Source organism: Melitaea cinxia, chromosome 13 (assembly GCF_905220565.1).
Source record: "Melitaea cinxia chromosome 13, ilMelCinx1.1, whole genome shotgun sequence".
NCBI lineage: Eukaryota > Metazoa > Arthropoda > Insecta > Lepidoptera > Nymphalidae > Melitaea > Melitaea cinxia.
The window spans coordinates 1,410,382-1,482,470 of NC_059406.1; the positions used below are offsets into that span (position 1 = coordinate 1,410,382).

Below are 72,089 nucleotides of genomic sequence, written 5' to 3' on the forward strand. Positions count from 1 at the left end.
TTTACAGATCAATGCGAGCTGAAATGAGGAAGAGGATATTCTGTAAGTTCAATAATATGCTACAAATTAAAATACCATTTCGTATAAAGAAAGCTTTAGATTGACCCTTCAAATTGGCTACGACTAGCTCACAGTCATAGAATATTATCAATGGACTAATGTTTGGAAGTTCCTTGAACTGCAGCACGAGTTATTAAAATCGTTTATCAAATTTCGATAATATTATCAATAAACAATGTTTCAAAATATTTCCAAGTCTTTGATGTAGTAGCAATTATTTGTCGCATATTGTACGTTAATACGTCACAAAGCTTCGAAATATAAATAAAAATCACATTATTTTAACTAATCATAACAAATGATTTTCTTTGATCATTCACACAAAGTCTCAACACTTATTGTCTTTGAAATAAACTCTATTTTTGCCTGTCAGTGTTCCTTTTAAAAGCAGTAAATTGATAGGCCTAGCTAATGAGATTGCCTCAGTTAGCAAATTGACGATAAATTATACATTTTGTCAAAAATAACACAGTTTCGAGTGTGATGATCAAATTTATGCCCATAATTAAATTATATATGTGTATGTTACGAGGTCAATTCTGTATGTTGATTATATATTTAAAATAATAATTCACAGTGTTCTACTTACGTTGTTGTGATTTGAACAATAGTTTTGAGAGTATTTATTTTTCGGTTGTTTATATAAACGCAAAAAGTTTTTAATCGTGATGGATTTTCATGGAATTTCGCAACATGAAAATTTTATATACCTGAAAAATTAGTCTATGAAACATCATACTGTAAGGTCCCGGACCCATGTCCACGGCACGGCGCCGTCGCCATAAAACGGCATTACAATCGGTGTACAAAACAAAATAACAAGAACCGTGTGCTGTGAATACTTAACACAATAATTTTCAGCCCTTTACATAGGTACCTAAATTCAAATTCCATCAAGTCGGTGTCACAGAATTTAAACAATATTAAAAAATACGCTACAAATCCATACAAAAAATAAAATTAGAGTCTCTGTTTGTAATATTAAAATTAACTCTCACTCACTGAAATATCAACTGTCAAGTAGCGCACGGCCGTCTACGGCGCCGTGCTACGGCACGACGCCGTCGGCATAACAAGCCACGGCGCCGTGCCGTTTTACGGCGACGCCGGGCGCCGTGCCGTGGACATGGGGCCGGGCCCTAACCCATAATCCAACCTAACCCATCCCAGACTCTAATGTCAACCCTAAGCATAAAATTAAATAATTATGTGTTAAGTATTTATTACTGTTCTGAATTAAAAAAAAACTTAGAGGGGAGGTTAATTTCTTAAATATGACTTTTAGATGCTATTATTATAAAATATTCAAAACGAACGAACTAATATTATAAAGCTGAAAAGTCTGTTTTCTTTATTTGTTTAAACGTGTTAATATCAAGTACCACTGACTGGTCCTAATTGAAACAATCTTTTTGTGTTGGATAGCTACCCAGCGTTTACCCAGGTAATCTATAGGCTATATAATATTTTGATACAGTTTTTTCTCAAATTAATACGTTTGAAACCACGGGAATAGTAATATAAGCTGAATAATATAATCAAAATATGTCTGTAATCATATCAGCTGGCCTCACTTTTGCAATATTTTTCGTTGTTACTAGGCCCCTGTTGATTGTAGCATCACAAACCTACACTGAAATAATTGTACAAAGTGAACTTGTAGTGTAGATGAGAAGATTATCACGTTTAACCAAATAGCTCTACAACTTTATAGTACGTATATAGTACGTTTATAGTAGTAGTAGATTTTATGCGTGCATACATTCAACGAGTACTTTAACTAATAGCATTTTAGAAGTGCCAAAACAGCTTTTAAGCATATTTTACACACTTGGAACAAGATCAGAGTTTCTACTTTTAAACATAATATTTGAATGTTCTAAATTTAATACAGTGTATGATTTTAGGCAATGTTATCTTAATGTTTGAGTCGAAATAGTAATGTTGACGTTACACGTGCATCTTAATTGATCACGAGTTATGAGTTTAAATTAGAGCATGTTGAATGAAAAATTTTATGGTATTTTTTTCTGATTTTAAAGCAATGTATAGTTTGATTTAAATAATGTAAGATACTCAAAGAAGATCGATTTTGCTTTTAAAATTAGCTGCGCATTCTGCAATAAATCTGGAGAGAGCCGACACCAATACGTAAATTTCAATATGCAGTATCAATAAACGGAATAATGTTTTTTTTTTAAATATAATTAGGTCAGCAAACAAGCGTACAGCTCACCTGATGGTTAGAGACTATCCTAGCTTATAGACGTCTGTAACACCAGAAGCATCGCAAGCAACCCTATCCCAAATTCTCCCCATAAGCTCTGATCACCTTACTCACCAACAGGAACACAATACTGCTTGAAAGCAGTATTATTTAGCTCTGATCTTCTGTAAGGCTGAGGTACTACCCCAATCGGGCAGCTCCGTATTTTGAGCAGGAAATTTCCTGCTGTGCCCTACCTTAGTCTTCTGGACCTTGACCCTTGTTACTCAAAAAACTTTTTGCTATCTATATCATGGCCATCAGCTATACTTATTAATAAAAATAACTGAGGTAGGCCACAGCAGGAATTTCCTGCTCAAAATATGGAGCAGCCCGACTGGGGTAGTACCTCGACCTTACAGAAGACCACAGCTAAATAATACTGTTTTCAAGCAGTATTGTGTTCCTGTTGGTGAGTAAGGTGACCAGAGCTCCTGGGGGGATTGGGGATTAGGTCGGCAACGCGTTTGTGATGCTTCTGGTGTTGCAGGCGTCTATAAGCTACGGTAATCTCATACCATCAGGTGAGCCGTACGCTTGTTTGCCGAACTAGTGTTATAAAAAAAAGAATACATATTACTAACTAGCTGTGCCCACGACGTCGTCCGCGTGGAATTTAACAAAATATTTATTGTTCAGTTCGCAGAGCTATGAAAAAAAAATCTAATATATAAGTAGCCTAAGTTACTCCTTATTACATCAGTTATTTGCCAATGAAAGTCCTGTCAAAATCGGTCAAGCTGTTTCAGAGATTATCTGGAACAAGCAGAGAGACACACAGACCGACAGACAGATAAAAATTATAAAAAATGTTATTTTGGTATATGTAAAGTGTATTCATACATATGAATTTAATTTAAAGCGTCTATTTTAATATTACAAACAGACACTCCAATTTTATTTATTTGTATAGATAAATATTTATTTTATTTCGGGTACTTGTCCTTTTTGTATTTGACCATACTTTTAAGAGCACGTAAAACTATCGACCATATCATAGAGACGGTGTTACGGTAATACCAAGATAATTTTTATGTAATCGTGCACAAACTTAAACCAACGTTGAGCAAGTTCGTAAGAAGCACTACCCACTTCAGCCTCAGGAATTACTACTTTTTAAATAATCTATAAACTAAACTTTTAAATTTGTTATAGATTAATTTTAATTATATTAACATAACTCTAAATTGTCTCTCTAAGCTTAGACTAATATTAATAGTTATCACTGTTGTACCTCTAAAAGCTCTGGTATCATACTGTCATATATTGCGATCAATGTTGACGTATACTGTATTAAACCAACCTGCATAATTAACATTTTTACTTATTTAAATAAAATCATCAAAGTTTATTATAAATTCAATAAACTACGCCTAATTGAACACACATCTAAAGTTGCAGAAGCTACTTATAAACAGTGTAATAAAATATAAACTGTATACATAAATATCTAGTCACCCTAACTCCAAAAGCATTCCTAAGGGATTCGTTAAGTTTACGAGAATTCTGAGGCTTGTCTGAAAACGCATTACTGAAATTCTAACAATTGAGACAAAGTTGAGCTTTAATTTATAAAATATGTTTAAAGCCTCAATAGCTATGAAGATAAGGTTTAAAATTAAATGATTATCATTTAGATAAGTGGTTAGATAAAGTTGTCTCGTGGCTATGGAATTGTGTCAAAAGATCACCACTGTATGAATGTTGTTTGGTGTATTTCTGTCGCGATGGTGTCGATATAAATGACGAGATGGTGGTATTTTTGTACCAGTTGTTCTTATGTCGACTTTCAATTTGGATTCCTTTGTTTGTTTGGTTTTAATTACGGTTTTTCGTAGATATGCTTGCGTAGTAGCAGCTGCGCGTCCATAACTCAATGATATTTATTGTCCCTGGAGTTTTAAATTATTTTTTTCTCATACCTTAACATATAGATCATAAATTGTTCGGGAATTTTTTGTATTTGTTATAATGTCATTGCTGTATATCAATTATCGTGGTCGTTGAGATTTTAATAAAGTTTTTCTTTTACGGCTAGTTTCAATATTCTATCTATATCTGAATTTTCTTCCTCGAGATGGATTTTTTGTTTGTTATATATAACTAGGTCGGCAAACAAGCGTACGACTCACCTGATGGTAAGCAAATGCCGTAGATTATAGACGCCTGCAACACCAGAAGCATCGCAGGGACGTTGCCTACTCTATCCCCCCACCCAAGGAGCTCTGGTTACTCACCAACAGAAACACAATACTGCTTGAAAACAGTATTATTTAGCTGTGATCTTCTGTAAGGTCGAGGTACTACCCCAGTCGGGCTGCTCTATATTTTGAGCAGGAACCTGCTCTGCCCTACCTCAGTTATTAGTTATATAGAATTTTGACTCCCCATACAAATTGTGTCATAAATCTATCGCTACAAGACAAAACGAGAGATATAATTATAGATTATTAAAAACGGCCATTAGAGAATAAATTATATTTATTGACGAGCTGTGCCCACGACTTCGTCCGCGTGGAATGTAACAATCATTATTGTTCAGTTCGTAGAGTTATAAAATAAATAAATTTCTACAATAAAAATAAGCTAAGTTACTCCTTGCTATATAAGCTACCTGCCAGTGAAAGTCCCATCAAAATCGGTTCAGCCGTTTCAGAGATTAGCTGGAACAAACAGACGGAGGCAAACAAAAATTGTAAAAAATGTTATTTTGGTATATGTCTCCTGTGTACATCGATATGCATTTAGTAAAAAGCGGTTATTTTAATATTACAAACAGACGCTCCAATTTTATTTATTTGTATAGATAGCTAAGACATATACGTCTTAAGACAGTTACTGTTAATTTATAAAACATTTTGAATAAAAATGCAACAATAGTTTTTGAAGATGTAGAGCAAGTAATGAAGAAAATAAGTGTTTGAGTTGTCTTTAGATGTTTAGTGATCTTGTATGTAAATACTAATATATATATATAATATATATATATATATATATATATATATACAGATAATTATTCAAAAACAAGTCTGTTATAGTTTTATTACAAAAATTAAATTGCCATAGTATACGTACTTGTTTATCAAGCAGAATCTTGTTTGTGGTAAAAATTATTTATTCATTCATAACGCTTGGCGCCATGATACTTAATTAACTTATGTGGGGTTTTAATGTACTTGTAGATTAACATTTTTACTGCAATTAATACAAATTCCTGTTTGCTAGAGCTTTATTGTATGCCATTGAATATATTTATTCCCATATAATGTAGATTACAATATCGTTTGCAATTCAAAATGAAATTTTAAAATAATAGGAGAAGATTACAAAGTCCAGTTGTAAAACGAAACAACTAGGTTTTAACAGTTTTGTTATGAATTGGTGTAAGTGAGTATTTGTAACAAAACATCTATCTTTTAAATCTTTTTTACTAACTATCACATCAGCCTATCGCAGTCCACTGCTGGATATAGGCCTCCACAAGTTCGCGACAAAAATGGCGTGAACTCATGTGATTTGCCACGCTTTGTCGCACCGAATACGCTGCTGCCCGTCTTTGACCTGTGTATTTCAAAGTCAGCTGTTGGATGGTTCCCCGGATTGGATCCCCGGCTATCCCCGCCATCGGACTGCTTTTTAATTTCTAAGGTGGTAGTGGAACTGTGTTATCCCGTAGTCGCCTCTTACAACACCCACGGGAAGAGAGGGGGTGGCTTTATTTTTTACTGCCGTAACCACACAGCCCAACTCTTTTACAAACCATGCATGTTGTTATTACTTCTTAAAAGAAATACAATGTGGCACCGTTGCTAACTAAATGTGTATACAAATAACTGTAATTTTTTTTAAGTGTAATAAAGAATATATATGTATATATATATATATATATATATATATATATATATATATATATATATATATATATATATATATATATGTTTCTAGACTCTCGAAAACATGTATCTACTATTTTAAACTTAATTCACTGCTAGAAAAGTGAACCCTATACAAATCAGAAATAGTTTTTGGAAAAAAAACCAATTCGATGTCTATTTTAAACAAGATCTGCCAAGTATTTTTGAGTTATCTCTAATTGATATGATATATATGATGTCTCGCTGACTCGGCAAACGTTGTCTTGCCGCTAAACGCTATTTAAAAATAGAGGTTGGTGGTAGAAGGGTGAAAATTTAGGGTTGTATGTATTTTTCAACGCCAAATCACAATAAAATAAATAATTTATTTAAAAATAAAAATAAAAAATTTAGGGGTGGACTACCCTTAAAACATAGGGGGATGAAAAATAAAAGTTGTTCGATTCTTAGACCTACCCAATATGCACACAAAATTTCATGAGAATCGGTCAAGCCGTTTCGGCGGAGTTTAATTACAAACATGCGTATGATGCGTCTTTACTTGACTACTTTCTTTTCTACGTTGTATTATTTGTCGATGTAATTGAAGTCGCTTTTTATTTGCACAATTATTAGCATACATCAACTAGCTTTTAATTAAGGTAGGGCACAGTAGGAATTCCCTGCTCAAAATATGGAGCAGCCCGACTGGGGAAGTACCTCGACCTTACAGAAGATCACAGCTAAATAATACTGTTTTCAAACAGTATTGTATTCCTGTTGGTGAGTAAGGTGACCAGAGCTCCTGGGGGGGGGGATTGGGGATTGGGTCGGCAACGCGCTTGCGATGCTTCTGGTGTTGCAGGCGTCTATAAGCTACGGTAATCCCTTACCATCAGGTGAGCCGTACGCTTGTTTGCCGACCTAGTGATATAAAAAAAAAGCTACATAGTTGTCGTCAACGGAATACAGACGACCATCAACATTCAAGTCCATATACGACAAATATGAAAAAACCCACGAGTAGGTAATCTAATAGACAACGGATTAAAACGGTTTTGAGGTTTATAAATTTAATATTCGGCGTTTTAAGTTACCGCCGTGAGAAAAATTTCATTAAACTCTTTTTCTGTCGATATCGGTTGCCTACGAGTGAAATAGTTCATGTACGTGGTTCTGTTATAACACTAACACAGAACTGGACGCACAAAAGAAAAAAAAATTCATTTTCTTAAAATATCGAAAAAATGTTCGCCAGATCTTTGTTTTATGAACATTTGACTAAATTATATGTATGTACACCTAAAAATTATATCAGTCAGCTGTTACTAAATGTAAAAGTAGATTTTTTTTTATACAATAAGGTCGGCAAACAAGCGTACAGTTCACCTGATGGTAAGCGGTCACCATAGCTACAGGTCAGAGACGTAGCATCAAAAACATACTATCCCCAATTTCTATACTTCAGGTCACACTGGCTCTGATGTCACTGAGACAAATTAGTAAATTGTAAAAATAAAGTAATTTATTTTTTATATATATATATAAAGTTATGTCCACAGGCTTATAGTGCCCGTGCTTTTGTTATTCCGATTTTTATTTTTATTAATGATCGTTTACTTGTTGCACTACTGCAGCTTACATTAAGAGAACTAATTATTCTATCTTAGTATGCAGACGTGAATCAACTGACCAAAATTATGCTAAACCGTAATATTTTTGGATTGTTACAGAATATTTGTTAGAGTGGATGTTATATTAAAAATACCAGGATACGAGTACTTTGTGTACTGTGTGGCTACGGTACTCAAGAATGTGGCCACCCCCTCTCTTCCCGTGGGCGTCGTAAGAGGCGACTAAGGGATAACACAGTTCCACTACCACCTTGGAACTTAAAAAGCCGACCGGTGGCGGGATAACCATCCAACTGCTGGTTTTGAAATACACAGGCCGAAGACGGGCAGCAGCGTCTTCGGTGCGACAAAGCCAGTACTGCGGTCACCAACCCGCCTGCCCAGCGTGGTGACTATGGGCAACACACATGAGTTCACGCTATTTTTGGCGTAAACTTGTGGAGGCCTATGTCCAGCAGTGGACTGTATAGGCTGTAATGATTGAGTACTTTAAAGGGATTTTGCGATAGGCGACACTAACCATCAAAATATATAGATTTTATTGTGTTTGGTAGCTTGAAATCATTCATGTGTAAAGTCTTGTTCACTTTCATCACCAAAACATTAAATGATTACCTGATATAAAATTGTTATGTATTTAAAATTGCTTTCGTTGATATAACTTTCGTTGATATAACCTTTCAGAAAATTGACATTTGTAATAAATAAATATAGTTTTCGTATATATAAAAGTGCACTTTAAAATTTTATCATTTATCTCACCGACTAACAAATTGCTGCAATTTTTTTTGATAATCGATTAAATTCGACCGCACGCCCAAAGACGCGTACAAATGCTCCAGGCTACAAAGTGAACTAAGCAACTGCTTCGAATTAACAAACATCGAATCTTAACACACCCATAAATTCCACTTAATCGGTACCAATTGAGATATCAGAATTTCGGGCATGAAATACTGCCACGGTAACTTAAACTCTATCACCTAAGCCTTTACTGACCACATTACTTATGAAAATTGGTCATTTTCGTCTTCTTCATCTCACGCCGTTGCACCAGCGTCATCATCATTGCAATGTATTTTGGACTCTATACATTTCAGTTAAGTTTCAATTTTCAAATGAGCTTCTTAGATGAAACTTGGTTTCTGTTCTCTTAAGGCGGTCTCACACGTCGTGATCTCAAAGGTGCACAGCAATCATAAATCGAGGTCCAATAGTTAGTTCGCGTAGCCGTAAGGCGTGTAAATGAACCCTCGAAGTGCTCATCGTTATATTTTTGAACTTTTGCAATTTCCTCTTTCTCCGCTTACATTCTTTTGAAGTCGAAATATTGGCTACGTAATTTAAATGATTTATCTCTGCCACTGCGGAAGTGTCAGTGAGCTTTTTTAGTTGGTGTTTAATTTCAATGTTGTTATGAAAATGTATTTGATATGTAAATGGGACTACGACTAAAGCGTACTGTGAAAAAGTGTGTGAATCAAGTTCTGAGTACCCTCGTGAACGACAACCAATGTTTCCTGGCCATTAGAGTACACCACAATACTATGACGAAAAATCAACCAATCTACTGAATAATTCGTAAATGAAGTAGGTTCTTTGCAGGTCAATAGTCACAGAATTTATTTCGAAATATTTTCCTTAAATATATTCAAGCTTGAAGTGATATTTAGACAAATTGCATTTAAAAATCCGCGACTGTAAATTAATTCCATATGTTTTATCAAACTATTATAGATTAATTAAAAGGCATTTTAATTTCAGGAAAAAAATACTTAAAATAAGTGTAAAAGTGAAAATTATTGGGCTCTAATCGGCCCCCAAATTACGCTAAAATGTACTTCAAAATATCACCCACACTGTATATTGTTTCTGCTGTAACAACTCTGATATCAGAATTAGAGACCATTTAAATATTTTTAATTATGTTAAAATATGTGTCAGTTCGTTGACTTTACCAATATCATTCCAATTTGTAAACGTATGTTTTTATCGCTATAATAAAATTGTCGTAAAATACGACACTAGACAAATCGTGCTATGTTCCTGTTTAATTTGAAAACCAAATGTACATTCAGCTTTGCCAAGAGTATGAATTATAATTTTATACAATACACTTTAATATACTTTTAGTTCAGACCATATTACTAGGTTAACTAGAGATTCAGGCATCAGTTTCATAACACACTAAGTTAAATTATCATTATTAGTAGATATAATTCTATTTATGCACGTGTCGGTGATAGTATTTGAGTTCGTTAACGCGACTGAAGCGTGGCAGATATTTGTATTCCTAAAAATATTTTTTCTTATATGGGTGTATGTCTTTGTAGATTTGTTCATCGTGCCTCATAGAGTTGAAATAAAATGAAATGAAAACATTTATTTCGTCATAAGGTGATATACAACTTTTACGAAAGTCAAAATAATGTCAATTACAAAAATAATAATACAAATAAATAAATAAAAAAACTCGACAATAATAAAAGAAATTTAAAGCAGCTAAAAATCAAACAATAAAATAAAAATGTGTATCTTAACATTGGGTACACTACTAACTTAGGTAATATACCCAGTGTTATGTGCAACCTTAACTTAGTCAACAACCGTTGTTGTCATACACACTTCAGTTTCGACTGTACTTCTACATTTAGTAGGTCTTTACAGGTTGATTCATATAATGTCAATAAATCACACATATACGTACATACACACACGTAAATCAACAACAACGTAACATAAAAGTAGCGCCTCACACTCAGAAAACCGATTTCTGTATTCCAACACGAAAAAAAGAAACAATCAAATAAACTTTATAGACATAACCTTGCACGTAATCTTTAAGAGCAGTTCATTAACAGGTCTTTAAATAAATCACCGTCGATACAAAGTTACTGTAATAAAGTTAAAAACGCAATTAATGTATTGAGCGACGATTTAAAAGGTCATAAAATAGTCCCTAATAAAACTTGACCATAAAATTCGATACATTTAAAACATCTTATTTAATATTTACATTTGAGGTATTCTAATTATTTATCTTTGAAATGTTTGACACTAAGGAATCGTGGTGAAATTTATACAGTTCCGGTTTACCACGTGTGATTTGTTACTAAAGACTAGTTAATCAGAACTCAAGCAGAATATTTAGTAACCCACTAAGTATGGGCTGAAAACTTAGGTTCCGCAATGAATTTATATTATTGTTCTTTTTTTAAGAAGCTAGATTGAGAAAGTATCTCATCTTTAATGAAGATTACAATCAAATAATGCTATTATTAAGTGGTTGAATTCCTGCGGTGAGCGATGGAGGGAATTTACAAGGGTGTGGTGTGTTGTCAGCGGATCAGGGATAGGATTGACATTGCGCTTCTAATACTTACTGGTATTACAGGCAGGCGTCCATAGACGTATAACATCAAACGAACCGTAGGCTTGTTTGTCACTCTAACAGTATTTAAAAGAATTTAAGCAGTGCAAATAAAGTATGAACAATATGAATGACTTTTACGACCGAAGCTGTGATCGTAAATGTCATGTACTCACATTTTACGTGACATTGGCGATAGTATCTGTAGCCGTTTAACACTATCGAAAGTCATTAAGCGTAATAAATTAACTACAAATTTCAACTAATCTCTTGAAGATGGGCTTGTGCCCATATCATCGGAGTTGACTGTGGCTCGAACTACGCGCAAAACCAATATTTGTTTTACGTGTATTATACTAATATGTGTTTTGGTATGAAGGGCCATGTTTATTTGTGTACTTTTCTGGACCCCTTATACTCGTTTGACCTAGAGAGGGTGTTTAATGTATTTTAATTGAACTAAACTTTTTTGTGTAAAGTGAAATGAAAAACATCTCAACCGGAAAGTCAGCGTTTTTACATTTAAGTAAGGAACCTTAAATAGGACGTTTTGTTTGTCATAAATAAGTCACGAGGTCATAAAATTGTACATGTTACAGGTGTGCAATCTGTTTTCAAAAACGTACGCATAAAAACTTGCTGAAGAGACTAAGTTGCCAGATTAGATGAAAGACTCACTTTTATTGGAACAAATGAAATGATAATAGTTTTAATTATCTATTAAATTAATAGTTTTTAGTTAAATGAATAACGTTTTGTAAAAAAAAAATTTTTTTTTGAAGGTAACATCAAAAATATACACATTAAGTGACTATATATCATTGGCTTGACGCGTGTAACAACTGTAACAATCAATAAAACAAAACGTAAAATATAAAACTGTGTTTTTGATTTAGTTAACTTGCAAATAACAGTATAAAGATATGAAAACGCTATTTCGAAAGACATTTAAATTTTATTTATTAGTACAGATAGGTGCATACATTAATACTGAAGTGTCGTCACATTTCTGCCATAAAACTACGCCGGTTGATAACTTTTGATAAATAAAGGTATAAAAGAAATAAAAAGGATTTTACGATCGGTCTGATGGGTGTAAACATGTCGACAGATTAAGTAATAAAATAAGCTTTTTACTAGCATTAAACGGTATGAATAACTTGGTAGCTTATGTACGGTTTTATTAATAAGTAAGGTTTAAGGGATTATGACTTTTGTTCGATACTAGATGGCGCCTTTGTTGCTCATTTTTTGGAAGTTTTTTTAGCATGAAACTACTAATATATTTGGATATAATTATTCAGCTATCAACTCGAAACGCTGCAAAATTAAAATCGTCAATAATATTGGGGCTCGTAGTTTTTGATAATCAGTACCGTGACATGAGATTTTATATGTTACGAATCAGTGTGTAACATCCCACTGCTGGGCATATTCCTCTTTCCCCATGAGAAGAGTCAGAGGTTAATTGAACATGCTACTCTACTGCGGGTTGGCGGATATATTTCCTACTATGAATAATGATCGCTAGCGGTATTTCATAACAACCGGGACCAATAACTTAACACGCACCCTGAGGGGGGGGGGTGGGGTCGAGAGTGGGGAGACTCTAGAAAGAAATATTTGTAGAAATACAAATATCCATCCAAAGCGGGAATCGAACACGCAAACGAAGAATGAATAGTAACGATACTATTTTTTATTTTTAAAAAACTGTTGCATGGTTGCAACCTCATGGTAATACAATTGTGGAATTCTATGAACAGAACGTGTGATATACAGAATGCTTGATAGCTCCATTTTGCAGGACTATTTACGACGTTGCATAAACAAATACATTTGAATGCGCTGTTCGTGGAACTAATTATTTACGTAGTTTTACTAGTGATACGTGAGTACGTTATTCCGGTAATACGTTTTTTAAAGTTGGTTTTCTTAGTTTTTATTTATTTATTTTATTTTATTTATTTTATTTTATACTTTATTGTAAACCACAAATATATTACAAACAAAGCATAAAGATAGTTACAGACAGTGAAGTACAATGGGCGGACTTATGGCTAATTAGCCATTTCTTCCAGACAACCCATACATAGAAAGGAAACTTATTATCTAAATTGGGTAGGTGGTGTAGATGTATAATAAACTAATATACAAATGTCTACATTCAAATACTTATAATAAAATAAAGAATTTATTATTATCATTAGCACTGTCATAAAAAATACATAAATAAATAAAAAGAAGAATAAAAATATAATATATATATTCTATTATAAACTAATAAACTATGTAAGCAATGAACGTAAATTGAAGATAACAATTAAGTTAAATGATATAAACACAAATATACATATATTATAAACAAAATGAGAAGAAAAAAAAAGAAAAGAAATTGCACCATATTACACTAAATCGTTTCCATCTTAAGATAATAATCCTTAACGTTTTTTTTAAAAGTCAACAGTGATTTGGCCTCCCTTATGCCTAAGGGCAGACTATTCCATAATTTAATAGCCTGAACAGTAAAAGACTGACTAAAGTACTTGGACTTATGTACGGGTAGCTTCAGCATAAGTCTTCGAGATGTTCTTAATTCTGAAGTTTCGCCGAGATATATAAATTTATCTTTTAAATAAGAAGGAGAATTTGGATTAAATATCACACAGTACAACAGAGAAAGAATATGTAGGTTCCGGCGAAGGCGTATAGGAAGCCACTTGAGCTTGGAACGAAACTCCGAAACATGATTAAATTTGCGTAGGCAAAATATGAACCGAATGGTAAGATTTTGAAGTCGCTCAAGCCTGTTAAGTTGGTCCTCGGTCAAATTAGTGTAGCTCGCATCTGCATAATCTAGAATAGATAAGAGAAGAGAGTTTGCCAACATAATTTTTGTAGGGATTGGCAGAATTTTTAATTTTGTGTACATTAACTTAAAAACAGAACAATTTCAGATTTCTAATTTTAAATTTCTGATGATTAAAATTAGAACATTACGTTACCTAGTAACAATAATTAATAGAATTTGAAATACTCACTTCAAAATTTTGAAGATCATAGATAAAATTTTTGTTCCTTCTATGTCAATAGTAATCAAAGCTTCTGTCCCTTGAGTCACTGCGATCTCTGACTCAATGGATGATGAATGGTGTATGGCTTTCAGATAAAGTTGGTTGTGAAACCGTGTCGTGTAGCTTGTCAAGTGTAATTTAGCTGTCTCGAATGTTATGTCATATATGTGAAGTATGATTGCTTATTTTGTATGAATCAAAATGTTGCTATATCCAACAAAAGACTTAATTGTCCTAACTAAATTAATATACGACGAGTAATTGTCAAATTTGCAAATATAATGGTTAAACTAAAGAAATATTTTTTTGAGAAATTATCCATATTTTGACTGATCATCCTTGTGAAAATGCCTGCAGCTATGATTTTTGACTTTGGTGATAAAGTTTGATGATAATTTACATAAAAAACTAGTAAATAACCTTATGAATTAAGTCTTATGTAACTTTTTCTAAATTCTTTATAAACTACTAGCTGACCTCGCAAACGTTGTTTTGCCATATATGTTATTAAATTCCTCAATAACCCCTCCCCCCTCCCCGTTATAACTTAGGGGGATGAAAAATAGATGTTGTTCGATTCTCAGATGAATCGATCAAGCCGAGTCAAACCGAGAATTTTTTATATTAGATTTAATATTGAAACAACCGTCGATTGAAGAATGAATGGAGAACAAAAATAATAATCATTTTTCTTTATCTTTTCTTCGTTTCATAACTTTTCTTTCAGTTCTTTTAAGATTGTTGTTATTTTTGTTATATGAAATGTAAAAAAAAATGTGAATTATCTCAACAATTTTGTTTTTGGAAACGTTTTATTTTATTACTTCGTTTATCGACAATCACTAACTTGGAATAAATCTTAAAAGGAAATACTGAACATTAAATTACACTGTTTTGTGCTCACTTAATTGTCAATCAAGAGGATTTATGCTTAAAATTACAGACGGTTCAGTCATACACTTACAAATGGGTCAGATTAGTTGGTCAGACATAACGCTGTACAAATTTTACCACATCAACTATTTTTCATAATTATAATTAAAACTAGTAAAATGACGTTCTGTGTCTGGAGTCTAAAGACACGTACAACAACAAATTGTATATGCTGATAAAAATGTTGAAGTATAATTAATATAAAATTTTGTATAATTCTTAGTTTTACAAACAAGTCAATGGACTGAATGAATGAACTGACAGGAAAACGCCAATCTTTACGAATGTGTCTAAAAATAATAACTAAATTAATTATTATGTCGATTAAGTATATAAATCAATTATGTAACCAAACATCAGGTAAAGTTGAAACTGCTCAAGAAAACTTGATTTTAATTTCTTTTGCCCTTTTTCTGTCATATCATAAAGTTCATATGTCTATCTGAAGGATAAAAGATTAATGCAACGTGTATAGACAAGTTCAGAATCGGTTGGATTATCTATAACTAGACGTTTTGTTTCCGGAAGTTTGTTGTAGAATGGAAATGACATTTCCAGAGCCGGTAGAATCATGTTTAGACTTAATTGTACGACTGCTTGACACGCCTGTCTGTCTTTCATGCCAAATTACTATCATGGTAAATTGTGGATATTCTGTTTATGTATTTAGCTTTTCATTTTCCTTATATTTATTTATGTTGATTCTGTAATGTCTGTACTTTGACATATTTTAAATAGGAAATAAAAATTAAGACGTAATTATGAAATAATTATGTAGACATGAAGTTATTAATAATATATTTCTATGGTAACGCTAAATAACATTTTTAACCAACTTTAAAAAAGGATGAGGTTACTCAATACGACCATACATATACATATATATATATATATGTATGGTAAATCTTATATATTATATATTTATTGTATATTCGGGGATAACTTCGTCATTTATGAACCGATTTTGATAATTATTTTTTTCCAAGGGTTGTAACATGGTAAAGAAACCAGGATCTGATGATGAAATCCTAGAGACATTGAGGGGAACCCGTGAAAATCGTAATGACGACTAGTGCGTTTCTTAATTTTTTACGTCTACTTACGTTGTATTACTCGTCGATGTAATTGAAGTCGGTTTTTTTCGTTTGCGAGCAAACACAGTTATTATTGGCACTAGAGTGGGTTCCTTTCTCTGTCACCTTCCATGAGAAAAAGTCTTAATACTAATTATAAAAGATTTCCTTAATTCAGTCAAAGAATTACTATTTTAATATTAATAAACAATTGAAAATACAATAAAGCGACGTAGATGTAATCATAATAAAAATTAAAATCACAGTGGAAAGACATTGACAGTGAAGCGAGTAAATACGATAGTGGGACGAATAACGCTGAAGTTAAATGGAGTATTATCGGATTTACGATTAAGACTTACCATAGTAAAACTGGCTTTAGTAGATAAAGAAAAAGCTTTGTGCCATGTTCTAGCACTAAAGTTACGAGAAGCATTTGCTACACTGACACCAGCGTTCATAGAATTATAATTCACGAGTATTATATGACAGCGGCTTAGATCATTTCTATGGTGGGTTTTAGTTTTACCGTGTCTAGATTTTACTAAGCACCTCTTACCATATCGAGAGTATTAAACCGTTGCTGTCATTTATACGTGTACCATTTTATTCATATTCTTACCAGTGAATTACACTTTGTTATATGATTTAGGAATATTAATTTAAACAGAAATATTATACCCGAGAGATGTGTAAAATTAAATTAAGTGTTTACGCCCATTACGTTACGGAGCATAAAATTAATCTTGCATAAATAAACCTATCCAATTATACGACGTGTCAAATTGTAGATAAGTTAATGATTCAATTTAACATGGTTCTAGACCACACGCAGATGGCTTACGTCCTCCCGCGCAAAGATCTATTGGCTTAGAACATTTGTATACGAAGCGAACACGCGTGGGCCGGATTGCTGCCTTGAGGCACGCCCGGCTAGTAGCGGTGCACTTTGTGACTCACTAAACTATAATGAAACTCTTCGGAACAAGAATCCTATCGATAGAACGAACATATATAGCAACTTTGTATGCATGCACATAAGTGTATTTCAATACATCTATGTGTTTAGATCTATCAAATGCTTGCTATAAAATTATTTTTAGAATCGTTCGTAAAAGTACATTGAAACAGAGTGACATCACTTACCTTCATCGGCTTCATCTAAACAGACTAAATATAATTCATTGCGCGTCGCAAACAAGGGATCATTAGGTTTTATGTGAATCATTTGATATTTTACGATACCATTTCATGTTTTATAGATTGAACTCAATATGAATTTACTATGATTTTCTTGAGTTTGACCTCGTACTCGTACTATCTACTATGGCGGCTGTAAAGTTAATGCACGGCGATGCGTTTACGATTTAAAATTCTTAAATAAGCTCGTTTCTTACACAATATCTCGCTAAAATTATGCATTAGAATACCGCGTCATAAAACAGATATTACTTCGATTCATAAATAGTGAAGATGTTCTAGCCACGAAAGGATTTAATGATTTAAATAGTGTTAGTAATTCTATCGTCTTAAATTTTCACTTGACAGTCCTCGCGTACTTTAATATTTCCGAATGTTTCACACATAAATTGGTGCTTAATAGCCTTTGACATGTAGGATAGCTTTTTAAAAGAATTAAGATTGAAAAAATATGTTAAAGGTGACAGCAAAACTAAATAGAGATTTTGATCTTTGTAATTATTTATTTTAATTACTATAAGAATAAATTACCGTGTCCTTGGCCACCTATATTGAAAATATATATGGTTAATTTTGTTAAAATAAACTGAAACATATTAATTTGATAGATAGCCTTTCACAACATATACAAATACTATTTATGAGTACACAAATGAAATATCGCGTCTTTACATTTTTTGATTTGATTTTAACTTGTTCTTTAAGATTTAATATTACATTAACTAGCTCTCTTTCAACATATGTATTTTTAAACATTTTATATAAATCGCCGTTCATTTACCAGCTAATTGCTAGCCCTTAACGCGCAATCCTTGTTAATCAATTTAATTATACCAGTCTACGTTTCATTATGTCAATGGCTAAGTTTTATTGCCCTGTAAACACCCACGTGTGATGTTCAAAGACTTTGATTAGCCGTTTTGTTTAAGATTTAAGTCGATTGACAATAGTTGCGTCATTTTCGAAAGTTAATTCTTGAATCGAACTGTTCTTATAAGAGTATCGTGGGGTGAATCAGATGAGTGGGATATTTAATTGGTTAGGATGACCCGTCTTTTAATGTTAATGCGTATTTTAAGTAGTGTAGTATTATATATCTAACATAAAATGTAATTTATAAGAACTTTAGGAAAACATTGTTACTATTATTAGGTACTGCGACGATGCGTTGGCGAAGTGTTCACAGCAACTGGTTATAGTACAAGAGCTAGCGGTTTCTATCCCTGACTATGTAATTACTTGTTCAGACAATAAGGATATCTGTCTTTGTGTGGCAATTTTTATTGAAGTAAAAGTTATTTACGCACACTTGACTTGAGGAGTAAGCTGGAGAATGCGTGACGAGAGCGTCACCTAAAGTGTGATCGAATGAGGTGAACGGAAGTTGAAAGAAAGAAAACACACTCGTTTTTTCTGTTATATATGTTTTTAAATTCATACATCCTAGTACAAACCTCTGTAGGACTCGTTAAGTAAGGCGTTGATTTTTCTAGAAATCGTTAAGTTATTCAGCTCAAATTACTAAGCTAATTATGATTGCCGTCTTTATAATTATATAGGCGTCGAGTGGACTTTATTTAAAATTAACTTTAAGGAAATGGCGTAAAATTAACGCGTAAATGGGCACCTTACTTCAAATTACTCCTACACACAGGCAATAACGTAATAAAACCTAGAATAATAAATAATAATAACAATAACTTTATATTTATAATTTCGTTTCATATGAAGATTTTGATAAAATTAAGTCGATTTTCAATTCGACTAAATTTTTTTGTGTGTTATTTCATAACTTTTTACTGGGTGTACCGATTTTAATGATTCTTTTTTTATTAAAAATCTGGTGCTTATGATGTTACTCGAGTAGTAAATTATGAGTTATCTCTAATATTGTTTGCGAATTGACTTATGACTTCAACAACGTTGACGATGTTCTCATTTTATTACTTAATATAAATTGAGCTACTTTTTGTAATTAATAAACATAATAATTCTAATATTTTGTACGACTTTTCTAAGTGAGACATTATCTCAATAACGACAATAGAAATTAATTAAGCGTGCAAGTGCAAGGAGCTAACACGACTTGGTCTATTTCGGTGCAGATTATTTCTGCCAACGAGCCGTGCTTGTCTGCTGATTTGTGCCATTTATTACGAGCGGTTACTGAGGTATTAATTATAAATATACACGAGACGACTAATAATGAGAATTATTTACGATTTGTATTTACCGATGACACATTGGCGCTTAATAATGAAGAGGTTGTGTTAACTTACAACATACGAGTAGATTTTATTATTATTCCGCTGACAAACTGTCACGCAGTTTGGTGGGTTAAGAAATTGTAAAAGTATTTGGTCCAAATAAATAATTATTTATTATTATATATTTATTATAATAACTTTAGTTATTTTTTAGTTTAGGATCATCAATAATATAATTTTAGTTTAATTTGGATACTATTTAAAGAACGATAAATTCGAATATACGTATTTAAATTAATAGTTTTTTTTTATTCCTAGCTTTAAGTGTCTATTGATTTTGTGATTTTATTGTCATTGAATTTGTTGTTATTTAATTTTTAATAAAAGCTTTGAATCGTTCGAAAAATTAATGCAAGATGGAGGCAAGTATGTAACAAAAAAAATTATATGCGCTTATCTAAAAACGTGTACCTTTCTTTTTAAATTTAAAAAATATTAATCAAAATATTATAACTACACTAGCGCCCTACGCGCGTCGCTACGCTTTGTTTTTTTTGGTCGTACTAATTTGGAGACCATTGTGGGTTCATACAAACATTTATCCGAAGATCATGATATAATCAAATACACATTTAGTTTACGATTCTATAAAGGAGATACAGACAAACATTTATTGATAATATATATATATATAGATTTCAAAATCGTGTCGCACTCGTATCGTATCAACTAAACAGTATACGTCATGTATTTAACCGTTTAAAATAAACGCTAGCGCCAGATCGTACGTTATTATCGTAAAACATTTTACTAAATAGTAGCAAACCGCGACTAAAAGCGTTTAAGGATTAAGTGTAAACAATATTTATATTAACTATTGAACTGATTATCTAATTGTATACTCTGATAAATTTACATAAGATAGATAAAGAAAAGGTAGATAAAGATTGACTATAACATCTATGGACACTCGAAGCGTAAACCTGTAATCTGTGATTTGATTGAGTCATAGACTTAGCAACCTCTAAAGCCCTTCCTTCATATTTTGTTACATACTAGCTGTGGCCGCGGATACTCCCGCTTCTAACAACCTCTTTTTTATGACATCACATTAGGCACTCTTTTTTGCAATAAAAAGTCTTCTTCAGTTTCCCATCTATATACCAAATTTTGTCATAAAAAATATAGGACCGGTTTCCCTGTTTATGAATAGAGCTATTTGACGGTTAAGAATATCCAACAAATGAGAGTTTATAATATTATTGTTATTGCCATCGAAGTCAACTATATTTATGAGATATTTCTGTTCACAAATGGAAGTTATAAAGTTTTAGTTTATTAATTTAGGCGAAACAGTTCCTAATTCTACTTCCTGCTGCTCTATTCGCTCTATTCGTAACTTATGTGAAGGATAAACACCATCTACAGCCGATTAACAAGCCCCTACTATAATATCAATAAAAATGCCTTGCGTATACCGGTAGTATTTTATTAGTTTAAGACAAATTGAGTCATATAGCTAGCCACCTTTTTAGCCCCTTCTATTTTATTACATATTATGGGAGTATTACATAACATAAATATTCCAGTTAACTTACACTTAAATCGATTGGTATTCAATAAAGTTTAAACGAGAGATGTTGATTGATCGAGTAAATAACTATTAATTCGCAGATACTTTCGCGAAACGTCCGTCATCGTTGTCTGTCAGTTCAAGTAATTCAAGGAAATGTCTTCAGTATTTATTTGGATTTATTTAAACAAATATTACATTTAATTCTTAACACATGTTAATATAATATTTTGTTGTATTATTATAATGTGAGTACTATTTATAATATATTGAGCCCGTTGGCGCAGTTTGTAGTGGTCCTGCTTTCTGTTCCGCGGGTTGCGGTATCGATGGCCGCTTGAGTCTGGGTGTAATATTTCTATGTATATTTATCAAAAATATATATATATTATAACAGTCGGCTATTAGCTATAACACAAGCATGAAGTTGCTTACTTTAGGAACAGACGACCGTCTGTTTAGGTTATAGGATAAAAAAAATATATATTATTTCCGAGTTTCGAGATGAAAGTCGATTATAAACGCACATACATATGTACATAAAATTAAATAAAAATAATAACCGTTATAGGTAGTCCTACTAACAATTTATTGTAAAAATTATCGTAAAATAATAATTATATTCGGAAATATATTTTAACAGAATTGAAACAACTATGTACTAGAGTATATGACAAATAATATAACAACTTGCTCATAAATAACAATAATGCACGACCTATGAAATAATGTGCGGCTGTAATATGCATTACTAGCGACCCGCCCCGGCTTCGCACGGTTACAATGCTGATACTAAATATAAAATAAACATTTGCAATGTAAGCGCAAAGAAGAATATGTTTATTTACGACATCACATTAGAAACCTCTAAAACTATCAGTGTTCCTCTACTATATTGTGCATGTATTATACATATAAACCTTCCTCTAAGCATACAGACAGCGGGAAGCGACTTTGTTTTATACTATGTAATGATGATTATGTACGACGCCGTTACAACCGAGAATAATCGAAAAATTTATAGCTTAGAACATAATTGTAACGAATAATTTAAATGAGAGAAATATAATATCTCGGAGAATAAATATAAGAATCATAAGTCCTAAACAGCTAATTTAATTAATCGTAGGTTTTAAACTCACTAACCCCATTTCAAATAAACAATGATTATCTTAGCCTGCCCAGCGTGGTGACTGGGCAAAACACATGAATTCACGCCATTTTTGGCGTGAACTTGTGAAGGCCCATGTCCAGTAGTGGACTGTGATAGGCTGAAATGGTGATGATGATGATGATTTTAGTACTTATAGCATTAACCGTTTTGTAAATAGCCTTCAATAAATGCTTCATATAACTTTCAAATGTGTTCATCCACAAACTATTTTTGGCTATTTTTTGAACGATCTAACTACAAAATTTGTTTTATTTATCAATCTACTCGTATAATCCATTAGGAACTTTCAATTCACTTTTGTAAGGAAGACAATTTAAAGAAAAATGTTTTTGCGCTATTATTTATTTTATCAGCTTGTCGTATACTAGCGACCTCTGTCCATCCATATTTTTTTACACGTTAATAAATCACCAACATATCAAATATTAAAACCTTCTCCGAAACACGCTACATATTATGGTATAAGAATTATTCCGATCGGCTTAGTAGTATTCGCAGCATAACCGGACAAAAAACCTTCTCTCCATTTATTAGCATAGATTTTTTACATAATATTTTTCGAATCAATGGAAAAATATCGAAAAATGTGTCCTTTAGTTACTTAGGTAAGTATAAAATAGTAATAATGATTATTAACGTGTAGACAACAACGGACAAAAAGGAATTTTTTTTATCATTTATATCAAAACATATTTTTGATTTAAACAGTTTTTTTTTAAATCTAGAAACGACAAAGATATATTTAAATACAATAATAGAGAGCTATTAATAAATTAGACGTGCTCCGCGATTTCCATGAGTTATTTTGAGAAAAAAAGAGCCTATATATTTTCTCGCTAAATGGGCTAACCAACACATAATTAATTTCTTAATACGGGCCAGTAGTTTTTAAAATTAGCGCGTTGAAACTAACAGACAAACTTTACAGATATTTTCTATTTGATTGTCATGCTAATGAAAATCTCTCCGATCATTGAGATAATTTCCATTTTGTAAGAGTATGAGCATTATCAGATTACGCAGTTCATCAATATCATACAGAATCATAAATAGATAGATAAAGTTAAGATTACCTAAATTATAGACATTATACGGAAGTAAATGAAGAATTGTTACAAAGATAATTTCATCTTCTATATCTGAATAATCTATTCAAATTATTAGTAAGATACGTACAGATTTATTAAAATTAGTGGTAGCTCAGAGGTCGAAATTCGACCATAATTATAAATTTAAATTAAAGAAAACAAAAAAAAAAAAATAACGAAAATAAAGAACCTTTTTTTTAATTTTTCAATTTCACTACAGACTTTGACAATCAACAAAATAGTATCATATGCGTGTGTGTGTCAAATACATTGTAGTGTGTGTAATGATTTTTTTTATTGATTTAATATATTTTTATGGATAAAAAAAAATAGCATTCTGCACTTCTTCTCTATATAAACTATAAGTGTACGAAATTTCATACTCCTCTGTCCGCGCAATTTTCGTAAAAAGGGGTACAAAGTTTTTGCTTTTTTTTTATATTACTAGTTCGGCAAACAAGCGTACGGGTCACCTGATGGTAAGAGATTACCGTAGCTTATAAACGCCTGCAACAAGAGAAGCATCGCAAGCGCGTTGTCGACCCAATCCCCAATCCACCCCAGGAGCTCTGGTCACCTTACTAACCAATTGGAACACAATACTGCTTGAAAACAGTATTATTTAGCTGTGATCTTCTGTAAGGTCGAGGTACTATCCCAGTCGGGCTGCTCCATATTTTGAGCAGGAAATTCCTGCTGTGCCCTACCTCAATTAAGTTGCTTCACGTGTTAATCACAAGAAAGGTAATTTGAAAGCCCTTGAAATCAGCGACAGCCGACCGACATAAGCTCCATAAGTTCTCCGAAACAATGTAAGGAGACCCACAAGTACCCAGACCAGAAGCAAATATTTGTACGAATACAAATATAAATCCCCAAACGGACATCAAACCCACGATAAAACCACATAAATTTATGCGCCTACTAACACCACTTTGGTAGAGCGGTCATCATAAAATATCTGCACTATTTTCTTAATAAACATAATTGAACACAGAAAAGAAAATTAACTGAACGCTACACGTTCGCAAGACACAAAAAAAAAAAATGAAATGCGCGTCTAATATGATATAATACATTGATTTAATAAATCAATGTATAAGGTAAATAGTTGAACTTCGAGCCTTGAATTTGGAGATAACGAACCATTAAGATTTTTTTCCATTAAAATGTGCCACAATCATTTATTTTAAAACAATCGTTGCAAGTTTTTTAATTGACAAGTAAATATGACCAAATGAAATTTCTTATTTCTTTGTTTATTTTTGACTGTCAACAGAGTACAATAAAAAGCTAAAGTATAAGAAATGTATGCAAATTGGTAATTAGTGTTCTAAGCTATGTGTACTCCACAAAAATATATGTCAAAATTCAAATATAAAATAATTCTACGAATGCTTAACAGAAAAATATATTGGTTTTAAATAAATTTACATAAACTATAAAACTAATAAATAATTTCGTGGCTTAGTTCTTTTAATTTGATATATATATATTTAATATTTTGGTAACTTTTTACAATGTCTGTCCGTTTGGCCGTTAATATAATAACACTAGTTGACCAACCTCAACGGTCGTGTGTAGGATATTATGGCGCCATTTGTCCCAGCTTAGAACGAGTCGATAAAGCCACTTAGGTAATTTAAGAGCGGTCATTTTCACACCTATCAACTTCGTAACGGTTTTACTAAGCAGCTTATCGCAAATAAATCGTGAAGAGAATTTTATGCAATACATAAATACGTCGCATAGTTTTTCTAATACATTTACTTGGATAGTTTAGAATTGTTTTACAACGGTGCTGTTTGACGGTTGTTATGTGGATTCAAATCAAATCAGCAAATTGCTGTTGTGCTAGTTATAGTTGGCTCAATTTCTATTGATGACTAGTTTTTGTGTAGACCATCCGTGTGTCTGTTGCGATAGTTGTGTGATTTGTGTTTGTGTATTGTTTGTGGTGCGAATGTCATCTTATCTTATGACAGGGTTCTCATTCTACTTTATTCAAGAGGTCGTGGAATGTTAGACTTTCATAAATTTACTATTAGTTATACTTATTTAATTATTTTGTACAATATTATCAACAAATTATCATTCACACTACATAGTACAGTTAATCTCATCATCTATAGTTAAGACTTCTTTTCGACCAAATAAATTTAGTTCACAGGAACTTTTACAATGTGGAATAACTTCGCCTTACTCTGATATTGAACTAAAGAAGGTTGGTAGCTTCAAATGCTTAAACGAACTATGAAAACCAAAATACAAAATGTAACTCCAACGTTAATAGGGTTTATTCTCAAAGATCTAGTATACAATACAGCACTTACAGATAATAAATAAGAATAGATGGTTACCGAATTCATTGATTAAATTTTAGGAGACGTCTTGAATGTAATACAAGCAAGGCCTTCGACTAAATTTCATAAGACTTGTAAATTACAGCATGTTACAACATCGGTTAAAATTTTAGCTTTAGTTAACATGTTCTAGGTGTTAATTACATCAAATATTGTTTCTGTTAATTGGTTACAAGCGTCGATATGTTATCTCCTTAAAGGTCCATTCAAAATAATCGAATTATTGAATCAACAATTAATTAGCGGAGTTAATTCACGCCCTCTCATAAAGTTAAATCCTTATCACTGTCAAGTGTACAATCGAAATGTGAAGGTAATGTTTGATTCAAGCTGTTTTTGAGATACATATCTTTTATATTATTTAAAATAAATTGTTTTGTGTTTCATTTTACAAATTTCTAAATTTATTTGACAGGCAATGACAAATGGTCTTTTATCAAAAGTGTAGTAATAATACTCTTGTACTAAAACACTGCCCTCCGCCTGTACGTTCAGATACATAAAGTTCGACAGGATCTAAATGAAACTATCCGCGACAGAACGAAAGTAATCGGTTTAGCCCACAGAATCAGCAAGTTGTAGATATCTTCGACCTGAAGTGGCAGTAGGCTGGTTACCTGTGTCGCAGGACCGATAACCGTCCAAATGTGTCTTGGAGTGGAGACCGCTTGTAACCAAACGGATTGTGGGACGCCTTCCGGCCTGCCGTTGGATCAACGATTTACACGAGATCGCTGGTGGAGGCTGGATGAGGATTGCGGAAAACCGGGATATCCAGTCACTACTGGTCCACTCCACTGACTGCGATAGGCTGAGGTATTAGTAGTAGTAGTAGTAGTAGCGAATTAAAATGTGTAGTTTTTAAACATTGTGAGATGAATTTTAAATATTTTTTTTATACAACTAGGTCGGCAAACAAGCGTACGGCTCATCAGATGGGAAGCGATTACCGATACCGTAGCCTATAGACGCTTGAAACACTACAAGCATCGCAAGCGTGTTGCCGACCCTATCCCTACCCTCCCTCCCAAGAGCTAATAGATAAGCTTCTTCATTTGTAACAAAATCGATTACTTTACTCATACCTATTTTCTGTCAAATTTACTTGCTTGTCACAATGTGTTTAATTTAACTCAAGTAAATTAAGCAAGAATTGTTGTATTTCTTGCATAATGTATTTTCTTGTAAATACTTTCGCTGTTATCTGTACTGCAGCGGGCATTGTTTGTACTAAATACTTGTGTCTAGGTCCAACATAGCTCAGCGTATAGCCTAGACTTCTAAGCCGATAGTCGGGCTAAATTTACGTATTTTCAGACCATTTGCATTTTATCTTGAATGGACACAAACGATTTGTAAATTCTTAGCGCAAAGTAACAACGTTCCTAATTTCTCATATTAGTATCTTTCCTTTTGATTGTAAGAAATTTCTCTAAAAAACCTTTATAAGATAGGTGTTATATTTTATAGGAATTTTATTTGTTAGGAATTTTACGTCTTAAAGTATGTTTTTTAGTTTGATATGAATGTTAACTAGGCATATCATTGTTGGATATTATTGTTGCAATTTAAGTGAATGCACAAAAATATTATGACAAATTCATATAAATACTATTTTGTGTAAATGGAACTATTTTTAAAGCACACTATACAGCAAAATCTTTTTCAGAAGATTACTTCTCAAGCAAACTCAAATTGCTGCTATGTGCTACGGCACCAAAAAATATAGCCACCCCCTCTCTTCCCGTGGGTGTCGTAAGAGGCGACTAAGGGATAACAAGGTTCCACTACCACCTTGGAACTTAAGAAGTCCACCGATGGCGGGATAACTATCTAACCGCTGGCTTTGAAACACACAGGCCGAAGACGGGCAGCAGCGTCTTAGGTGCGACAAAGCCAGCCCTGCGGTCACCAACCCGCCTGCCCAGCGTGGTGACTATGGGCAACACACATGAGTTCACGCATTTTTGGCGCGTACTTGCGGAGGCCTATGTCCAGCAGTGGACTGCAAGAGGCTGGAATGATGATGATGATGATGATGATGATGATGAAACTCAAATTTGCTTGTCACAAAAAAAATTACAACACTCATAATCCGTGATACAATTCTTCTTGGGAACATCCAAGATTTACAAACTGAAGCTCTATCCACTCATTACTCTGTTGCAAACCTGTTACATAAAACTTTTTTGATTTTTAAAGGATTTTAAAAACTTCGTCTTTAATTTCTTTAAAACTTATATTTCAAAGGCTTACATTAATTCACACAAGAAATTAACATTTTGATTAAATTTGTGATGACGTAACATTTGTTATTCCTATTAAATAATTTGTAAATTACAAATAAAGCTATCATTTATCCGCTATTCAGACTGAGAATTTCTCCCTCGGAGGTAATAGGATACTAAGCAGTGTTGCTTAATTCCTCAAGGACACTAAACGTATAATGGCCACATTCTCAATGAGATTCTGATTTGCAATTGACTTGTCCGATAAATTTCAGAAACAAATACACGCGCTATTAACTATTGTAATGAAAATGATACGGTACAGCAATACACAATTACAGTACAATTCTGAATTTCATACCGTTCTACGCCCACCTTAAATTAACAGTCGTAAATTGTACAAAACATATTTTAAACATGTTGATAGTTGTTCGGTTATAATAGATTATATAGAAAATTATGTTTATCTATACTAATATTATAAAGAGGAAATATTTTATTGTTTGTTTGAATTGAATAGGAACTACTGAACCGATTTGAAAAATTCTTTCACTGTGGTGTTACCATAAAAAACGTGATGGGAGAGTAATTGAGTGGACTGTATTTCTGTATTGATAGGCGGGAAGAAAAGAATAAAAGAAATTTTAACACACTTTTCTCAACACACTCTTGAGAATGTTCACTATCCGCGGGTGACATAAGCTATACATATTACATTTAAAAGAAAATAGTGATTTATTTGTTAAATACCCGTACGAAGCCTAAACACCGGTGGTTGCAAGTTCGATCCTCGCTTAGGATGGATATGTACCTATATAATACTAGTGGTCAAATTGGACCATAATTAATTTAAATTATAAGTTTGAACATTATTAGGTTCTGTCGTCAAAGGCTATATTCTATAATAATAAACAAAAGAGTATATATGCGTGTGTGTTTCAAATACGTGTTAGTGTGCCTAATGCTTTATTTAATGTATTATTATGCATAATTTAAAAAAATTGCGTGCGTACAAAGTACACGTGTCAAAAGTGAAACTTCTTTGGAAAACTAACTGAAAAAAAAATTGAAAAAAAACTAATTTAAAAAAAAAAAAACAAAAAGCCAACGAACAAGTCAAAAACCTATAGTATTAAAAATCTTATTAAGTGTTCAATTTCAATAAATTTATAATTTACCTCATTGGTAGTATTATTATATATATTATTATAAACTAGCAGTGCCCACGACTTTTTCCGCGTGGAGTTTAACAAAAAACAAAATAAAAAAGTTATTTTCAAATTTGCAAACTTATAAAATAAATAAATAAATAACTAAAATAAAAGTAGCCTAAGTTTCTCCTTACTATATCAGCTATCTGCCAGTGAAAGTTCCGTCAACATCGGTCCAGCGGTTTCAGAAATTAGACGGAACAAACAGACAGACAGACAGACAAAAATTGTAAAAAATGTTATTTGGTATATGTATCATGTATAAATCCATATGCATTTAGTAAAAAGCGGTTATTTTTAATATTACAAACAGACACTCCAATTTTATTTATTTGTATAGATTATCTATATTATTATAAATGTGTCGTGAGTATTAACAGTAGTTGGTGATATAACAATATACTCGAGGCGCTAGTCTAGATACATACAACGGTAACATTAGCGTTTAAGCGTGATTCATTGCGGAATAGTACGATATTTTACATGAAGTATTAGAAAAAATGATGTGTTGCTTTCTTTTTTCATATATTTTATGTAACAAAGCCTATGTATGTATATTCAATAAATGGTATAGGTTATATAAGATATATATATATATATATATATATATATATATATACTACTATACTATACTAGCTGACCCCGCAAACGTTGTTATGCCATATATTTTATTAACCCCTTAATCCCCCCCCCCCTTTTTAACTTAGTGGTATGAAAAATAGATGTTGTTCGATTCTCAGACCTACCCAATATGCACACAAAATTTCATGAGAATCGGTCAAGCCGTTTCGGAGAAGTTTAACTACAAACACCGCGACACGAGAATTTTATATATGAGATAAGTCAATTGTCAATAAATAAATAAAATAATAATTATACAGTTTTTTTTTTGTTTGTGACAGTCACAAAGTGTTCATTGCTCGCTATGTAACAACTTAAATGTAATTTTTTTTATTTTCATTGGACCTTTTTCGTTTTAATTTTTCAATATCATAAAATAACTGAGAGTACGGAATGGATAAATGGTTATATAGGTTAGTATAAATAAATGATTGTTGTGTTTCTGTGGTGAGTAAGGTGACCAGAGCTCCTGGGGGAGATTCGGGGTAAGGTCGGCAACACGCTTGCAATGCTTCTGGTAATCGCTTACCATCAGGTGAGCCGTACTTTTGTTTGGCGACCTAGTTGTATAAAAAATATTATAAATATTTATCATGTCTTATTTTTATCATAACAGTTGGGATAATTTTTTTATATTATCTCATCTGTTATGCTACGAAAAGAGATACATTTTTTCGATTTTGGAATATTTTTATTTTATTAATCGTTGTAGCGTAATATTTTATAGATTGCTTTCGTCAATGATTTGGCTCTCAAATATCATATCATATATTATATTAACACTTAGGTTAAGATGTTTGCCTTCCTATTTGGGAAAAATCTCACAATTACTCCACATAACTTGTATATCGCACTGTGAGGATTTATGGGTTAAACTTGAACTGCTAAATACCAATGGTCAAACTGATTATCTGTACATTTGCACCGTTTATATTCCCCCTCCGGTACAGAAACATATCTTGGAACACTTCATTTTAAATACAAATCATATAATTGATAAACTTAGCTCCTTTAACATAATCGTTCTTGGGGATTTTAACTTGGGTGGTCTGTGTTGGAACTAGACGACTGGGCCTGTACTGACTCCGATAAAAACGAATAATTTGTTGAATAACATGATTACTGATTTAATGTCATTAAATGCTCTTACACAGTATAATTGTTGTAAAAATAATAAAAATCGCGTTTTAGACCTAGTAATTAGCTCTTTGGTTATCTCCCAATTGAGCAAAAGCAAGGACCCTCTTTCCGGGATAGAACTATTACACCCTCGCGTTGGCGTGTTGGCGTGTTGGCGTGTTGGCGTATTGGCGTGTTGGCGTATTGGCGTGTTAGCGTATTTGCGTGTTGGCGTGTTGGCGTATTGGCGTATTGGCACATTGGCGTGTTGGCGTGTTGGCGCATTGGCGTATTGGCGTGTTGGCGCATTGGCGTATTGGCGTGTTGGCGTGTTGGCGTATTGGCGTGTTGGCGCATTGGCGTGTTGGCGTGTTGGCGTATTGGCGTATTGGCGTGTTGGCGTGTTGGCGTATTGGCGTGTTGGCGTGTTGGACTGTTGGCGTGTTGGCGAGTTGGCGTATTGGCACATTGGCGTGTTCGCGCGTTGGCGTGTTGGCGTGTTGGACTGTTGGCGTGTTGGCGTGTTGGCGTATTGGCGTGTTGGCGTGTTAGCGTATTGGCACATTGGCGTGTTGGCGTTTTGGCGTGTTGGCGCATTGGCGCATTGGCGTGTTGGCCTGTTGGCGTGTTGGCGTGTTGACGTATTGGCTAATTTGCGTGTTGGCGTGTTGGCGCATTGGCGTGTTGGCGTATTCGCACATTGGCGTGTTGGCGTATTGGCGTGTCGGCGTATTGGCGTGTTTAAGTTAAGCGAACAATAAAAAAAATGTCGATGTTTCCGACTTTAGTAATTTTCCAATATGCAATGAAAGATGAATGACTACTGCGCTCAGTCAGGCGTTATACACATTATATAATTTATATGTATAATTTATATAGAAAGCCGGTAGAGATAACTCTAGAAGAAGTCTCTTCCAGCTAACCTGCGGTAGTTGTTTTTTTTTAATTATTACTGGAATATCTGTGTTGTTATGGCAATAAAATATATAGCCGCCCCCTATCTTCCCGTGGGTGTCGTAAGAGGCGACTAAGAGATAACATAGTTCCACTACCACCTTGGAACTTAAAAAGCCAACCGGTGGCGGGATAACCATCCAACTGCTGGATTTGAAATACACAGGCTAAAGACGGACAGCAGCGTCTTCGGTGCGACAAAGCCAGCCCTGCGGTCACCAATCCGCCTGCCCACCGTGGTGACTATGGCAAACACATATGAGGAGCTTGAACTTGCGGAGGCCTATGTCCAGCAGTAGACTGTATCAAGCTAAAGTGAAGATGATGATGATGATGAACATAGAATCGACTATCTGTTTAAGCATTATATCAAGTCAGTCATTTAGTCCACTGCTGGATAAAGGCCTCACTGAGTTCGCGCAAGACATCCCGGTTTTCCGCAATATAACAATATATTTTGATTATTGGACCATCCAGCGGTTTTTGAGTTCTCGGGATGAGTGAGTCAGTGACCTTTCTCTTTTATATATATAGATTACGATGCATTATTTGGACTCCTTTTCACCATCTATAGAGCATACATTTTAAATTTCGTCTCTTACTTCAAAAACATAGGACTTTCATATAAACTTCCAACCCCCTTTTTATCCCTTTAGGGGTCGAGTTTCGTAAAATCCGTTCTCAGCGGATGTTTACGCCCTATAAGGAACCCAACTGCCAAATTTCAAGTTTATAGTTGTTAAATTTTCGGAGATTTCGTGATGAGTGAGTCAACCTACCATCCCCCGTTTTTCACCCCAAAAGGGAGTTGATTTCTAAAGATACATCATTTAGACACCTTCTCACTATCTATAGAGCATACATTTTCAATTTCAAGTCTCTTACTTCAAAAACATAGGATTTTCATACAAACTTCCAACCCCCGTTTCACCTCCTTAGGGGTCAAGTTTCGTAAAATCTGTTCTTAGTGGATGTCTACGTCCTATAAGGAGCCTACCTGCCAAATTTTAAGTTTGTAGGTGTTATAGTTATATTTTGAACGACAAACTTAATTTAACATGATTTGATGAACTGATTTTGATTTTGATTTTGATTTTGATTTTAATTTTAATTTAAATTAAAAATTTTCTATTTGGATTTTTTTGATAATTTGATTTGACTTTTGTTATTTCCCTATTCTTAATTACTTAATTAATGATAATTTGTTTCTAATCGTTATTTTGATTAAATTGTCCAATTGTTTAATTTTATAAATGTATATGATAATAATATGTTCTTTATTTTTGATTTTGATTATTTTGGTTGTGATGATGATGGGGAGTCACTCTCTTTTTTTTTTTTTGAATATTGTAAGTTTGAACTATATTAATGTAGGTATATCTAAAGTTCAAATATTTTAATAATTTATGATTTTTTGTGCTTTTAAACATTGTATTCCAAAATGTTATGTACAGTGTGAGTGACATGCTTGATACTTTGTTATTTTAAAGATGAAGTTTAGATTTGCGTAAAAATCGTTTTACGACACTAATGTAATTAAGTTTGTGCACGTATTTTTGTTATTTATCCTTATTTATGATTTTTTTTTTATAGAACTTGGTTGGCAAACAAACGTGCGGCTCACCTGATGGTGAGTGATTCCCGCAGCCTATAGAAAGATCCCTGCAACATCCGAAGCTCAGCCAGCGCGTTGCCGATACCTATCCCCCGACCCTCGCCACGAGCCGTAGTCACCTTACTCACCTCACACTCACCACAGAAACATAGCACAGCTTGAAAACAGTATTATTTTGCTGTAAGGTCGTGGAACTTCCCCAGTCGGGCTGCTCCAGATTTTAAGCAGGATATTTCCTGCTATGTTCTACCACAGCTAGAAATACATGATTATCATGATGCCCTTGTTTACATTTTCAGATCAGCGAAAAATTTTAGTATAATACGTGTGTATATAAATAAGGGTTCTTGAAACCTATTGGAAGGTCAAGCGGAGTAAGTACTCTGATCCTACGTAATAAATTATTGTGTTTGTTGCCAATACGGTTTTCTATCGTTAAATTGAGAAGTTCTATAAATTTGAAATAGTTTATGTGTTTTAGTAGCCATTTTAAATAAACATATGCTTATAATTTTATTTAGGTATTAATTAAATTTGATTTACACTATTTAAATATATTTTTGTACACTTTAAACTTTGGGAATATATTGTGACATATGCCCAAAGTTTGTCTAGAAGAAATCGCTCTTTTGATGATAAGATCGCCTTTGTTGCCCTTTGTGCTTTTTACTGTACTGTATTTATTTGTAGCTTGATATATAATTAAGGATATCGTATTACTATTAAAATGGTGATTAGATTTTTCAATTAATGGTAAAGTTTGATCATGGGATTTAGATATTGCTATAGAATGTATGTATAATTATATGTATGAAAATATGCATCCTAACCGCTTTTCTATGCGCTGTCCTATACCCAAAGGTTGTCTGGAAGAAATCGCTCTTTTAGCGATAAGACCGCCTTTGTACATCTTTCTCTAATGATACTACTTAAGTTTGTATATTTAAATGGTGTGCAATAAAGAATATTATTATTATTATTAGAATTATTCATATCATTTTCTATATATCAACTTGCTAAAGCCAAAAATACGGAAGGTCCTTCGTTAGTAGACCTTACTAAGTGTACAGACAACCTAACAGAAATATAGTCGTGGACAGTTAATGACTTGATTTAAGAGGCTTATGATCTCAGATCACCACCAGTCTCAACGTCTAACGACAATAACGAAGAAGACAGATTCTGATATAGTCTTTTTGTATTGATGTTTCCTAATTACTATTTTTACTATTGCCATTCTAGTTTCAAAAACCTTTGTTACAAAAATAATATTCCAGTACACAAAAAGATATATCTGATAGTAACTCATAAGCCTTTTATGCTGTAAGAAACATAGACGGAGTTTTATCGTCCAACTATTCTCTATTCAAGGTTTAAGAAATAAACTTTTCTTATTTTCATTTTTCTTAAGATATAGATAAGAGATTTATTCAAGATTTTTATCAGCTGAGTATGCAGAGATCACAGTTATTGCTTGTGCATGCGCATAAACTCAACCGCTTAAAAGATAAACCCATTATTGCTACACCATAAGGCCTCCCCATCTAACGTCCTCTTTTGAGGAACTTCTCCGCGAAGGGACTTACTTTGAGACACTCACAACAGCACCGATCCGAAGTTAGTTATGTAATCAATCACCTGCACGATAACCATAATAATGTATGGTGTTGAACAAAAGGCCGTTGATGTACGATAGACATAATAATATAATTATGATGTTGAACAAGAGTCAAATTGTAGACCGCTGATGTTGTATATTAGTCCTTTGAACCGTATGAGAACCGTTTTTGTAGCCCATAATTTGCTGCAAGACATCGCATTAATTCTCTTAATATTGTTGTAATCAACTGTGGCACTATTGGAAGCCATTAATCGAAATGAAAGAATGGCCATGTCAAAAGACATTGAGGCGTTTGTTCTAATATTTCGTCGCTAACGAAGCAAGGATGACTCGAAATTCCTTTTAAAACGAAATTCAACTCGGTAACAGTAAATTATCATAGAAATAGTTCATCCATTTAGGTTTTGGTTAAATCCTTTAAATTTATTGCCTTTACGTTCAAGGAATCTCATTTAACATTATTATATAAATGCTGATCCGGTGTATTTATTGGGTGTTGGAATAATTTCGTTACGGAACGGGTTTAGGTGATTGGATGTCTGCCACGGTCAGATTGCGTCGTATTCGGATTTGCTATTTCAGATACGAACTAAATTAATGGATTTAATAGAAGTTCGCCTTAGGTTTTGTATGCAATGAGCTTATACTCTTATTTTTTTATATATACATAGATAGGCTGGCGTTTGACCGCTATTTTACCTGATGATAAGTGAAAATGCGGTCTAAGATGGAGCACGCTTACCTAGAAATAACCTATTTACTCGCGACTTAAAGATCTCCGGGTCATAGCTTTCGGGAAACACAGACGCTGGTAGAGAGTTTCATTCTTTGGCCGTACGGATCAAGAATATACTAGCGGATCGCTTAGTGCGTATAGGGGTAATATGTCAAACATATGATAATAACCATATAATAATAACAATAAGGTTGTACGATGGTGGAAGGGGAAGGGGGAACTCATGTTGAGTATAATAAGAGTTTTATTTTCTAGATTGTCTACACGAATTAGGTAAAATTATATATTCTTCTATACTTTTTCCATTTTTTTTAATCTGTAGTATTCTTTTTTGGAAAAACACTTATCGTAACCAATCTATATATTATAAACTCTGTGGAAAAGCTCCTTGATGTTTAAAACTTCGGTGTTAGCAGTTGAGAGAAAAGCTTGAACAATGAACCGTCAATTTCAACTCGTAGGTGCTATTCTGTAAAAACTGTTGTCCCATATTTGTACCATAGAATCCACAAAATAATAATAAGAATAATAGTAATAATAATAATTTATTTATTCACTCCTTTTAACAAAACAATTTACAGCACGTTAAGTATTCACATTTTAAACAGAAACATATACAAGTTAACGTTGGCAGCCGTAATAGTATAGACTGTGATACAGCTGCCTGCGTCTTCCACTGTGAGATATGAGACATACATTACGTACATAACAGGTGCAAATCTACTTGAGAAATATTATAAAAATAGTATTTAAACAATATTGTCTTTCTTTTTTGGGGGTAATAAAGTGTGTGCAAAATAAAAAAAAAATATTGTTAAATTATGAACTGGTAAAAAATTAGAAAACATCCTTCTCCTACACGGAGAAAGAGATCTACACCCAGCAGTGGAATGTATACAGGCTGATCGTGACAAAATTTGAATTTGATTTAAAATGGTTTACGTGGTCACTGGTCACGACGTCACTGGTCTGGTCGCGGTCATCACGATCGTGATCATGAAAACTGGTTTTCATCTACCAGTAATGTAGTGTGTACACAACCACAATAATACAAGATATATTGCACAGTTTAACGTCTTTAATGTCAAGCTTAATTCTGTTTTAATTCTTTTTTCATAACAGTTACAATCATTTGTCTATAGATATTTTTACTTATGGGATTTATCGTCGGTCTGATACAGAGTCACCTATGATCATGACAATGTTGCAGTCCTACCGTGACCATGGTTGCTATAAAGTATCCGAAACGTTGGGCATTTAAAAAAACTTAATAAACCGCTAAAAAAGCTTAATTATAATGTTGCAGTAATTACTGAAATCTACAAATGTCGATGGCGGTAAGTCCTATGTATATTATTAGTGACAGTTGAAAATTATATTCATCCTATGAAACACACACAAACTTAAAAATCTGATCAACTGAGAAAGGATACAGCGTAATATATTCCGCTTGTAATATGGGGCAGCACGACAAGGGAAGTACATCGACCTTACAGAAGATCTCAACTAAACAATACTGCTTTCTAGCAGTGCTCTGTTCCCGTGGAAAGTGATGTGACTTCTGGTGTTACAGCCTACGGTCATCGCTTACCATCAGGTGAGCTTGTTAGCCAACCTAGTTATATAATAAAAGCAGTAAATGTTAATTAGTATTACAATAAATATAAGATTAAGATAAGTAACATTTAAATATTCGAATTACATCTGTGAGAAGTCTTTGTTAATCTATTAATTATGTCATATCTCCTCGTGTCTTTGTCGGTGGATCGCGTGCAAAACTTAATACGCCAATTGGCGATGTCGGTTGAGGGTAAATTATAGTTCTTAAATATATCGCCTTTCACTTTTTGTGAGGGTATGCGTAGATTCGATTTGAGGCGAATGAACTTATAAATGACGATTTTTTTTTTTTATTAATTAAATACATAACTATTTCCGGTTAATAGATAATACATATCATATCAGATGGTCGTTTGTTCCTACGGTAAGCAACTTAATACTTGTGTTATAGGTCAGCCAACTGTAATAGGAAGTTATTTAATTATTTTTTTTAATATCACTAGGTCGGCAAACAAGTATACGGCTCACCAGATGGTAAGAGATTACCGTAGCTTATAGACGCCTGCAACACCAGAAGCATCACAAGCGCATTGCCGACCCAATCCCCCAGGAGCCCAACCCAGGAGCTCTGGTCACCTTACTCACCAACAGGAACACAATACTGCTTGAAAACAGTATTATTTAGCTGTGATCTTCTGTAAGGTCAAGGTACTACCCCAGTCGGGATGCTCCATATTTTGAGCAGGAAATTTCTGCTCTAAATATCGTAATATATGTCGTATAGTCTAGATAGACAGAGTATAAAACAACATATAACCAAAGTTCTCTATAATCTCAAACCTAGAATCATAAGTACTTATAGCTTCATTGATATGAATGAAAGTATCTTCGGTAACGCTAAACAATAGTGAATCAAAATCAAAAAAGCAACTTCGACTCGTCATCTTACAAACTAAAGTTGTAATTAAATCGCCAAGAAACTCCGTAATTATTCTTTAAAATAATTTAACTGTGTTTTAATACAAAAGTAGTAGTGACGTCAGCTGTATTATCGAGTAAAACTCAAAACGAGATCGCCACACATTACAACAATGTGTTGGCATATTTATTGTTGTGTAAATTATTTATAAATTAGTCACTGTTGTAATTTGTAAAAAAAAAATGGAAACACATTATTTTCAATTATAAAAGCTGTCATTGAATTAATTGAACTGAGAAAAACCAAAAGGAAGACTTGTTGTTACTCTTTAATACCCGTAGTTCTTATACTAACACCACATATACTTATAGTAAGGTGAATACATTGTTATCTCCTTCTATCGTAAGATTTAATACTGTTTCATTTTATAACAATAAAATACACTTAAGTGTGGACAGCGCACAATAAACTATCGCCAAATTCCTCAAGATATCCATTAACTAAGTGAATAACACGTGTCTCGTGTACCGGATAGTCTAAATTAGTTGGCTTTAACGGGTTTAAAATTCCAACTTAATCTTCCCAGGGAACCGAATACAGTGTCGAAAATAAAATCGATACATTAAATCCAACTAATCCATAATAAATAAAAATGCGACCGCTTGCAATCACATCACGTTCACTGTTGTACAAGTTAGTTAGGCTGCTTGTCGACTGGGCGATTAAAAATGTTATATTTAAAAATATATATAAAATATGTGAGAAAATATAAGAATTATATCTTTAGTTTAGTACTTATTAATGTATGAAAGATCCAATAAACACAATAAAAAAAAACTAAAGGTCAAATTGATTATTATAAATCTCGTATGACGTATATAAATCTATTTTTTATTATTATTAGTTTTCTGACTTTTTATTCACCGTAAATAAAATTAACCTTAATAATCCCTACTAATATTATAAATGTGAATGTAAGTTTGTTTGTTACGCTTTCACGCGAAAACTACGTTACCGATCATCATGAAACTTTGTACACATATTTTCGGAGGTATTAGAAGTAACTTTTTATTAAAAAAAAATCAATGCGAGTGAAGCCGCGGCTAAAAGCTAGTCATTTATAAATAATGTAATTAAAAGAAAATAAAACGAATACAATATTTAGATTTTTAATAGATTATTCATTTAATTACTGTCAACACCTAATCTTGTCATATGCGGGCGGCCTTACATCATTTTTACGTGTGCGGCATTTAAAACTAAATGCTTTTGATTTTGTTCGTAGGAACGAGCGCTACCTTTGATCTTGGCGGTGGGCACGTAAATCTCGACTCAGTGACAAATAGTTGAATGTTGATCGATGTTCTCTTTGTGTTTCAAAATTTTTCGGTTGATCGTTTTTTTCTTCATTTCTTATTAAACGTCCTGTCAGGATTGCGAATTCATTCGTGATCCAAAATTAAAAAAAGAATGTTTAATGGTATTAAATATTTGGTTACACAATTTATATATTAATGTATATGTTATCTACATTCAGATATGTTTGTTTTATATACCAACGTTATAATGCTGAAAAGTCGTTTGTTTGTTTGTGTAAACGCACTAATTGGAGGATATCATACACTGCGTTTGCCTATACACGGTCTTCAATCCAAAATAGCTCTCAAACTCTAGCGACCATCGGTCCTGCGACACAGGTGACCTCTCCACTACAACTTGCTAGTTTTGTGGGCTTTGTCTTTTCGCGGATAATCTCATTTGTAATCTTATACTTGAGAGAGACCCCTAGATTCTTTTTAACATTTTCTTATTTTGTAAATGTAATATTTTTTAATCACAATCACTCAACAATTGTACCGTAATAATTATTAATATAGAATAATAGTCATATCTCGACGCGAGTGTAACCTCGAGAAACATTAGAGTGACCATAAAAAAATGTGTTTGATACAGTTACATAATTATATAGTGTATTATATTAATATGTGTAATTATATAGTGTAGCTATTACTCTACCACTTTACACTTAACCTTCTATAATATATACACTTTAGAACAAGCAACAAATGTATTTATATTATTAGTTCGAAGATTATGCAAATAGCTGTAAATGTTTTCATAACATTGAAATTAGTTCAATGACTTTGAACAGAATGTTAAATATATTAATATTAAGTAAATACATTCACACGTTGACAACATTTTCTATAAAACAATTTTTCTTAAACGGTTAAAAAAGGGTAAATTAGAAATTTTGAAATCATCACCTTCCCCTTATTCTATTCTATTATTATTATTGTTTGATTTCATGTTCCAGTATTCCAATTTCCACTTACACGTTACACGTAGATATTAAAGCGAAAAAAATGTTGGGCTTACAAATTAAATCGGTCCGTATTTTGGACGTAAAAAAATGTGTTACTTTGAAAACAACATGAATAAACAGAAAAATCATTTCGTTTCTTTAGAGACTATTTTCGTAAAAAAACGTAAATCATTAAAAATAAAAAAACACATTTTAGTCAAAATATAAGAAATGTTTAAATCGTTTTTATTATTATTACAAAATCTGGACTCAAAATGTCATATTATAATAGAAAATTTATACCTAAATAAGAAATTGGTCAAGCGTGAGAAAATATTTAGAACAACAATTTTTTTAGGTCAAAAAAACGAGGTCTTATTAGTGCATATTTTTCAGCAAAAGCAAGTATTGGAATCAAGGTTGGGGCTATCATAAGTTCGACGATAAAGTCCCAAATATAGTGATTGTGGAAAATGTAACGAATACATGTTAACTTTGGTTCACGAAGAGAATAGCAAAAAGTAACTCATACAAATCTGCTGACCATGGCTGAACCAACGCACAAGATTATTATCAAATAGCCATTTACTTTCCCCGTAGAATAACTACATAATGATAAATATTCTGTAAATAACTACTGACTGAGGTAGGGCACAGCAGGAATTTCCTGCTCAAAATATGGAGCAGCCCGAATGGGGTAGTACCTCGACCTTGCAGAAGAACACAGCAACAGTTTTCAAGCAGTATTGTGTTCCTGTTGGTGAGTAAGGTGACCAGAGCTCCTGGGGGGATTGGAGATTGGGTCGGCAACGCGCTTGCGATGCTTCTGGTGTTGCAGGTGTCTATAAGCTACGGTAATCGCTTACCATCATGTGAACCGTACACTTGTTTGCCGACTTAGTGACATAAAAAAAAATATTCTGTAAATATTGATGACGCGTTGGCGTAGCGGTCATAGAACTGGCTGTTGGGCTGACTGGCTGGCTGTCACGACAGATATTTGTATCAGCCATATAGATGTTTGTCGTGGTCTGGGCGTTGTACTTCTGTATTGTGTGTTTCCGGACCCCCAACACAGGAGAAAATCCTACTGGGGGCCGTTGAGTGTGAATAAATATAGTTCTATTCTATCCGAATAATTTTTAAAAATTGAGTCCTGTGGCAGACAAAGTTACGTTACAAGGTACCGTAACAATAATTTTTTCATTCTTTTATCACGGAACCCTATAAAGTGATTAACGTTTCTAATTCATACCAAAGGGAAACTATATCGCTTGCTAGTTCTATTTAAGAAAATAATATATCATGCCCACGACACAATAAATTGTACATTGTGACCGACCTTAAAGATTTATAGAAAAAAATAACATAAATTATTTTTAACACAGTTGTTTAAAAGCACTTAACGGTTTGATAATATTTGAGTTACGGATCATTTTAATGGGAGAAATTATTAGGCGGTAAGATTAACTACTCACTCTACACAGTTTGGCTCGTTTTTGTTCATTTTAATTACTATAAACTGAGGTAGAGCACAGCAGGGAATTCGCTTCAGCCTGTAATATCCCACTACTGGGCATAGGCCTCTTTCCATGTAGGAGAAGGATCAGAGCTTAATCCACCACGCTGCTCCAATGCGGGTTGGCGAATAAACACCGCACACACCTGTACGGCCAATACAAATGTTTGTCATGTGCGGGGATCGAACCCGCAACCGCCAATGCAACAGGTACAATCCTTGGCTGTAACCGTTGCGCCAACTCGGTGTCAGCAGGGAATATCCTGCCCAAAATCGGGAGCAATCAGACTGGGGAAGTACCTTTATCTTACATCACAGCTAAATAATACTGTATAAGAAGTAATGCTCCTATGGTGAGTAAGGTGATCAGAGTTTCTGGTGGGATTAGGGGTAGGGTCGTCAACGCGTTTGCAATGTTTCTGGTATTGCTGGTGTGTATAAGCCACGGTAATCACCTACCATTCTGTAATCAGTACGCTTGTTTGTTAGTTAGTGTGTTATTTAACCGAATATCTCTTCGCTGCACGATCTGCAAATGTTAAATATCTAATAAAAAGAAGAGCGTACCATAAATCAATTATAGTGCTTTTTATTTACAATACAACCTACTTAATTTTGTCAGGCTAATAAATGGTTTGTACTATTTAGAATTGAAACTACTAACATTGAAAATTGATGCTCCATGCTGTCTTCTTTTGCGTCAGAATTCTATGTAAATTTTTTATCTTTGCATAATTTTCGTCTTAAAACTTATAATGATTAACAGTTAATATTATTATTATTAAATATATCACGATCACCAATCCGCTTGCCCATCGTGGTGACTATGGGCAAAACACATGAGTTCACGTTATTTTTGGCGTAAACTTGTGTAGGCCTATATCCCAACGATTGACAAAATGATTTATGTTTCTCTCTGACTGTTTCTCTAGAAATAATGTAACACACATTGTACAAATGTTTTATTTTATTTTATTTTCAACAGTTATCGAATTTCAAAAATTCTGACATGACGGCTTAAGAATAACTTTATATTTTTAAATCGTTCGCAAGCCCTGCAACAACCAGTGTAAGAATCGTCGATACAGAAATAAGTACAAAAACATATGCATTCCTGTAAACGTTTTAATAACATTTCCTTTGTTTGTATTTTCAAGCGATGAACTTGGCAACTACTGACAACAATTGAGGAAACTAAACGTAAAACTTAATTTAAACTTAAATAACATTTTAAAACAATTTAATATTCTAGATTTATATACCGTAACTAGAAGGAGTTACATATTAATGTTGATTTCAATTCCAATTACTAATTGCTTTCCTATTGCTTATTTTATTTACGCTTGAATAAAAAATTATAATCAACAGCTATTTTCCAAACTTTTCTGTCAAAATATGCAGGATTTTTCTACTAAACCAAATGATATCAGACGTTTATACCTGTAATGTCCCACTGCTGGGCATAGGCTTCTTTCTTCGTATAGAAAAAGGATCGGAGCTTAGTCTACCACGCTGCTCCACATTAGGTTAGCGGATATATTCCCTACTATCAGTAACGATCGCTATCAGGTGTTTATGATATCAACAGGGACCGACTGTTTAACGTGCTCTTCGAACCATGGTGAAAAAATATTTGTATAAATACAATAAAACGCCGAGCGAGAATCGAACCCGCAATCGCCGGTGTGTGGACACTTACACCATCATTACACCATTACACCATCGATATGGTAGCATACAATGACTAAATGAATGAATAAAATATTTTTTTTTAATAAGTGTATGATAGCTTTTATTATACCCAACAATTGTCTTTATACGTTACTCTAAGTAGCAGTTCAGGTGATAAAGCGAACGTATTAAGTGCGGTGTTTAAGGTGCTAGTAATTAAGTAATAACTTATCAGACATAGGTACTCAAGCTCTAATGAGTTCAGACCTTTAACGTCTTAGGCCTATAATTTCTTATAACGACTGCTTTATATTATCTACTATATGAAACTGGCGGTTTTACGTGGTGTTTTGATATTTTGCATACAGTTTGACGTTTTATTTTTATGCAACTAAGTCGGTAAACAAGCGTACGACTCATCTGATGGTAAGCGATCACCGTAGCCTGCAACTCCAGAACCATTGCAAGCGCGTTTACCCGACGCGCGTTTAAGCGACCCTACCCCCAACACTCCGATCCCAAGAAGCTCTGGTCACCTTACTTACCTCAGGAACACAACACTGCTTGAAAGCAGTAGCAGCTTTGTTGGTCACTATATTATTTAGCTGTGATCTTCTGTGAGGTCAAGGTACTTTTCCAGCTGGGATTCTCGAAATTTTGAGCAGGACATTTATACATATTTACAATCCACAACTTAAGAACTAATCACATACACGTACAATGTGCATATAAAGAAGAAGTGATGTAAAGAAGTTAGCAACGTGAAGTTAGATAGCCAATAAAGTATAACTTCTTACGTGCGTACACACACACACACACACACTTTTTATTTTTATTTAGGAAACTATCACTATTAGATTATTATTATTACTATAGATTTATTACTATTAGATAATAACAAAAATGTTAGACCATAAACAACGAAACCATGAACACATATTGAGTTGGACAGCAGACGTGAACATCGTATTCTCTGACAGCACAATATGAAGTAAACATGTTGGCTTACTTAATACTAAATATTTATTGACAGGGAAATTGTTTGATGAGAAACATTGGCAAGCGAAGATATTCCTTTATTAAGTCACATTGGTATTTCTTTGTATTTTATTTTGTGATCGAGTACTTATTGTTAAAGGTAATAAATATTGTTAACGGTACATTTTCAACGGTAATCAATTCGTTTGTTAAGTTCAAACGTAGTAAGGAAAAATCCAACCTACTAAGAATTAGAACGGTGACGCATTTTGCAATGACCGTGCTTTCTGTTTCAGGGCTTTTGGATCCGATTTCGACACTATCTGGGTTTAGTATGTCGCTACTTATATATATATATATATATATATATATATATATATATATATATATATATATGTACTACGCATACGTTCATTTCATCACTTCAGCCTATCGCAGTCCACTGCTGGACATAGGCCTCCACAAATTCGCACCAAAAATGGCGTGAACACATGTGTTTTGCCCATAGTCACCACGCTGGGCAGGCGGGTAAGTAACAGCAGGGCCGGCTTTGCCGCACCGAAGACGCTTCTGCCCGTCCCCTGTCATCCCGTCACTGTTCATTTATTGTGAAAAAATATCTATATCAGATTACTATTTGTCAAGACACAAGTATTATGTTTAGAAACAGACTACCGTGTATGAATTTTAAACGTAAGAATAAGCAGTTCTTTACACCTATTCTTCAAAATTATTTATTCTATATAATTAAATAATATAACTTTATAATTTTCGAACATTTTAATAAAACTAGTACAACCTTAAATATAAGTTACAAAAGAACATGCATTGTCGAGATCCTGTTGATACATTACTCCTCGGCTCATTAGTTTCGAATGCAGCATATAAATACCGCTTGAGTATAACAAATCTCGTGATAGCATCAGACAATTTCATACATTAGCCATTTGACGTCGAAACTTCATACTTTAATGAATAATTCATTCCACGACGAATCCGCTGAGACGAACGATTGTGACAAATTCAACAAGTAGGTATCAATGTATTCGAAATTGTCAAATAGTTATTAATTTACGATCGAAAAGCGTTTTTTATTATTACGTAAAAAGTAATTTATTTTAATTTATTTATTATCTATAGCCTTTTTTTTTTAAATGTTATTAAGGGAAAGAATATGAACTGAAGTTAAAGTAATTTGCAATCATCGTTCTGTTTTCGCATGACCATTAGCTTATTGTCAAAATTACTTTTGAAGTTATTTAAATAATAAGGAATAAAACTATATAGGGTATTTCAACTAAAAGAGATTCTTTAATATTATCGATTATTTAAAATGTTTGTTAGAATGTAATGCAGAATTTTTGGTCATACTCAGCTATCGCGTGGCCTATTGGTTTACAGTTGGTTTTAACTATGTGAGAATGGTAGAATTATGAATAATAATCTCAAACGAAGTAGTTCATATCCTGTGAAGATCTCTCAATTTCTTATTTTATGAACCATTGAAATCTAACGTGGTCGGTACATTGTCTTGAATTATCTATGAATACAGACGCCCTTATAAACATATATAACATACTAGCTGACCCCGCAAACGTTTCTTTGCCATATATGTTACTAACCCGCTTAATCCCCCCCCCCCCCTTTTAACTTAGGAGTATGAAAAATAGATGTTGGCCGATTCTCAGACCTACCCGATATGCCCACAAAATTTCATCAAAATCGGTCAAGCCGTTTCGGAGGAGTATGGCAACGAAAACTGTGACACGAGGATTTTATATATTAGATATACTGTAGACAGACAGATTTCGGTTAGATAATTTTATATTAGAATACTTGCTTACAGCCTATGAAATGATAATTTATCTAGCAGATAAAGCAGTGACTAAGTATACAATGTCAAATTATTATTAGGATAAAAGTTTAACCCCAAATAGCACATCTAATACCTCTAACATTGAATCAAAAATTGTACCACACCCCACAGTCGTTATTACAACACAAACGAAACTGGGTCCTTTTGCTAACTATCTAATATCTAATGATTTCGCGGGGGAAATCTGTCCATATGTAAACATGTTACATGACAGACTAAATTAGTAAACTACACATTTAAAATGGATTTTCGTAATACTGTGTAATACTAAGTGTACAAGTGCTTCAGACTTTAAATAAATTATAATCGACGAACAATTTTAGCGTAACGAGATTAGTTATATAATTTAAAATTCTCGGCAATTAACCAGATATCAATAGTAAATTTAATTTTAGAAATATTCAGATATATTTGAAGCAGAAATCTAAAGTTACTAGTGATAAACGTAAATTCAAAGAAGAAGTTACAGAAAGCATCACTATACATGATCATAGCAAAAAGACGAAATTAAGTATTACCTATTGGCTGTGCGTATGATAGTAGTTACCAGGAATACACAGAGATGACACCAATGCTTCATCTTTGTGATAAGCGATCGTAAGCCTGATACAAACAGGCGCTATTTAGATGTGACGTAACGGCTTACTCTCTTCAATGCCTGAGTTTTGGCAGTTAGATTTTCTTTAGACTAGGTACACAACGATACACGCACGAGGTCGGTGTGATAGCTAATCAGAATCTACTTTGCAACGTGCAATTAGAAATGAAAGTGTACTTTTTAGAAGTAAACAATCATGGTTGTATTTTAATAGATTAAAATCTAGTTAGTAATTCAATTATATAGGTAGTTACAAAATTTTTTTAGCCAACTTCCGAAAAATTGTGTGTACTTTTTTTTGTGTATGTCACTTCAGAACTTATTACTGGGTAAACCGATTTCGATAATACTTTCAGTAATATTTGATAACGTAACGGATTTCCTTGACTAATTTTCGTCTATTTACGTTAAATTACTTCTTGATGTAATGGAAGTCGGTCTTTTTTCGTTTGCAAGCAAACACAATTATTATTCTTATAAGTATAATGTGGTGTTAAATAAGACAAGTTGTGTAGATTTTTTTATTATTAAAGCATGTGTAGTTAATAAGCATGCTAAGCAATCTAATAATTAATTTCGATTTTGTTTTGTCGTAACATTAAATACAAGATTGCGACAGCGCCAAAACTAAAAATCACCTTCTTTTTTTAAAATAATTTTATCTTCAACTTGATGCACGCAGCTAACACATCTATTTGTTTAAAATTTACACATTCAATTTGTAAAATCGGTGGCTCGAAGCAATTATAAGGCTTACAAGTCAAGTGCAAATATTCAAAGCAAACTACCTGACAGATTTTAAAAAAAGCACCTTAATATAAAGCAATAGAAATCAAAGTTACAAGACTTCAAATAATAAGCAGTTGGACAATACGATCAAGTATAATAACCCTCGGACTTGCTCTGGACCGTATTTAAACAATGGACGCTTAAAAGGGGTACAATTTGTGCTTTTACTTGCAAATCCATCTTAGAACATACCTGCGAGTGATTGTTACGAGATGTGAAGTAAGATCACGAAAGTCATTAACTATTGATTGCGAAGCGGTACCTTGACTGTCTTTGACTGCAAAGGTAACTAGAATATCTGTCAATTTGCCCTAAAAGCAATATGTTCTCTGTTTCAAGAAACTTTAGGAACGCGTGTGTTTCTCATTGAAGCGATGGTAAGTACATACCGGAGGACGTAGGACTAGTGTACCACGTGTTAATATTAGGTTATATCACGCGGGCTTTGAAAAATATGTCGTTTTTGTTCATAATGGTTTTACAAAGATTTACGGCTACAGAATCTTGACGCCTTATCGGTACAAAGTGTTTGTTATGGTGTGTCGAATTATCTGAATGAAGCAATGGGGTTCTTGGCTATTTGTCCTTTATTAAAAGTCTCTATTCTATTGTTGTCTTTTTTGTATATATTTTTTTTAATTTTCTCAAGTGGTTCGATTCAAATGAGTCATATAACAACGGTTTCAACAACCACGTAGGTAGAAAGAACAATGAAACATCTCAAAACGACTAAAAATTCCTTCTTTTTGTTAAGTAAGCAAATTAATATAATTATTAATCGTGTAATATTTTCTTAGGTTATAAATATTTAAAAAATATTAACTATTTACATAATTAAATTCAAATGACGTGCTAGTAAGTACCGTTATAATCAGCGTTACGTCTTAATATTATTGAAAATTATATAATTTTCAATAATATTAAGACGTAATTATTACATATCGAACAATATTAACATCCGTAACGGTACCAATATTAGCATTTTATCGGTGCAGTCGTAAATCGTGAAACAATTGCGAAAGCTCTTCAGCTAAGTTCAATAGCAGTGTATGCGCAAACCGTGCAGCCCGGACGCAGTGCCCGACGCACGCGCAGACAGCCAGCACGCGCGACTGACAGCGATTTGAAAATTAAACGCGCATTTTGACATTTCCGATATTTTTTTTTTTATTTAACATAAAGAAATATACCAGTATCTTTAAATTATATAGGATCGATTGAATAGGACTTTTTTGGTGAAATCTTTCTGTGATGAAAATTGATTTTCGTATGTGCTGTGTTGTGAATGTGTTGGGTGATTTTTCAGCATGCTGCTTCGTTTGATGTTGTTACAGGTAATGTGGATAATTTAATAATATAATTTATTTATTTTTTCTAACAATAAATACAATTAGTAAATATATTATTTAAAAGTTTATCTAATATTAATATACTAAGTAAGTATCTTTATATTCATAAACTACGCTTCACGTGGTTTTTCTGTGATGGACTCCTAACCTATTTAACCAATTTCAATCAAATTTGCACACTGTGTACAGTTTGATCCAATTTGATAGATAGGCTATATATTATTTCGATATATATAATTATTATATTCAAATAAGGCGGTACGAAGTTCGCCAGGTCAGTTAGTAGTTTATAGTTTAACAAACTTATAAGCATTTTCTGACTAACTGTATAATTGTCGATCGAAGTTGTACCATTACTTATTTAAATATTTACTTAATCTAGTAAACTTTTTGTATATTTAACCGGTCAAGATGAATCGCTTTATTATTGGTTATAAATAAAACTCATCAAATTAATCAATAGACAATATATTTACCGAAACCGAATTAATTATGGAAATTTATTGTTTTATTGATAATTAATTAGTTTTAATACTCTAAATTAAGTTTAATTAAAATACGGTCATAAATTTATTTTGTAAATAAATAAAACCAGGTGCGTCGTAGTTTTTCGTGTAAAAACTATAAATATTTAACGTAAAACTACGGAAATATCTATATAGGTATATAATATGTGAAGATAAAAGTTTGAACCCATTTTTACGAAAATTGCTCGGACGGAGGAGTATGAACTTTCGCACACTTATAGTTTATACTGAGAAGGAATGCAGAATGCTGATATATTTTTTAATTATGCATAAAAATACATTAACTCAATAAAAAAAACATTACACACACTACCATGTATTTTATACAAACATGAATATTTTGTTTAATGTTCAAACTTATATTTTAAATTAATTATATTCGTCTAGTTTACATGGGTACTATATTTTTAATAACAATCGTATTTAAACCATATGTCTATGTTTTCTTTTACATAAAAAAAATATTTATTTGTATATTCTTAGAAACTGAAATAACGACGATATTTTGTGTAGTACGTATGTGTGTGTGATATTTATGTAGTGAATAAAATAAATAATAACTTAATAATTTACCCTGAAATTTTTAAATAAATGTAGCGATTTTTTGCTATCATTTTTTTTTGTTTCGTATACATACCTATATGAAACATTCATTTAGTTTTAAGAATTTTATTTGTAACAGAATAGATATTTTCAAGGAATGAATAGAATGTGTTATATTTTTTCATATTCACACCTTCCACGGATTCGATTGTCTACTTGATTGGCTACTTGATTTACCTATATTACATGCATTAAATTTCGTAGGTTACAAACGTACACAGTCCTTCTCTTACGTAGTATCTACGTAGGTCCTCTCTTGGTATTAACCTAACACTGACTATTAAATTCAGAAGCGACCATAACAAATAAAAATCTTAGGGTGCAAGGATACGAATGCATTAACACTTCCTGATCAAACTCTCTCGGCTTTGATTTGTGGCCAAATATGTGCAGTCTGGCGTCATTACGATGAAAGACTATTCCAATTCTAATAATCAATTCCAGAAGTTTAATCTCAATTTCTTCCTGAAGCTTCATTAGTTATTGCTAGTAGAGATCCAAATCGATGGCTATCCCAAAATAATGAAATGATGACCAATAAACGCTTCACAATTAACGGTCCCTATTAGAAATATTTCCTGTGTCGGCGTTCCGGAAACCTCGATAAATATCTATATGGCCAATACAAATGTTTGTCATGAGCGGGGATCGAAAGCGCGAACGCCAGCGCAACAGCCAGTGCTGTGACCGCTGCGCTAACGCGTCGTTGAAATTAGTTCAGTTTCATTGCTTTTTAATAGAGGATAGCAAATTACTACGCGATTCATTCAGAGTATCGAGGGTCGAGGGTAGGGGTCGATAATGTACCGGTGAAGCTTCCGGCGTTGCAGACACTTACAATCTGATAGGTTGTACGCTAGACTCTCCGTCAAACATATTTATTTATATTATTTGAAGTCATTTGACTTCAGCGACGAACAATTTTACGGATACATAACGTCCCTCGCGATTTCGCTTTAGAGTTGTGATTCTAGAAGCCTTCATCAAAGTCTATTGTAGGTGATTTTCAACTCGATAAATCATCTAAAAGCAGAGTGTTACTCCATAAACAATTGCACTGAAGTCGTAACGAATTACAAACACGGAGAAAGCAGCGAAACGAAGTCATAAATTTCAGCTGGTTGATAATAATATAAAAAAATATTCATCTGTAACATCTTAAAAACCATGTACATTTCCAATTTAATCTTCTAAACAAAAAAATCACTTCATTTTTACCACCAATTCATAAAATAAAAACTTTATAAATAACATGAAAACAAAACGTTAAAAATTGTTTAGAAAAACTATTGTAAACACGTGAATTATTGAATGAAATAAAACCTCGAAAATAACAAAATTTGTAGTACCACAGATAAATAATAATCGTTTCGTATCGTTTACAATAAATCAATGCTTGTCGTCTCTACCGCTACTTACAAACGTAAATATATATTGATGAGTAAAGAATTACCTCAAATAAATCTCGGAACTAGGGAAATACATCGATCAGTGTTTACATTTTAAATAAGCAACGACTAGACAATTTCAAGATCAAAATACTTATAAATCAACCGGAGTCGACTCCCAGCAGGCGCCCGCTGAAATGTTGATGACTCGCCCTCGGAACGCGACACAAGTTATAAACTTCCGCGGGATTATATTTTTATGTTCCAAAAATACATAAAGGTACGCTCGAGCGACCGTGCTTTGTGTTTGATAAAAGGATGTGTTACCATGAGATGCCATGAAATACCATGAAAACTTACTCATATTTTAACTATGTTTGATGTTAAAAATTGTATGACAGTTAGACGTATATACCTATAAGTTTATGGTTTTTAAATAAAACTAAGTGTATGATCGATGCAGTCGAACTTCAGACTCATCACTCAAAATCATTTCAGCCTATCGCAGTCCACTACTGGATATAGGCCTCCACAAGTTCGCGCCAAAAATAGCGTGAACTCATGTGTGCTACCCGTTGTCACCACGCTGTGCAAGCGGGTTGGTCATCGCAGGGGTGGCTTTGTCGCACCAAAGACGCTGCTGCCCGTTTTCGGCCTGTGTATTTCAAAGCCAGCAGTTGGATGGTTACCCCGCCATCGGTCGGCTTTTTAAGTTCCAAGATAGTAGTGGAACTGTGTTATCCCTTAGCCGCATCTTACGACACCCATGGGAAGAGAGGGGGTGGCTGTATTCTTTACTGCGTAACCACACAGCAGTTACAGATTCAGTTCTAATAAAACTAAATATCTTTGCTATTGCTCCTGTAATATGTCCTGTAATATGTAGCTGTATGGAGTTGATGTTGACCCCGCTGTCAACACTCCATATTCACCACAGGAACGCAATACTCCAAGCAGTCCCAGCAATGGTTATTATATTAATATAGCTATGATCTCCTATCTGTACTTGGATATAATCTGAAATTATTAGTGACCTGTACGAATGACAATATGTTAAAACACGAACCTTTATAAAAAACGAAATTAACAAAACGCTTATGATTGAAACGAGAAATTATTCATTTTGATTTTTGAATTTAAGTCTAATTATATAACTTCAATTCGTGAGCATTTAGTAATAATCAATAAAAAATAATCTAAGCATCTCATTTACGATTTTCTAAAGTTTTAAAGAAAGCAATTTCGAATGAATCGAGTGTCGGATTTAAACACCTACGTTCATTTTTATGAAGACATAACATTTTCTTAAGTTACGATTATCGGTGATAAATATACATTGAGTAGTCTCACATTATAGATACCAAAAGTTTTTACGATCTAAATTTTATATGACTTTTTTATATATCGCGGTAGTGAGTTTCTTTTGTGTTGAAATAATTAATTTATGAAAATGTGAAGATCAATTTTAAGTAAAACATCTTGAAACACGCTTGACTTGAATCGTAAGCTTGTGAATGTATGACGAGAGCGCTATGAAAAGTGTGATCTGGCGAGGCGAACGCACATTCGTTTTTTTAGGTTAAGCTTTTCTTAAGAACCTATCTTATACAGCTTTTTATTCTTATGTTTTAAATTTAACAAAGAGATCCATAAAACAAATACATCTCGCATTTATCAAACATATCAATCGATATTTTAAAATATACGACATTAAATGTACTATAGAAAATAATTTTATTTGCTCGTAAACGAAAAAAAACCGACTTCAATTACATTGAAATTAAGACAAAAAATACGCGTTTACTTGAGTATATTTTCGTATAACTACGTTGTTTGTTACGGAGTTTCTTGCCGATTATTCTCTGCAGAATCTACATTCCGAATCGGTGGTAGCTTTACTTCTACAAATATAATAATTTATTTTTAAAGTTCCAATTTGTAAAATGACGATTCGAAAGTGCTCTTGGAGCCTATTTGAATAAAGCTGTTTTTGATTTGATTTAGTTATCAAACATTACTTCCGGACCCCAGACACAGGAGAAAATCCTACTGGGACCGTCGAGTGTGAAGCATTTATTTATTTATTTATTCAAAAAGTAATCATCAGATCTCGATCAAATTTAAAAGGGACCAGATGGTAAGCATCAGTTTTTGACTAAAATACGCTACGCTACACTTCAGCCGGTAATATTTATTTTAGCATAGCCCAACAGTGGGCATAGACCTCTTTCCTCAAGTAGAAGAAGGATTAGAGCTTAATCCACCACGCTGTTCCAATGTGGGTTGATTAAGATAAGAATCATCAAAATTGGTACACACAGTGAAAAGTTGTGTGTTATAAGACAACTTAGTTCGACGAAAAATAATCAAGTAAATACGCATTATTAGATATAACTCGAAAAGTACTTGTCAGATCTCAATCAAATTTAGATGGGACTACATGACACGTCCTCTCGATTAAAAAATTAAAACATTTAATCGATTACGTCCTCCTTTTTTGTAAGAGGGTTAAAAATATACGATATACACCCTCAAACACCCTATCATTTACATACTTAGCTTGGTTTCTAGTGAATCCAACTTAAGTAGATTTAAGCCCTTTTGTGCAGTGTTATTTTTAAATTAAGAATTAAAATAAATCTACGTACACAAAATATATGTGTTGACGGACCGTTAACAAAGGTTTAACTTAACGTACTTTTGTACTTGATAACGAAAACTAATGCCAAACCAAACATCTAATACTATATTAGCATTTATCAAGAACTTTAAATTTGAATGGGACATGAAATCAGTATCTTAGTCATTCTTTTGATATTTGACAAGCTACTCTACAAATTAACTCTGAGCAAATCGATAATTGCTATCAGAAAATCACATATTTACAATAATATTACTCAATCATTATAAACAATACATTTTTAGTAAAAAATAAATCATTTTTATACACCGATAAAAATTTCCCTGCAAATAAAAAAAAGAATTTCTAAAATCCATACAAACATCACGTCATAGTAACTCAATAACAGGAATAGCCAGCAACCTGTGCGCGGAACAATAAATAACTTCTTTTTGTGCATTGTTTACTTAGTAACAGCCCGTGGGGTCCGTATTTGCATGGATTTAGACGTATCCATATCAGCAACTAAACTAAATCACGCAAGAAAAGATCTTATTACATAGTGCAAAAGAATGAGAACCGTCCGAAATATTTGGCAGGAAAAGTGCCACGATTGTAGCTGCTTAACAAGTATGTTTAATACATGTAACTTAATCGTAAAAAGAAAACTGCGTATTTGAAAAACCCTTAGCTTTTTTTATGTAACTAGATCGGAAAGCAAGCGTGCAGCTCACCTGATGGTAAGCGCTTGCCGTAGCTTACAGACGCCTGCAATACCAGAAGCATTGCAAGCGCGTTCCCGACCCTACCACCAATTCCGCCAAAAAGCTCTGGTCAGTACTCACTTTGGTTACCCACTTTGGTGGTTAGCTGTGTGGCTATGGCATTAAAGAATATAGCCACCCCACAGGCCGAAGACGGGCAGCAGCATCTTCAGTGCGACAAAGCCAGCCCTGCGGTCACCGACCCGCCTGCCCAGCGTGATGACTATGGGCAACACACACAAGCTCACGCCATTTTTGGCGCGAACTTGTGGAGGCCTATGTCCGGTAGTGGACTGCAATCGGCTGAAGTGTTGATGATGATGATGATGATTAACTTTTTGAAAATAAAATCATTTTCATCTGCTAACATTAATAATAGCTAATTTTCATGAACGTCGAAACAAAATAGTTTCATTATTAATAATAAGTAATTACGACATTTTGTATAATCTTCTTCTTTATATATAAAAAGACAAGTCCTGACACACTCATCAACGCCCAGCCCAAGCCCTAGGACCTAAAATACTGAAATTTTGCACAGTTTCCCCTTATGATATAAGGAATTAGGAATGATATTCCAAAATTCAACGCCTAAAGGGGTAAAATGGCGGTTCATAATTTGTATGGCGAAACAATATTAAACAGACATTTCGATTCTAAACTTCAAAAAAATCAACCCTTTAGGTGGTGAAATGGGGTATATAAACCTAATAATCGACATCAGTGTCGTTATTTATATTTTTGGGACGTTGATTGCGAAAATGGCAGTTATTTCGAAGTCTAAAATGGCGGACATGACATAAAATTAATTAAATTGTTTCCTAATACAAACTCTGAACTCCCGTTCAACCACTATGCGGTGACTATTTCAATTCAAACCTTCGTAGGTGTACTCCAATAAAAAAATAAGTAATTATAAGTTTTCAAACTTCAAATACATCATTATAACATTAATTTGAATTAGTGTTTTACAATAGTATATAATACAAATATATATAACTAGCTGTGCCCGCGGCTTCGCCCGCGTTGAAATCAGTGTGACACAAAGTTCTCCCTGCAAACTTCCAGTGAAACTCTCATCATAATCGGCTTAGCCGTTCCGTAAGCCTTCCTCTTGAAGCCCTCTCTCCATTGGTGAAACCGCATGAAAATCTATTCCATAGATTTTGAGGGAATCGATCACATTCACTTTTGGGGACTTTGTTTTATAATACACTAACTGTTGCCCGCGACTACGTCCGCGTGAAGCGCGCATCGCGTTTAACAAAATAGTTCGTTGAATTTGTCAGAATTGTGGTATGAAATAATGTAGTAATAATATAGTATTGTTGTGCGAATATGTTTAAAATATACTGCATGCCATTTAATTTTTAATATGGTTCTACGTGTCTATATACCACGGAATAGCGTAACGCGCGCTCCTCCGTGACTCCATGACGACAGGGGTAAATAAAAAGTATTCTAGTAACGTAAAGGTTAGATATTGTAAAAAATATATTTTAACCGACTTCCAAAAAAGGAGGAGGTTCTCAATTCGACTGTATTTTTTTTTATGTATGTTACATCAGAACTTTTGACCGGGTAGACCGATTTCGACAAATTTTGTTTTAATTGAAAGGTGGTGTGTGCCAATTGGTCCCATTTAAATTTATTTGAGATCTAACAACTACTTTTCGAGTTATATCTAATAATGCGTTTTTACTTGACGCTTTTTTCGTCGCCCTACGTTGTATTATACCGCATAACTTTCTACTGGATGTACCGATTTTGATAATTCTTTTTTTGTTGGAAAGCGGATATCCCTAGTTTGCTACCGTGATAAGGAAACCAGGATCTGATTATGGGATCCTAGAGAAATCGAGGGAAACTCTCAAAAATCCGTAATCACTTTTTACTGGGTGTACCGATTTTAATAATTTTTAATTTAATCGAAAGCTGATGTTTATCATGTGGTCACATATAAATTTTATCGAGATCTGATAATTGCTTTTTGAGTAATCTTTGATAACGCGTAGTTGCTTGACTATTTTTTCGTCGATCTACGTTGTATTACTTGTCGATGTAATTGAAGTCGGTTTTTTTTTTCATTTGCGAGCAAACACAATTATTTGTACTACTTATTAATATACTCAATATAAATGTTTCTTTAACACATAGGGTTGCAACGCGGTTATTTTGCTTTAAACCGGCCCTGCTGTATATGTTTCATACAAACTATCAACCCCAATTAAACCCCCTTAGCGGTGGAATATCGTAAAATCCGTTCTTAGCGGACGTCTACTAATTATAATCTACCTCCCTGCCAAATTTCATCTTTGTCCATCCTGGATGAATGGGACATCCAGCAGTTTTTGAGTTCTCGTGATGAGTGAGTCAGTGACCTTTCTCTTTTATATATATATAGATTACGATGCATTATTTGGACACCTCCTCACCATCTATAGAGCATACATTTTTAATTTCAAGTCTCTTACTTCAAAAACATAGGACTTTCATAGAAACCTCCAACCCCCGTTTCATCCCCTTAGGGGTCGAATTTCATAAAATTCGTTCTTAGCGGATGTCTACGCCCTATAAGGAACCTATTTGCCTAATTTTAAGTTTGTAATTGTTATAATTTCGGAGATTTCGAGGTGGGTAAGTCAACCTACCATCCCCCGTTTTAACCCCAAAGAGAAATGGATTTCTAAAGATACATTATTTGGACACCTTCTCATCATCTATAGAGCATACATTTTAAATTTCAAGCCTCTTACGTCAAAAACATAGGACTTTCATACAAACTTTCAACCCCCGTCTTACCCCCTTAGGGGTCGCATTTCGTAAAATCCTTTCTTAGCGGATGTTTACGCCCTTTAAGTAACCTACTTGCCAAATTTCAAGTTTATAAATGTTATAATTTCGGAGATTTCGTGATGAGTAAGTCAACCTACCATCCCCCGTTTTAACTCAAAAAGGGAGTTGATTTCTAAAGATACATTATTTGGACACCTTCTCACCATCTATAAAGCATACATTTTAAATTTCAAGTCTCTTACTTCAAAAATGTAGGACTTTCATACAAACTTGCAGCCCCCGTTTTACCCCCTTAGGGGTCGAGTTTCGTAAAATTCGTTCTTAGCGGATGTCTACGCCCTATAAGGAACCTATTTGCCTAATTTTAAGTTTGTAATTGTTTTAATTTCGGAGATTTCGAGGTGAGTAAGTCAACCTACCATCCCCCGTTTTAACCCCAAAGAGAAATGGATTTCTAAAGATACATTAATTGGACACCTTCTCATCATCTATAAAGCATACATTTTAAATTTCAAGTCTCTTACTTCAAAAACATAGGACTTTTATCCAAACTCCCAACCCCCGTTTTACCCCCTTAGGGGTCGAGTATCGTAAAATCCGTTCTTAGCGGATGTCTACACCCTATAAGAAATCTACCTGCCAAATTTTAAGTTTATAGCTTTTATAGTTTCGGAAATTTCGTGATGAGTGAGTCAACCTACCATCCCCCGTTTTAACTCCAAAAGGGAGTTGATTTCTAAAGATACATTATTTGGACACCTTCTCACTATCTATAAAGCATACATTTTAAATTTCAAGTCTCTTACTTCAAAAATATAGGACTTTCATACAAACTTCCAACCCCCGTTTTATTCTCTTAAGGGTCGAGTTTCATAAAATTCGTTCTCAGCGTATGTTTACACCCTATAAGGATTCCTTATTAAGGAACCTACTTACTATAAATTTCAAGTTTATAGGTGTTATAGTTTCGGAGATTTCGTGATCAGTGAGTTAACCTACGATCCCCCGTTTTAACCCCAAAAAGGGGTTGATTTCTAAAGAGACATTATTTGGACACAGTTTCATCATCTATAGAGCTTAAATTTTAAATTTTAAGTCTCTTACTTCAAAAATAATAGGACTTTCATACAAACTTCCAACCCCCGTTTTACCCCCTTAGAGGTCGAGTTTCGTAAAATCCGTTCTTAGCGGATGCCTACGTCTTATAAGGAGCCTACCTGCCAAATTTCAAGTTCGTAGGTGTTATAGTTTCGGAGATTTCGTGATGAGTGACCTTTCGCGTTTATATATATTATAGATTATAGATTAAATAAATAAAATTGGAGTGTCTATTTGTAATATTAAAATAACCGCTTTTTACTAAATTAATATGTATGTATACACGGTACATATGCCAAAATAATATTTTTTTTATACAATTTTTGTCTAGACGTCTGTTTGTTATGGCCAATCTCTGAAACGGCTGGATCGATTTTGACGGGGCTATAAGGCGTAACTAAGGCTAATTTTATTTACTTTTAATAAGCTTCGCAACTTCGCAAGTCGAAGTCGCGGACGCAGCTGGTATTTATATAAATAAAGGCTAAGTAACCTCATCTCATATGTTATGTATACGTTTTTGACTATATGCGAAATTATAAGAACATAATTATCCTAGTGTTTCGTATATTGTTTTCTAATGTTTACTAGATTTTCACTCATTATAGTGACAAAACGGGGGGACCTTCCGTGACCATTTGTTGCTGTAAAGTATCCGAAACGTCGGGCATTGATAAGCCGTAAAAAAATCCGTAAAAATTGTTTCATTATAATTAGTGAAATTCGCGTAAACATTAGAAAACATTATGTATCAGCATCTAGCTAAATTGGCCTTAAAACATATAATTGATAAATATGATACCAGAATTGAATCTGAATCAGTTTTCAAACGAAAGTCACAAACGACACAAGTAATTGTGTTGATTTTAATGTCAATGTAAAAAGACAGAGTAAGATTTATTTAACAGATTGACTTGAAGCAAAACTAATATAATATTCTGAAATTAAGTCTAGCGAAAAGCTACTAGGTACACGTCATTATTCTATTTTGAAATTGAGAGTATTTTAGAACTGCACTAACTTAAGGTTAGACTACGTATTTTCTTTTACAGACAGCGTTTTTATTTATGAAACTAAATTTGTACATTTCGATCAGATATCGTTTAAGAAAATACAACAATATTTATGGATGATGAAGTTTAAGGGACCATTGTTTTCTGCCAAAAAGGTACGATAGCTATCTCTTTTACAGGGAATGTCCAAATTTTATTGCGTGGCATGTACAATAAAGTTTTGGCCGTCTAACAATCGATAAGAGCAAAAATAATTTGGGAATGTTGCCAGGTGGATGAATTATCGTTTTAAATTTATCAATAGTGCATGTGCTCCTACAAAACGTTTGCAATTCATAATACGTGTTTATAATACTCATACGAATTACTTGGTGACGTGTATTTAACTGTTTCGGCCTTGATTGATGAAGATGGCGCGGAATAGTGGTGGAATAATCGAATATATAGTCATCGTCATCATCACTCATTATCATCATCACTTCAGCCTATCGCAGTCCACTGCTGGACATAGGACTCCACAATTTCGCGCCAAAAATGGCGTGAACTCATGTGTGTTGCCCATAGTCACCACGCTGGGCAGGCGGGTTTGTGACCGCAGTAATGGCTTTGTCGCACCGAAGACGCTGCTGTCCGTCTTCGGTCTGTTTATTTCAAAGCCAGCAGTTGTAAGGTTATCCTGCCATCGACCGGTCGGCTTTTTAAGTTTCAAGTTAGTAGTGGAACTATATTATCTCTTAGTCGCCTCTTACGACACCCACGGGAAGAGAGGGGGTAGCTATATTCTCTACTGCCGTAACCACACATTTGTAATATATAGCAAATGTTAATATTTAATTTACTGGGTATTAACAATATTTCCGAAATTAGTTCAATTAAATATTATATCAAACTAAACAGTCCATACCCTACACTGTCCTTACATAATTAGACCTTATCTATAACTACATGTTAATCTATCAAATATTTTAGAATGAGCATACCTAGAAAGTCATTCATCTGTACTGAATAACGAAGTTGTTTTAATACTTATTAGGAATATTAGGACATCTAAGTTTGATACTATTAACGATGAAGTGTTTCGTATCACGACTAAGCATTTTAGAATATTTATATACGTATCAAAAAGAAACACAAAAACATCCACGAAATTTAAAAGGGAAATGATAAGATATTTTTTTTTACCGTTACCTTAGTTATTTATATCATCACTAAAGTCTACAAGAATCGACTCTCAAACAACACATAATATAATATTCTTTGGTACCGTACGTCACAGATTGTTACAATTACTATCTCGATGAGTTTTTTCTCTAATGTTATGACTTACACATGTTACCGATCCAGTATCTCTACGAGTGTAACTCCATTTGTTCAAATGACTTTCAACATCATTAATGTTCACACTCTAAAATACTTTCAAAATACATTTACATTGTACACAACACGATGACTTTGCTAACAGATTCTAAGCCAGACCTAAACTAGATGTGATACAATTTTTGCACAAGTTCTTATATTGAGGGGTGAACGTTTTCACAATAAAAGCAATCATTTAAAACAAATCAAGCACATGAGATGGTGTATATGGATTTGAGAGTATATAAAATAAATAAAGAACAATAAGATCTTTCAGCTGTTGTCTCTTTTGCCCAAAATTAGCTTAATTACATATACGATGGGTTACTGTGGCACTGTAGTAAAAGAAATGATAATAAAAAAATTAATCGAGTACAAATGGTTAGAAAAATTGTTTTTGTTTCAATAATATCTTTGAACGATATTGTGGTATGTGATTTCAGATTTTCGAGAAAAATGAATTCGAGAAATCTGTTGCTTAAATCATTGCTAAAAATCAAATTAAATAAACTGAACTCAATGAACTTTCTCTATTCAGTTAGGCTTCCAAAACTAATAATACTTTAAAAGCATTTCTTCAAGTCGTCAAGTCTTTCACTTTAAGCATTGCTATAAATAAGTATTCCGTGTCGATATGCTTTGTTTTATCAATTATTTTGGGTCGCAAGTTCCAAGAAATAGGGGCAACAATAGGTTCTAACGAAAACAATAAACATCGGAATGGAAACCGCATCATAAAACGCATATTTCACCACTCATGAGATAAAATATTGTGCAACATTTTAAAACTAAAATTTCTGAATGGAAAGAAGAGGATCAATTTTTATTGACAGTATTTTCTTAAGATATTGAAAATGTTTTTAGTAACAGTACCATCTGTGTCACTTAATGTTAAGATATTTGATCATAGGCATTATCGAAAGAAACCTTTAATATAGCAAAATTTACTAAATGTTTCAGAGTATCATACAAAATAATAAAGTAAAAACTTTTAAGTTGAATTACAAAAAAAAAAAACTTAACTCATTATTTTCTCCATTAAATTACATAAAATTTACATAATTACTTCATATGAATAAACGAAACATTCCTTTTAACTGAATGTATATTTACCGTTTGAAATTTAACTAAATATCATTTTATGATATATAGTTTAATTTCAACATATACATAACCAATATTTGCTATGTGACAATGTCTACACATATAAATCTCAACAATAATTTTATCACTTTATTAATTATAACTTATTATCAACTCGTATCATAAAATAGCTTAGAAAATTAATCAACATAAACAAAATAAAAAAAAAATATATTCGAATAGGCTTCAAAAGCACTTTCAAATCGTCATTTTACAAATTAAAATTTTAAAAGTGATTTTTATTTTTAGAAGTGAAGCTACCACCGATTTGAAATGTAAATTCTGCAGAGAAGAATCAGTAAGAAACTGCAGTTGCTCTTTTAAAAATAATATATAAATTGTATTTTAGTACAAAATTAGCAATATCCCGCATGAAATACAGCGTAACACGAACAAACAATCATCATTAAATCTAATTCGGTGACAAAGCCGTTTTAAGTCAACTTCGAAACAGTTGACTTAATAGATAAATTATGCCCAATTTACACAATGAAATGAAAACCTATGTTGAGCTACGAGTAATAGCCAATAAATTGTCGATAGATCTCTTGCAGCAAACGCAGTAAATGATAATTCGTTTGATTTATAGAACTAGTAGAAATAATATCAATAGAAACGTTGACACTTTGTTTAATAAACTTTCAGAAAATTTCTTATTAAATGAGACTAGAATGGATCAAAGTTGTACTAATTTTACGTACGCTAACGGCTTCATAACAGAAAAAGAATTTACTTACTATAGTAAGTAGTTCACGTGACGTGATAAGTGTGTATAGATTTTAATAATAAAATTAAGTTTAATATAAAAATAGTAAAAAAATAATTAAATTGCAATAGAAAATTGGTAGGGCACAGCAGGAATTTCCTGCTCAAAATATGGAGCAGCCCGACTGGGGTAGTACCTCGACCTTACAGAAGATCACAGCAAAATAATACTGTTTTCAAGGAGTATTGTGTTCCTGTTGGTGAGTAAGGTGACCAGAGCTCCTGGGGGGATTGGGGATTGGGTCGGTAACGCGCTTGCGATGCTTCTGGTGTTGCAGGCGTCTATAAGCTACGGTAATCGCTTACCATCAGGTGAGCTGTACGCTTGTTTGCCAACCTAGTGACATAAAAAAAAAGTGCAAATTAATCTAGACAAAAAATTTGCTAATGAAATGCGCTAGCAGACTGCGCGCTTTTAAAGGCCAATAGTGGCCACACAGAATATCAAGAGTCCACATAAATAATAATTTATCTTCTATGTTTAAAATGTACCGTACAATTTATGTAATTGTATTGTGCCTTATCTAAAATATCTTAATTTATTTCAATTTAATGAATCTCAATACAATTGTAGACAAGTAATTATTATTGACAAATCTTACTGAATCACTATTTCCCCGTCAGATCGCATTGTCTAGCTAATCACCGAAACACGCTAAATTTTGCAATTTACATTTATATGTTCATCAAAGTTCAAACGGGTTCAATCGTAATGCCAACTTTAAGTTATTGTGACATTCTGACAGATTTACACTTAGCGATGTCACAAACTGACACAATCACGTTTAGACAATCATTAAAACACTGAGTAATTACTTCGAAATTTATATACATACCTCAGCCTTAGACATTGTTCATTTTTGCAAGGAAATTGTGGGCACAAAACATTCGTGCAATTTAAGGAAACTGAACATTTTAAATATCATATCAGAAATTGACCGCTCCAGCGGGGATCGAACCCGCGTCTCCGACTGATCGTGTCGGCGCTCTAGCCAATTAAGCTATGGAACGACGTACCCGCTAGATCGAAATTTCTAATATGATGATTTTTATATTCGGTTTAAGCGAACCGCGGTGCCGTCTATGGTGAGTTCTTTACAGAAACCCGTAACTATTCAAAGTTTCATATTACAATGAAAATCTTTGACAAGAGACGACACCATGCTATTTTTAATATGTACGATTTTATTTTTGTGTTACCCGCATATTAGGAATTCTAAACAATTTTGAAAATCATATCAAAAATTGACCGCTCCAGCGGGGTTCGAACCCGCGTCTCCGACTGACCGTGTCGGCGCTCTAGCCAATTAAGCTATGGAACGACGTACCCGATAGATCGAAATTTCTGATATGATGATTTTTATATTCGGTTTAAGTTAAATCGTACATATTAAGGAAACTGTTTCTTTTTTTTCCTAAGTAGATCAAAGCGTCTTAATACACTTCTTACTGTACCTTTAGTTACTGATTACTTTATCAATCACATTTTTCCCACGTCTAACTATTCAAAATACATAATTCATATTGTGTGAAAGTCAATTAACATTTTAGTATAATAATAATTATATATTCTTTATCGCACACCATTAAAATATACAAACAAAAGTAGTACAATTAGAGGAAGATGGAAAAAGGCGGTCTTAACGCCAAACGAACGATTTTTTTTCCAGACAACATGGGTATAGGACAAGGTGGTTATAAAAAGCGGAACAAATTACAATATACATACATAAACACATAAATATATATACAACTCATACCGGCATTAATGTTTGTAGTCAAATTAGTACCAAATTTTATGATAACTTATAAAAGGTCAAAACGTAGGTAAAATTTACCGGACGTTATAATCAATAAATATTTGTAGATACAATGTACTAAAATTTCAAATATTTAACATAAACGTGTGTCATTAAGAGCTGAAATAACCTAATAATACTAAATACGTATGTACGATGTCTTATACAAAAGTTCTACTTGTGTAGGTTAGGTTAAGTTCTAGCCAATATAGTATATAGGATTCTGCCAATATTTGCAGAATTCGTAACGATCACTGTAAAAAACTTGGTTAGCAGTGATATATATATGGATTCTGTTACAGTGCAAGATAAGTTTTTTTTTTTGCGAGGAAATGCTTTTACGCACCCCGCCGACGAGGCCGGCGGGAGTGTGGGACTCCTGGCCAACCCAGACCACCCACTAAAACCCAGCGGCGCACTCATCGCTATAGCGAGGCGCCACGGGATCGCTTTCGCACACTACCGCGACGCTCCAACGGTGGGCCCGCACTGTGCGGGCCGCCTTCGTCTATAGAGCACTCACGGGCACTGTGAGTGCTCTATCACCCCGGTGGCGAGTGAGAGGAATGGTGGTGCCCTTCTCCCACTCTATTGCGAAGAGTGAAGGAGCGCATAACGGTGTCTCACTTTCGTCTCCTGCGGAGCGGGTTGGCGTGAGCGTCAGCATCGCGCTGTCGCTCCGCAGCCTCCTTGCCGAGCCTTGGCCGAGCATAATGCGGACCTCGCTCGGCAGCGACAGATTTTCGCCTATTACGGCCGCCAGGGCGCAGCGCTGGGGCCCCCAAGCGATACAGTCCTTGATAGTGTGACGTGCTCACCACATGCGTAATAGGCAGGGGTGACTTCCCTACCCGCGATCTGATGCAGATACTTACCGAAGCACCCGTGACTGGTAAGTACCTGAGTCAGTCTAAAGGATAGAAACCCGTGCTGTCTTTTGATCAGGCAACGTAGGTGAGGACGTATGGCATTCACCATCGCTAGACCCGCGGCTGGAGACCCCAGTCCCTCCATCCACTAATCGGTCAGGGCTATCTGAGCCTTTGCCCTGATCCTACGAATCTGGTCCACACTCGGAATTTGTCCTCGAGCTAGGAGGCTCGACCGGTACCGATCCGCATCCGCAAGCATCTGCGCCTGGAGTTTCCAAGGCGGATTTCTAGCAAGAACTGTTTCCGCCGTTCATGACACCGTACGGTACACACGTATGACTCTCGCCGCTAAGACCCTCTGCGATCTCCTCAAGAGGATTCTGTTCTGGGCGGGAGTTCTCGTACATTGGACAGGAGTCTAGCTAACGCAGCGGCGGCGCTCTGAAGCCTCGGAGCGAGCTCCCTCAGATGCGGACCAAAGTTCCATCGTCCGTCCAGGGTTAGGCCCAGATGTTACATCTGGGTTTAAACCGGCACCTCCATGCCTTGAACGACGATCCGCGCACCACTCGCACCCTGCGTGGGCCGTGAACAAGGAGGGCTTCTGTTTTGGATACAGAGACCCTCAAGATAAGTATAATTTATTTTCTAACAAACGGTTTCAATACTCTAGCTGTCTGATTTTGCTTACGAGAGATAGAATCTTGACGTAAGCTTGATACAAATTGTGTCAAAACCTATCGCTAGTAGGCAAAACCAGATATAATCTTTCCTGGATGTAATGATCTAAAGACTGCAAAAATTCAAGACCTAGACCTACAGTCTGTGTCATAATGACTAATAATATTCTCAAGTTTATGTGTTACTGTTAAACTGACCCGCTGACCAACGTACCAGCTCTTAGATCTTACTCCATCTGACTCAAAAATATTATTAAAACGAAGTCAATAAATTTTACCCTCTCTAAAAATACTTGCCGAGAGAGATGAGTCACACCACGGGAACAATACCCCATTAGTTTGGCTACAAATGGGTTCTCTCTACAGCTAAATCACTAATTTCACTTTATGTTTCTATTTTGTTTCTTAGTAATGTTCTAGAAACATTTTCAATTATTATTTGTAATTTTTTTTAAATGATATAAGCTTTAGTCTTAGAAAATTATTGCTAAGTTGGTCATCATAGTAAGAATAATGAGAACTAGTTTTAAATATATCTTATTCCATAATAAGACAAATTTATAGTTATTAGGTACATTTACTATTTCTTAGTTCAAAGGTGATTGTGATTTATCAGTAGAGTATGAACTTGTTTTAACTTTGTTTTAAATAATAGCTTTTATGTTATACTGACAGGTAATTAGTTTCTGCTGACGTGTCTTTACGACAAAAAAAACAATGCAACAGTTTCTTAAATTTTTGAAGCAAAAATTCTCACTACTTGGAAGTCATTGGCGCCACCCAAGTCCCATTGTAAAGATCGCCTTAAAAGTGTAAACAAATGTTGCACCTTACTGGGAATATTATTATACTGACCACCTTAAGTGACCCAACAGTACACCAAAGAAACAGTCATAATATAGATCAAACTAATTTGGCCCAAAGTCTTATTGAAATAAACGAGAATGTTGCTTGAATTGGCTTTAAAAAACGAAGCGAGGTCAACGGTGTAAACGTCTGCACAATGTCAAAGCATGTTTTTCTCTCCCATTTGACAGTAACACGACACTCCTTTGATAAGCCTTGTGTAAACAAGTGGACAAAAAAGTTGTCAAGAGCGCGCTGTCGTGTACTTTTGTCACTTTTCTGTAAAAAAAAACTGAGCGTCTTTAAATTACACTTTTTTCCGGCCATTGCTAATTTACGATGTCATGGCCTGTCAGTTACTTTTTCACGAAAAAAAAAATTCTTTTGTTTTCTTTCGTTTCGATTTTTTAAATACATACTCATAAATCGTTTACTAAATGTAAAAATTTTAAACACTCGAAAAGATCAAATGCTTTAATGCTATTCAAGTGAATACTATTCATTACTATTGAAATGCCTTGCTTGTCCATTTAATCTGTTAATTGATTGATATTTCAAATAATTATTGTGGATATAAAAAACATGAACGTACTTGTATTTTATATATTAGTGATGTCCTATTGTTGCGGGTTCGATCTCCGCACATGACAAACATTCGTATTGGCCATACAGGTGTTTGCCGTGGTCTGGGTCTCGTTCTCAATCAATCTTTGTGGTCCCTCCACCGTGCCTCGGAGATCACGTTAAGCCTTCGGTCCCGGTTGTTATCATGTACACCTGATAGCGATATTTACTCATAGTAAGGAATATATCCGCCAACCCGCATTGGAGCAGTGCGGTGGTTTCTGCTCTGATCCTTCTCCTACATGGAAAAGAGGCCTATGCCCAGTAGTGGGATATTACAGGCTGAAGCGATGACCTATTAAAAATATTTTACAATTGACAAAGCAACGATCATAAATAAAAACTAAAAAAAAATATTACACATTTCTAGTCAATGGCGATTACTTAATAAATTACAGTGACGCAGAAAGAAGACAAGAAGGTAAAAATGTTTACGCAGCCAATAAACTTAATATTCGAAAGACAAACCTATCAACGTTAAATGTCCATCGAATGTCACTAATGACTTTTCTATAGCTACTAAACAACAACGATATTTTATCACAGGATTTATGTTTTGCGTTAACAAAGTAGCGTTTAAGCGTAGTTAATATATCATTGAACATATTGTAGGTTTAAATAAATGTTACAAAATTACCATAGCCGAAATTGAGGTCAGATACAGTCTTCAATCTGTCACAGTGACTTATTTTGCATTGATTATGCTAATGTCTAGACCAAATGTAGCATAAATGGACTTGAGCCCTTTTGTTATGTTATTGCCAGTTTTATTTAAGTGTAGGTTGATGTTACTTCGAAATACTTAGCTTTATTAGGTAGCTCTTAGTTGAAGGGCTTAGTGGAAGTCCATTTGGGTATGCGACACCTACTCACGAGTTATTCTGCCACTAAAATGCAATAGTTTATTCTTTGACTGGAGGATGAATGTGGCTGTGTAGTCACAATGAATCAATGTTGAAATAAGTATTGATACATACGAGTCCTTTTAAGGAGACAATGTAGTGAGAGGTGATCAATTACCAAGGGCTAAAAGAACTCAGTTGATTAGCACTGCAGCGGCAATTAAATCTTGTGCTATAATGCCATTTATTAAATAGCTAATTAGCCAGTTTTTGAATATTTCTTGTTTTTTTTTTTTCAAGTTAGTAAATAACTAAATTTTATTTTAATATAGAATATATTTATTTTAAATTAAATTGCTACAAATAAAAATAATTATTTACACATAATTCTTGAACGAGTAAAGTACGCTTAGAAGGTTGTAAAATTCTGGTGTCACTCAATGTAAGTATATTAGTTTTTTGCGCTACTAGCCAAAGATTTTTCGGTTGTAACTATTTGAAATTTGATTGGAAAGTAATTGTTCAGCGAGGCTTCAAGTTTTCGATTTCAGGAGGTTGACCCAGATGTAAGATGTTTTTCGAGTTCATCTCCCTAAACCACCGGTCCGTGCATCAATCCCTCTGATCTCTTAATCACCTATCATGATTATTCCCAGCTCGCTAGTAAAGAGCATGAACATGGTGGTATCAATTTTTAACAGTTTCATCATAATTCAATTTATCGCTGTCGATTAAAAATTATATTTGACAGTTTAAGTGTTTCAGTTCTATGAGTAAGACGACACCACTTAATATTTTAAAGATATAACAATTAATGCATAAAAGGTCTCTTTTTAAGCATATTTGATAGATGCTTAGTCACATAAAGCAGATATGTTTTTTACACTCAATTCGATTACTCAAACTGTCAAACGACAACCAATTAATTCAATGTGACAAATTTGTAACGATAACCCGCCAGACCGATTTGAACTATATGGCTTTTAAAATGTTAAAATAAGGTCTTTTAATTTCCGGCAAAACTAATTTAGCATGGAGTAAGATGGACGAACATAACAGATCAACAAATTGGTCCTGACATCATGCGATAATAGTCTTTATCAACTTGTTTTACTGTTTAAAATACAATGAATCATTTGTGAACGTGACATTTGCGTTCCGTTCCGTTGCGCTATGTACATTTAGTTTTTGATACAATGAGGCCGCAGCGGAATGTTCAAGTGGCAAATATTGTGATTCTTTGTCGGGAAAAACACTTTAAATGTCGCGAGAGACTAATGTGTTTATAAATAAACAATTAGCATTAATTTCTTCAATGGAATCTCGAGTACTGTCGGCGAGTATAACGTTAAAGTTCTATGTTTTAATTGTAATTTATGTCACATTTAGTAAAAAAGAGGTAAATGCATAAAGAGCGGTGAATTTTTTTTTTAGATATTCTGAAATAAATTACAGGAATACTTTATTTTTAAGATTTTCTTTGCTTAACAATAAATGTGTTTTTTTTTTTTTAGATATTCTGAAATAAATTACAGGAATACTTTATTTTTAAGATTTTCTTTGCTTAACAATAAATGTGATTTTTTTTTTTTTTTTGATATTCTGAAATAAATTACAGGAATACTTTATTTTTAAGATTTTCTTTGCTTAACAATAAATATCAAGAGGTTGATACGTCCTAGACTTTAGTGTGTCGAAAAGATAAATCGGAAATAAATGACAAAATCTAATAAAAGGTATACAAAACCATACAAAATCTATTAAAATGTAATTAAATTTTATTTTGGATAAGTTTAATGAAAACAAAAATAACAAAATTGTTAAATTTAAGTTATTTTAAAGTTAAAACATTCCGTACTAAACATTTTCCTTATTTCATTTCCGTATTTGAAAATAAAATCATAAAACCTGCATGGCATGAGAACCGAAGCTATCTAAACTGTGAATTGTTTTTAAAGAATTTTACTCGCGTCGTTATGTCAATAGTAAACCTGTACTTAAAACCTTCCTTCATCAGCAAAAGCAGTGTTACGGCCAACAATGCAGATTTTAATAACCGTTTAGCGCATTTACGTTGAAATATGAACTTTACGGCTACGAAAGAAATCACATTTCTTCTATTTTTATTTTCCATGACAACTTTACTTAGGACTTTGCAAAATAAATTGCCAAGCTAAAGTTAACTTTTAAGAAAAGGTAATAAGAGTTAGTAACTAATATAAAAGATGTAAAATTGTTGAAGTTTTTTGCTAGCAATTCCAAGTTTCAAGATGGCGCCTCCAAGAATACTTAAGTTGGTGGCATTTCTTAATAATACTTGAGACGAGACTGAAAAGATGAGTGTTAAATAAAATTGTTATTGATACAGACAGTGTTTTGATGACCCATTTATATATTATACTACATGTGTCTCCTCGTAAGGACAAAATGACTACAAATATAGTAAAAAAATAGTTTTTGTGCATCAGAACTAATATTTGAATTAAGTAAAATTCTGAAATAACCGAATTCCGATTTTTATGGATTTAATAAATATATAATTGTGTTTGTAATTTAATATGATGTAATGTAGGGCAATAAAAAAACTATTATTCTTCTTATTGAAGGAAAAATCTACAAACTTGTAATGCAAAATCTATTTAAAAATAACTTCCGATGCATCGAAGTAAAAACATTCTCGGAATAAAATCGTTTCTCTAAAACTTGGTTTATAAAAGAAATAACGCCACTTCCATAAAAACTGCGTTTAACAGAACAATTCAAAAGAAATCCGTCTTTACAATGCAGTACAATAGTATCAAACAAACAGACAGCG

At 33.5% G+C, this 72,089-nt stretch overlaps 1 long non-coding RNA gene across 1 annotated transcript; it reads left to right on the forward strand.

The window, feature by feature from the left end:
* Window positions 1-44,465: 44,465 nt before the first annotated feature.
* LOC123659188 lies at window positions 44,466-55,614 on the forward strand. Its single transcript, XR_006743995.1, has 3 exons — window positions 44,466-44,479; window positions 47,233-47,238; window positions 55,505-55,614. It is a non-coding gene; the product is annotated as an uncharacterized LOC123659188 (long non-coding RNA).
* The last annotated feature ends 16,475 nt before the right edge of the window (window positions 55,615-72,089 follow it).